General features: G+C 41.0%; 1 protein-coding gene, 1 long non-coding RNA gene and 1 pseudogene across 2 annotated transcripts; 1 reads left to right on the top strand and 2 right to left on the bottom strand.

Annotated features, from left to right (window-relative positions):
* Positions 1 to 1,909: 1,909 nt before the first annotated feature.
* Positions 1,910 to 3,591, bottom strand: LOC133140512 (piggyBac transposable element-derived protein 4-like; annotated as a pseudogene).
* A 23,596-nt stretch (positions 3,592 to 27,187) lies between these two features.
* On the top strand, positions 27,188 to 67,507 carry LOC133140030 (NACHT, LRR and PYD domains-containing protein 3-like). The gene is made up of 8 exons (XM_061259547.1): positions 27,188 to 27,318; positions 28,725 to 30,561; positions 34,027 to 34,200; positions 42,741 to 42,914; positions 45,995 to 46,168; positions 64,106 to 64,267; positions 65,211 to 65,257; positions 65,605 to 67,507. Exons 1-8 carry the CDS (start codon positions 27,222 to 27,224, stop codon positions 66,207 to 66,209), a joined length of 3,270 nt encoding a protein of 1,089 aa, XP_061115531.1. The 5' UTR covers positions 27,188 to 27,221; the 3' UTR covers positions 66,210 to 67,507.
* On the bottom strand, positions 58,769 to 59,953 carry LOC133140032 (uncharacterized). The gene is made up of 3 exons (XR_009709978.1): positions 59,690 to 59,953; positions 59,282 to 59,409; positions 58,769 to 59,107 (listed from the first exon to the last, which is right to left on the bottom strand). It is a non-coding gene; the product is annotated as an uncharacterized LOC133140032 (long non-coding RNA).
* Positions 67,508 to 67,917: the final 410 nt, after the last annotated feature.

Raw genomic sequence — 67,917 nt, 5'->3', positions numbered from 1 at the left:
AAGTGAATATTAATGAAATGTTTAGTCTGTCTGTATATTTTCAATGATTACTGCTGCTTAATTCGGTTAGGTGTATGCTAGGTTATTTTAAAAATTCCCATGTGGGATAAAAACAAAAAGTATTTCTTACTTTTTCCCCAACATATTTCATGTTTTATTTCAATTTTGGATCGTTGGATATATGACGGAATCATGACACGCGGGCCTCTCGTAGCCCAGGCAAAATTTTGACACAGAACATTTTGTCAAAACTGCGGCGTAAATTCAGTAGCTTTGCCTACGTATTGGTTTGATGATTTAATATCAGCAAAATATATAATCCGTGGATTTAACTTAAGTGAATGCAATTTTGTATCGGTAGCCTAATGTTGAACGGTGCGGTAAAGTTTTATATTCGATTTTCGGACTTCAATAGCACTTCAATAAAACACGCCACATTGCTCAAAATGCATATTTTACAGCACAACGCTTTCTCTTTCATCTCACATTTTATATTACGGAAAAATATCGTCAATAGCTTCGTAATTACGATGGTAACAAATTCCAGAATAAGTGTGTTATGAGGTGGGAGCTTCCGACATCAAGGCTCAAACTTTTATTTATCCATTAGGGCCATGATTAATTTAAAAAAAAAATCTATATTATCACTGTCTTTGTGCTTTTGCCCTTCGGTCTTGACTCTTGCGCCGTCATCGACCCTGAGCCTGCCTTTTTGCATGGTGTACCGATTACGAGACTGCCTTCTCCCTCAGTACTGTACTTTGGTTTTGGCTGGATTTTACGTGTATGAACATTGCTTGTTTTTTGACTACGCTCACTGGACATTCCCTGAATAAAGCCCTGACGAGACTTTATTACACCCGTTTCTGAGTCGTGTGCATTTTGGGTCCAACCCCCCACGCACCCATCTCATATATGTTTGCAACAATTCTGAAAAGTGCGGTGTTGTTTGAAAAGTGGTTATCAAATTAAAATGTTAATAGCCTTTTAACAATAGTGCCCATAGCGTTCAAACAATGTGTTTAGGGTTAGGACGACATGGAGATACGGGCACAACTCCTGGATCCCCTGGGAAGTTATTACATTGTAGTTATTACACTAAGATTTCAAAAGCTTCCAGGTCACATGACCCACTGAACCAATGACAAATAAAACGGTGGATATTGCGATAAGGACACAACTCTTTGATTCCAAAGACATAGTGTTCCAGGGCATAGTGTTCAAAGACAATACCAAATAAGTCCAGTTTTAATCCGACACAGGCGACACCTGTTTATATTGTTATTACATAAATATTTAACCCTCCTGTTATGTTCAACTTTAGGGAACAGCAATAATGTCCCCGGGTCAAATTGACCCGGTGCATGTTTCACCATCTGAAAGTAGTAAAAAAAATATATATATTTCTCCATAAACATTATCTTTAGCTCAATTTATATCAATTTAATTAATATTTAGTATAATCAAGTTTTTCACCTCTTACAGATCATGTTTTAATGATGAGAATTCATTCGTTTTCGATTAAAATATCATTTTCAAACAGTTTTTTTTTCTTCTGTGCACTGGCAAAAATGAGACATTCACCACATTTGTTTCAACACATTCTTATTTCATTTTTATTTTTTTAAACAAAATAGTTTCTGTTATGGGGGCATGTTGTATAATTCAAACAACACATCTCTTCTGTTAGGTGTCAAACTGACCCTTTAAATTGAAATACATCTTAAAACTACATTTAATTTTTAACAATGTCTACAATGTTTACAACAGGAAACCTGAACAAGAAGGAGAGAACATTTGGTTTGTGTTTGTGTGTGTGTGTGTGTGTGTGTGTGTGTGTGTGTGTGTGTGTCTATGAAGCACATGAATGGCAGTATGTCACCACATGTTTTTTGCAAATTAATGTTTTTCACTTGAAGCATGTGATGCTAGTCTTGCTGGGCTTGCAGACTTGGCACCGCTTCCTCTTTTTTCCCGCAGCAGCAACCTAGAAAGATGAAGATGATGATTACTGTATTAGTTTGAACAGTATAGAAGTTTTGTGCATCCTGATCACCTGACTCACACACACACACACGCACATGCACTTACCTTGTAGGACACAGGTGGAGTAGGTGCGTCTTCCTCCTGGATCCTCCTCACTATGACTACATCGGCTCGGCTTCTTGGCAGGTGCTGCCTTCTCTCAATGTGGGGTGTCACAAGTGCTCTCCCAAGCTCCTCAACAGCTTGAACAGCTTGGAAGCTTTCCAATCTGGGAAGATCTCAGTCCAGATGACAAACGCATTGTAGGCTGACACATCCACGATGTTATAAGAAATGACCAAAGCCCAGCGCGCTGTCATGCGTTCGCAGCTGTAGGACCCAGTCACCTTGTCAAGATTGTCCAGCCCTCCGTTGGTGGCATTGTAATCCAGGATCATCTCAGGTTTCTGGTCCTCTCTGGTGCTGATCTTGGCATCCTTGTGTAGCGTGCTCATCAACACAACATGTTTCCCTCTTTTGGGAGAGTAAGAGACCAGGGCTCTGGTGTCTGTAAAGGCAAACTTTGAAGACTGAGCAGCCCTGTTCTTCATTGACAGCAGTTCAGCAGGAAGTTCAGGTTTATTTTTCCGAACAGTACCTATCAATTTAAGCTTCCACTTCAGCAGCTTCTGACCCAGGGTGTAGGATGTGAAAAAGTTGTTGCAGGTAATGTTGTGGCCCCTGAGACCCTGGATCATGTCAAGAACCACCCGCATGCCCTGGTTTCTCTCTGGTGCTCCTCCAATAGGCTTACCAGTGTAAACCTGCATGTTCAATGCATAGCTTGAGTTTGCATCACAAGCTGCCCAGATCTTTATGCCGTATTCTGCTGGCTTTGAAGGCATGTATTGCCTAAAGGGGCAGCGACCTCTGAATACCACCAGGCTTTTGACATTAGGACCTGGGTTGTAGAGTAGTGGCAGCCGCTCTACCCACTTGTCCCACACTGTCCTAATAGCTGCCAGCTTATCCCTCTCCCGTCTGCCAGCTGTTTTCTCCCGATTATCAAGCCTGATGACCCTTGAGAAAATATGAAACATCTCCAATGACGTAGTGGCTCGGAATATGACCCTGCCTGTCTCTGCATCCCGCAGGCTGGCTGTCGATTCACAGACTTATAAACCCCAGCCAGGATGAGAAGCCCCAAATAAGCATGTAAATGCTTATTGTCCAGTTCTCTCCACTCCTGCCCAAAAACACGCCTCCCTTCTAAATTCGTCAACAATTCGAACAATTTTCTGGATTGAATCAGGAATGAGCAACTCAAAAGCAGATTTTATGTCTGTGACACGAGTCACTGCCATCCTAGTGGGCCCTGGCGCTGCTTTTATTATGTTTGCATCTGATGTTGTTCCCTGACGCCTGAAGAGATGAGAACCATTCTATTTGACCATTTTTTTAAATTAATGTCTCTCTTGGAGTTGATGGGTTTGGGATATTTCCCTCATCATCTGAAAAATCATCATGATCAGAATTGATCTCAAGATCATCTTCACTTTCAGAAACTTCCTCCTCTACTTCACCATCCTGACCAAAGATGTGTTCCAGAGCTTCCTGGGCTGTCATTCTACTGCTCATATTGCTCATCTTTTCAACCTCTGAGAGAGTACAGATGCGTAATGTTGGTGGCTCTGCATGCAAGCTCTTTTATATGTTGCCCATCCTCCCTGATTGTGGGCGGAGTTTTCCCGTGGGTTCTTGTCTTAGGTAGAGTGAAAATTGATACACATTTCACATTTTTCCCGTAGAAAGTGCAGGAAGGGTAGTTGGGGTCCAGGAACAAATTCTGTGTGTGTGCGTTTGTCTTTCTGTGCATCTGTCTGTGTGTGTGCGTGTGTGTGCGTGTGTGTGCGTGTGTGTGTGTGTGTGTGTGTGTGTGTGTGTGTGTGCGTGTGTGCGTGTGCATGTGTGTGCATGTGTGTGCAGTTGGGTTGTCTGTCATTTTGGAAAAGAAATCAAATCAGTTTTGGTCTAAATTTTATAATTTTACCCTTACCCTTTTATAAGTATTCTCCATTATGACTGCCGGGTCAAATTGACCCAAACAGTATGTGTGTAATATAAACATGCGGGGGGGGGGGGGGGGGGGGGGCTTGCAAACACGTTAAATTATTATTTTTTCATTTATATGTTCATGACAGTAATTAAGCCCAGCAGAAAAGGTTTCATGCTCCAAACCTTTTTCTTTTTTTTTCCCTGTATTTAAAAAATTTGAAACAGGCCAATTTGACCCACAGCATAACAGGAGGGTTTTAAGTGTAAAAAAAAAGTGTATTATTTGATTGGAAAAATAATAGATCGTTCAATATCTTCCAGGTCACTGAGACAATGACTGAAAACCAATAGGGGAGAATTATGCTATTCCCACATAAGGCAGAGGTTTTCCTGTTGTCAACATGTGCTTCTTCAGGTTTCATAAATATTTTAATGGAGAAAATTGGATTTCTCTTATTTCATGTAAAACAATAATTTCACTACTATTGTCATAAACTACATGTCTTTTTATTGTCAATATGTGCTACTTTATCTTTAATAAATATTTTGAGTGAAGCACTTTGAAATATGCTTCTTAATATTTTATTTAAATATTGTAATTGAAAAAATCTCTTCTGTTAATGGAAAGGTAATAGTGACTCAATACCAAAAGCATATAATACTATTATGAATCCCACTCAGGGCACACATCTTTTTCTTAAAAATATATACGCTCACTGAGCACTTTATTAGGAACATTTTTACTTTATTACACCTACTTATTCATTATGAAATCAGCCAATTATGTGGCAGCAGTGCAATGCATACAGTCATTTAGATATGGGTCAGGAGTTTAGTTAATGTTCAAGTCAACCATCAGAATGGGGAAAAAATGTGATCTAAGTGACTTTGACTGTGGGATGATTGTTGGTGGCAGACAGAGTGGTTTGAGTATCTCAGAAAATCCTGGGATTTTCATGCACACTAGTCTCTATGGTTTGCAGAGCATGGTGCAAAAAAAATAATAATAGAAAATTAAAATTACCACACATTACAACAGTGGTATGCAGAAAAGCATCTCTGAGCACACAACACATCATAACTCTAATTGGATGGGCTACAGCAGTAAGAGTCTAAAAAATAAGTAATAAATACTTAATAAAGTGCTCACTGAGTGTATGTTGAAAGAAGAATTAGTTCAAAAATTCAGATTTCTTTTTGCTCATGAAAAACAAATGTTTTTTCAATAGCTTCCCAACCACGAGACCTAGTGACTAAAAACCAATATGAAATAATTAGACTATTGATCCCACATAGGGCACACCTGTTTTTATTGTCAATAGCAGTTTAAATCCTAAATAAATATTTTATTTTACAAATTGTCTAAATGACTACTTAATTTATTTAATTAAAAAAATAATTAAACACCCAGGTCACCCCTGTAAAAAAGTAATTGGCCCCTTAATCTTACTAACTAACTGGTTGCACTACCGTTTCCACCTGTAATTTCATATAAATCTTTCACATCGCTGTGGAGGAATATTATCACACTTTTCTTTGCAGAACTGCTTTCATTCAGATACATTTATAGGTTTGGTATGCCACGATCAAAGAAAATTCCAGAAGAGATGAGAAAAAAGTTGTTGAAATACACTTTATTTGATAAGCACTTTATTAGGTATGTATTAGACTTATTTTTTAGACTTAGTAAGTCTTCTGTTACTGTAGCCTATTAACTTTACTGTCACCGTCCTGTCCCCTTTGACCAGTCTGGCCATTCTCTTCTGATGTCTCTCATTAACAAGGCATTTCTGTCTGCAGAACTGCTGCTCACTGGATGTTTTTTTTTTTTTTGCACCATGCTCTGCAAACTCTAGAGACTAGTGTGTGAAAATCCCAGGAGATCAGCAGTTTCTGAGATACTGAAACCAGCCTGTCTGGCACCGATCATTCCACAGTCAAAGTCACTTAGATCACTTAGTTTCTTCCACATTCTGACATTATCGACATTATACGGCCTGTAGCGTAGTGGTTAAGGTAAATTACTGGGACACGGAGGTCGGTGGTTCGAATCCCGATGTAGCGACAATAAGATCCACACAGCCGTTGGGCCCTTGAGCAAGGCCCTTAACCCTGCATTGCTCCAGGGGAGAATTATCTCCTGCTTAGTCTAATCAACTGTACGTCGCTCTGGATAAGAGCGTCTGCCAAATGCCAATAATGTAATGTAATGTAATGTAATTATCTCTGAATGACATCTTAACCATGTCTGCATGTTTTGATGCATTTAGTTGTTGCCACATGATTGGCCGATTAAATATTTGCAGTAACAAGCTGGTGTACAGGTCTACCTAATAAAGTGGTCACTGAGTGTATATCAGGCCTTGAAAGGGGTAAACACAGCCATTGCTTAGGCTCTGGGACTCCTAACTACAGTGAGTCATTATCTCCAAATGGAGAATACTTGGAGCAGTGGAGATTCTTCTTGAGAGTGGCTGGACTGCTAAAATTCCTCCAAGGGCCCAGGAAATCACACATGATCCCAGAAGAACACCCAAAGACCCCAGGCCTCTCTAGCTTCAGCTTTTGTCTGTGTCCACACAATGTGTCCACCTTACAATGAGATAGAGACTGGGCAATAAGGGATTCGCGAAAGAGTAGCAAGGTGGAAACCGGTGCTTATCAAGAGTACATCAGGAGTACATCAACAATCATGCTTTATGTAGCAACTATGCTGTTTTGTGTCAATGGGTCATGTGACCTGAAAGCTATTCCAAATAAATAATAGAAATCTACTATTTTCCATTTAAATATTTATTAAAACACAATAACAATATTTTGGTGACACAACAATGTGTGCCCTAATATGGTATGAATAGTAGAATTAATCTGCTTTGGTTTGGAATCAATGGGTCATGTGACCTGGATGCTATTAAAATATGAATGTAATAATTGAAATATTTGTAAAAAGTCTTTAACATGAACTCCCCAGGGATCCAGGAGTTGTGCCCATATCTCCATGTCCTCCTGATCCTGGTAACTACTTTTCAGACAACACCGCACTTCGAGACGGTTCATGAATATGAACAGTCTGAGCCACAAAAATGAAGAATTGTTGCGAACATAGAATTTTTTTTTTTAATAATGAAAATAAATGTTTGTGCCCGCGTGTTGGAAGGACCCACCTCCTAACACATCTGTTCAGGATTGTATTAACATCATAATTTTGAAGTTATTTTTTTGTGCGATTATCAAACAAACCGTTGTGCCATATTCGCTAAGCCATTTAATGTATTAACTTATTCTAGAAAGAATTCTGACATATTTTGAGGAAATAGATTTTCCCACGCAGGTTAGTTGCATTAGACGCCATTTCACAAGGTGTGGTCCACAGCTTCAAAGCAGGAAAGCGTGTTTTCAAAGCCACGTCAATCCCAGTCTGCATTATGTTTGAGTTGGAAACGAAGAATACATGGTAAAAATGCTTTTACATTTTACAATGAGGCTACTTAAAAGTATAATAGGTAAGACGTTTGTGTTGAAACATTGTTTTAAGACCATTGTAAATCCCTTCCTATCATTGAAAAGGTCTCACTGACATGTTGACTCACCCTCTGCCTGTGTTTATAATCCTTAAATTCGGGGATCAAAATATGCAGTTGATAGGCCGGCACTCAAAACATTGTATAGCTGTACAATAATTCAAGCTCATTGGTTGAAAATTAATGCTAATTGCCACAGCCAATGGCGTTTCAACTTCAGCACGTTCATGGAGAAGGGGGTGGGATAAACAGTGTTGTGGCGTGTTTGTTGCTGCAATTCCTCTCTTGACCTTTAGATTACCTATTGTACCCTTAAGAAATAATTATCTGCTTTGGATGTTTTCCATGAACATTTTCTTGCCAGCCTGTTCTTATTTGTTAAATGTGATGTAATTATGGACTAATGTGCAGTTGAAAAACTCAAAATGTGTAGTTAAACCTTGAAGATTCTGATGAAGAAAATCTAACAAAGTGAAATCAACACCAATATGTTGACATGAGATTATGTTAATCTCAGTCCTACGGAACTGTGTTCTGGCCTTCAATGGCTTCCTGTTTCATTTGGGTATAAAACTGAGGTAATATGCATTTAAAATCAATTTTACCCAAATCCGAGGAAACAAACTCACAAATTAAAATAAACAAATGGTTGGTTGATTTACTACTATGAGGGGATTAAGAAGTTATAGGAATAGTGTATGTTATGCACCAGTAGAGGGTGCTAGTGTATGGTATACACCAGTAGAGGGCAGTAGTGTATGTTATTCACCAGTAGAGGGCGGTAGTGTATGCTGTGCGCCAGTAGAGGGCGGTAGTGTATGTTATACACCAGTAGAGGGCAGTAGTGTATGTTATGCACCAGTAGAGGGTGCTAGTGTATATTATACACCAGTAGAGGGCAGTAGTGTATGCTGTGCACCAGTAGAGGGCAATAGTGTATGTTATGCACCACTGCCTTCATGCCAAAAGACTATTTGGAATTGATTCAGGATAAATGCTTATATTGGTAGGAATGAAAAAAGCAGCTATAATTTCCTTAATGGCCTTGTCCAATCTACTGTGGTCAAATGAGATTACATTAGAGCTCTTTGGCTGGGCATAGGTTTGGTGTTGATTTAAAGATACATTTTTTGTATTTTTTGTTATCTTACAAAAAAATCCAATACAGAGTACGAATACGCAGGCCCAATACAAAGAACAAATGCGTGTTCCAAGATTGTTTTAGCAGGACAGTCCTTAAGCACACATCAAAATATCAAAGATCTGGAAAGATAGACCCAGCCCCCCCATGACCCTGACCAGAAATGAGCAGATTCGATTACGGATGGATGGATGGATGTGGAGTATAGGTTTATGGACCATTTAAATTCCAGATATTGCTTCCTGTCAAAACTGTGCTATATTGTGTAAGTGTTTTGTATTAGTGTGTCTTTTTGTGTGTTCAATGTGTTCTCATTTTGTGTGTTTACAGGTTGACTGATTTGGGTCAGAACCCACATGTGTTGAGATCTGGTCTGCAGTGTTCCAGTCTCCTGAGATAGGGGGCGCTGTTTCTAAAATGAGTCTCTCAGAGGAGCCAGAGACCAAAGGTGGAACCACCAGCACTAACAGAAAGAGGTATAAATACATGACTCAGATATTTAATGTGATATGAGTTAGAGCTGCAGTAAGAGGATGAGTTTAACTGGAGGCTCTGTCTCCATGTTTTGTTCACAGGGTCCAGGTAGACAGAGCAGGGTCATCTGTACCCAGCTGTCTGTCCATGAAGAGTGATCCTAATAAGTAGTTGTTAGTAAGAATTGTGCTTTATAACATTAACTAGTGAAAGAAGCCGGAAGTAAGGAATGCGAGATTGGAAGAAATGTTGAAACCCTGGAAACTACCGAAACCCCCCGAATAGTGAAGCACACAGACAGGGGAGTGGCCCGGGCTCGTACATTTGCCCATTCTATATCCACACAAAGGCCGTTTATAATGTTGAGAAGCACGTTTTGTCAACTTGGTTGTCTTTCCATACCATGGTTGTCTATTAAATAATTCTAAAATGTACTTTTGCCAATTGACACTCATTTTTTAAAAGCACAGTAAATACAATGTGTCCTACAGTGCACAGATTCTCTGTTTCTGTTCTTGGTCTCTTCTAACTTCTCCTCTCAAGTCCTGCAGCCTCCTCTCTCCTTCTCTCCACATCTCTAGTGCTCCCATGCATACCGGTAACACAAAAACATGAACAATTATTAAAAATACCTTTCAAACACATCTCATATACCCCAAAGCACCTATACTCACCTGCCAATTCCTAGGTACTTTTGTACACTAGTGTGCAAAAATGTGGGCACCCCTGGTCAAAAAGCCTTTTACAATTAATATCTAAATTATATTATATCTGAACTGAAGCAAACCTGACCTCTAAATGGTACAATGTCAAACATTCTTCAAATTTGAAAACAAGATTATTTTACTTTATTTTAATTTTTTACAGTTTCAAAATAATAAAAAAAGGAAAATGGCCTTGTGCAAAAGTGTGGGAACTCAGTTAGTACTTTGTAACTCCTCCTCGAGCAACTATAACAGCTTGTAAATGGTTCCTGTCGCATACTAAGTCTTTCAATTCTCACTTTTGGAATTTTCCCCCATTCTTCCTGGTAGAACACCTCTAGCTCAGAAATATTCTTCGGATTTTCAGTAATATGTCTGGGGACTGTGGTGGCCATTCCAAAACCTTCATCTGTCTTTCCTGGAGGTACTTCATGGTTGATTTTGAGGTATGATTTGGATCATTGTTTTGCTGCAATACCCAACATTGCTTCAACTTCAACAATGTCTAGACTGACCTTTGAACATTAGCCTCTATAATTTCTTACTATTTGGTCCACTTCCCGGTCTTCCACTGCCTCAGTCCGACTTTAGCTGGGGTAGCTTCCATTTACGAACATAGTTAAAAATAGAAATCAGAGTTTCTCAGTTTGCCGGTTTCCACGGATGTGCTGGCCTTTCCTCTAGTCGCAGCTCCCGTCTGTCTGCCAGCTGGGTCTTTTGTAGGATGCTGCTTCCCCTGCAAATGAGGCGCAGCTGCATGGATCTTTATTACTCGCATGCGGGGTACATTCTGCATGTGGTTCCTCTCTGCAGTGCTGTCCACGGGCTGGTGCTCCTGGTCTCTCTCCATGGTGCTGCACCCTGTAGGCAGGAAACATGGAAATATTTGCCGTCTATTACCTTTCCCAGCTCCTGCCGTCTGCACATAGGCCGCTCCGCTTGAGTGGGGGGCCGATCCTGGACCGGGCCACCACAATACCCTTAAAAATAAATAACGTTTTGCACAAAAAGAACTACATTTAAATCTAATGCATAACGACACCACCACCTTTCCTCATTGTATGACTGTACATTTAATTAACTTTGAATTAGGCCTCAAAATTCAACATTTCGACAACATATTGTCCATAGACTTAACGCAGTGCTAACCATGAATGAGGCTAATCTGAAATTCTAAATGGACTGTCATGTTCGGCAACATTATTGCGTGCAGGTAGTAGCTAGCTAGATGACATTACATATATTACTCCAGTTTCTATTCTGTTTTGTAACTCCGCCTCCCTATTCTATAACTGATTACTTGTCTCTCGTTATCACTACATCTCCTGATTCTGTGCAATTGTCCACTCCCTAGTCCGGAGCCGTTTGTATTACATATGTCTATTTGTGAATACAGTCCGGGTTTTTCATTTCCCCCTCATTATTGTATTATTACCCTTTCTTGTGTCTCACCTGATGTTAATTTCACAGACCGCCCTCACTCCCATGCCCCACCTAGTTTGTCTCATTTGTGTATTTATACCTGTCTTTTTCAGTTGGCAGTTGCACCTTGCTAGTTCATCATATTCTGCTTTTTCGAGTCCCGAGTCCTTTTACTACTTACTGTTCTAGCCCACTTATTCCTGAGCCCTTGCCCTTGTGGCATTTTGTCTTGTTGATTTTTGTTTCCTGGATTCTCATGTATGACCCCTGCCTGCTTCCCTGGACTCTTCTTTGGTTTTTGTGGATCTCTGAACCTCTGAAGCCTTATTTGGAAGGGGCTCCCGGTTTTTGATTATCCGCCTGCAATTAAACCTGCCATTTTTCTGCACCCCTGTCTACTTTTGGTTCCTCTGTACCCCACGCCGTGACAAATTAGGGCTTTCAATTCCTCACTATTTGCCATTTCAGAATTATTTCCCCTATTACTGCAAAGCGATTTGTTAGACTTGAAGGTAAAGAATGATGTCTATGAAGGAACAATTATTTCATGAAATAAGAGCGTCTCTTTTGGTTTGTGACATGGTGCATTATCATGCTGGAAGTAGCCATTAGAATATGGGCACATTGTGGCCATGAAGGGATGTACATGGTCAACAATACTTAAATAGGTTGTGGCATTCAAGTGATGGTTGATTGGTATTAACAGGCCCAAAGTGTGCCAAGAAAACATCCGCCTCAAGGTTTGATGTGTTGTGCATTCTGAGATGCTTTTCTGCTCACCACAATTTGAGTGGTTATCTGAGTTACTGTAGCCTTTCTGTCAGCTCAAGCCAGTCCAGCCATTCTCCATTGAGCTCTCTCATCAACAAGGAATTTCCATCCGCAGAACTGCCGCTCACTCACTATAAACCGAAGTTGAATGTGTTAATAAATTCACCAAGGAAATGCGCCGTGACAAAACAGCTAGAGATTACACTGCTTTGGTTTACAGGAGCCTACCAAAATACTGTAGCGGCAGTCACCACAGGTATAAGGAGATGGTCAATGCATTACAATAGTACATAAATGATCATCCACACAGGGGTTCAGTAGCCAGACAAACAGGATTTGGTGCAAGGCTCACTTCAGAGAGAGTGAATCTCCAAAGACCGTTTTTGTTTGCTGAGGCTTGTGAGTCGCTTCAGACAGGCCAAACACCTCGCGTGGCTCTGTGCAAGGACAGGGAAAATGTACCCAATGGCCAATGTGTTCCTCCAGCGAACATGACTCTGACCCTACCCTGCGGCTGATGTGCTTCATTTCTCTTTTTTACCTCCTGTTTAATGTCAAACCATTTTGGTTTTACCTGTTACAGAGTGCATGGAGCTTCAGGCAGCCTTAACAACAGCTATGTCTTTGGTTTTACCTGTTCGAGAGTGCATGGAGCATCAGGCAGCATTAACAACAGCTATGAGGAACCACATTTTGTGCCAGAGTGCTCACCGCACACTTGCTGAGGTGGAGAGGGAGAGAACAACATTTGTACCAATTGAATCAGGGATGATTAAGTGTGAGGTTGAAAGAGCCAGATTAGGAATTTAACCAGGACATCGGAGACCCCCCGAGTCTTTGCGAAGAGTGTCATGGGATCTTTAATGACCACAGAGTCAGGACCCCGGTTTAACATTTCATATGAAAGACGGAATTTCCTCAACGACAGTGTCCCCATCACTGCACTGGGACATTACTGTTCATTCGACCAGAAGGACGATCGCCCCTGACTAGCCAAAACCAGCAAGTTTAAACCTTCCAAGTTCTAACCAAGCACACACTTAGCTTCAGTCATTTGGCAGGAACAGGGTGCATGATGGTCCAGCTGCTGGCACTGCAGTATGACAGTGATTAACAGTTCTGTTTAATTACACTTGAGTGTGACTGTCAGCTGTAGGTGGATGTTATGTGCTGTTTGATTATAGTGAAATGTCAGTGGAACCTTTCAGATATACGTGAGGTGTATTATGTCATATTCAGATTTGCTGTGAGTTAGAGCTGCAGTAAGAGGATGAGTTTAACTGGAAGCTCTGTCTCCATGTTTTGTTCACAGGGTCCAGGTAGAAAGAGCAGGGTCACCTGTGCCCAGCTGTCTGTCCATGAAGAGTGATCATTCAATGGGTCCTCCACTAGACTTCAAAGGAGAGTTCCCAAGTGATCAAAGGTAATGAAACGGGTATAAATTGACACCAATGTTTAATTACAGGTCAAGGTCACTGACAACTTTTAGCTGTGGGTGGATGTTTTATTTTTAGATGTGCTGTGAGTTACAGCTGCAGTAAGAAGATTAATTTAACTGGAAGATCTGTCTCCTTGTTTTGTTCACAGAGCCCAGGTAGAAACAGCATGGTCACCTATGCCCAGCTGTCTGTCAATGAAGAGTGATCATTCAATGGGTCCTCCACTAGACTTCAGAGGAACGTTCACAAGTGATCAAAGGTAATGAAATCGCTATAAATTGACACCAATGTTTAATTACAGGTTAAGGTCATGGACAACTTTTAGCTGTAGGTGGATGTTTTATTTTTAGATGTGTTGTGAGTCACAGCTGCAGTGAGAGGATGAGTTTAAAGGTACAATAGGTTTATTTTGGACTTCTTACAGTCAAGAGAGGAATTGCAGAAACAAGCACCCTGAAACCACAACACTGTTTATCACACGCCTTCTCTGTGAATGCGCTGATGTTAAAATGCCATTGGCTAAAGCAATTGGAACCAATTTTCTACCAATGAGCTTGAAAAACTGTACAGCTATACATTATTTTGGTTCAGACTGACGGTCCATCAACTGTATATTTTGAAACCCGAATTTAAGGACAGGCAGCGGGTGAGTCAGCATGCCAGTGAGCCTTTTTCAATGATAGGAGGGGATTTACAATGGTCTTGTAACAATGTTTTAACATACAAATCTTATCTATTGTACTGTTATCTGGAAGATCTGTCTCCGTGTGTAGTGAGTTAGAGCTGCAGTTAGAGGATGAGTTTAACTGGAAGATCTGTCTCCATGTTTTGTTCACAGGGTCCAGGTAGAAAGAGCAGGGTCATCTGTGCCTAGCTGTCTGTCTATGAAGAGTGATCATTCAATGGGTCCTCCACTAGACTTCAGAGGAACGTTCACAAGTGATCAAAGGTAATGAATCGATGAACCGTCGCCCCAGTCTGAGGTCAAGAGCGCTTTGAAGCAGGTTTTCATCCTTTTGGTCCTCCTTTTGGCAAACTCCACGCGGGCTGCCATGTGCCTTTTACTAAGGAGTGGCTTCTGTCTGGCCACTCTACTATACAGGCCTGATTGTTGGATTGCTGCAGAGATGGTTGTCCTTCTGGAAGGTTCTCCTGTCTCCACAGAGGAACGCTGGAGCTCTGACAGAGTGACCATCAGGTTCTTGGTCACCTCCCTGACTCAGGCCCTTCTCCCCCGATTGCTCAGTTTAGACGGACGGCCAGCTCTAGGAAGAGTCCTGGTGGTTCCAAACTTCTTCTATTTACGGATGATGGAGGCCACTGTGCTCATTGGGACCTTTAAAGCAGCAGAAATTTTTCTGTACCCTTCCCCAGATTTGTGCCTCGTGACAATCCTGTCTTGGAGGTCTACAGACAATTCCTTTGACTTCATGCTTGGTTTGTGCTCCAACATGCACTGTCAACTGTGGGACCTTATATAGACAGGTGCGTGCCTTTCCAAATCATGTCCAATCAACTGAATTTACCACAGGTGGACTCCAATTAAGCTGTAGAAACATCTCAAGGTTGATCAGTGGAAACAGGAATTTTGAGCTTCATGGCAAAGGCTGTGAATACTTATGTACATGTGATTCCTTAGTTTTTTATTTTTAATAAATTTGCAAAAATTTCAAAAAACTCTCTTTCTCCCCCCTTACAGACTCTGATGTTTCTCAACTCCTGCTCTCCCACCGCCCTACAACCTGTGCCCTTGACCCTATCCCCTCTTCTCTTCTCCAGACTATCACACCTGACATTCTCCCATTTGTCACCTCCCTTGTCAACTCCTCCTTGTCTTCTGGCTGTTTTCCAGCATCCTCCAAGAAGGCCCACATCACTCCACTGCTAAAAAAGCTTACCCTGGATCCCTCCATCATCCAGAACTACCGCCCGGTATCTCTTCTTCCTTTTCTTTCTAAAACCATAGAACGAGCTGCTTCTACTCAACTTTCTTCTTTCTTTTCTAACAACAACCTGCCCCCATCAGTCTGGCTTCAGATCGGGCCACTCGACAGAGACCGCGCTCCTCTCCGTCAGTGAGTCACTCCATGCCGCACGAGCAACCTCCCTCTCCTCTGTCCTCATTCTTCTAGATCTCTCTGCTGCCTTCGACACTGTGGATCACTCCATCCTCCTGTCCGCCCTGTCAGCAACGGGCATCTGTGGCACAGCCCTGGACTGGATTGAGTCCTACCTCTCTGGTTGCTCCTTCCAAGTTGCCTGGGCTGATACGGTATCGACACCTTGGCCCCTTGCCACAGGAGTTCCCCAGGGCTCAGTCCTAGGCCCGCTTCTTTTTTATCTTTACACTCGTTCCCTTGGCCCTGTGATCACTGCATATAGGCTATCCTACCACTGCTATGCGGACGATACCCAACTCTTCATCTCATTCCCACCATCTGATACACAGGTTTCTGCCCGTATCTCTGCTTACCTGAGTGACATCCAGAGCTGGATGGACAACCACCATCTAAAGCTCAACCCAGGTAGGACTGAAATGATATTCATCCCTGCTAATACCTCTCCCCATCTGGATCTCTCCATTTCCCTCAGGGGAATCACCCAATGCAAGGAACCTCGGCGTGGTGATGGACAGCAGACTGTTCCTTTCCGAGACCATTGCGGCGGTGACCCGGTCATGCAGGTTCTTCCTATACAACATATGGAGAATCCGCCCCTTTCTCACCCCCTACTCGACCCAGCTCCTGGTCCAAGCGATGGTTCTGTCCCGCCTGGACTCCTGCAATTCCCTCTTGGCTGGCCTCCCAGCGTCCGCAATCAGACCCCTCCAACTTATCCAGAATTTCGATAGTTCAGTTTTGCTTTGTTGCTTGTTTGTACTTGTTTGTACTTCCCTCTAGGGTCTTTCAGTGCACTTATCCCTGGTTATGGGTATGCACTTTGTTGTACGTTGCTCTGGATAAGAGCGTCTGCCAAGTGCCAATAATGTAATTTAATGTAATGTTCACAGAGCCCAGGTAGAAAGAGCAGAGTCACCTGTGCCCGGCTGTCTGTCTATGAAGAGTGATCATTCAATGGGTCCTCCACTAGACTTCAGAGGAGCGTTCACAAGTGATCAAAGGTAATGAAATGGGTATAAATTGACACCACTGTTTAATTACACGTCAAGGTCACGGACAACTTTCAGGTGTAGGTGGATGTTTTATTTTTAGATGTGTGGTGAGTTACAGCTACAGTGAGAGGATGAGTTTAAAGGTACATTAGGTTTATTTTGGACTTCTTACAGTCAAGAGAGGAATTGCAGAAACAAACACCTTGAAACCACTGTTTAATTACACGTCAAGGTCACTGACAACTTTCAGGTGTAGGTGCATGTTTTATTTTTACATGTGCTGTGAGTTAGTGCTGCAGTAAGAGGATGAGTTTAACTGGAAGCTCTGTCTCCATGTGCTGTTAGTTTTGGCTGTCGTCTCCAAATTAATTTAACAGGAAACTCTGACTTCATGTGCTGTGAGTTAGAGCTGCAGTAAGAGGATGCGTTTAAAGGTACAATAGGTTTATTTTGGACTTCTTTCAGTCAAGAGAGGAATTGCAGAAACAAACACCCTGAAACCACAACACTGTTTATCACACGCCTTCTCTGTGAATGCGCTGATGTTAAAATGCCATTGGCTAAAGCAATTAGAACCAATTTTCTACCAATGAGCTTGAAAAACTGTACAGCTATACATTATTTTGGTTCAGACTGACAGTCCATCAACTGTATATTTTGAAACCCGAATTTAAGGACAGGCAGCGGGTGAGTCAGCATGCCAGTGAGCCTTTTTCAATGATAGGAGGGGATATACAATGGTCTTGTAACAATGTTTTAACATACAAATCTTATCTATTGTACCGGTATCTGGAAGATCTGTCTCCATGTTTTGTTCACAGGATCCTGCAGTCTCTGGAATCCAGCTCTTTAGAAGAGAAGAGTTCAGAAAAATTATCTGCCCCAATACAGGTGTGAGATCTTCTTCCCCATAATTTCATTATTTTGAATCCATTATTTAATTCAAACATACACTCAGTGAGCACTTTTTAACATATTAATTATACTTTGACCAGTCTGGCCATTCACCTTGGACCTCTCTCGTAAACAAGGTATTTCTGCCCACAGAACTGCTGCTCAGTGAGTTTCCCGCACCATTTTCTGTAGACTCTAGACCAGGGGTCTCCAATCTTATCCAGAAAGGGCCGGTGTGTGTGCAGGTTGTTGTTTTAGCACAGGACTAAGACAGCTGATTCTACTCATCTAGGTCTTGATTAAAGACCACGATTAGTTCATTAGTATAATCAGGTGTGTTACTGCTGGGTTAAAACAAAAACCTGCACCCACGCCGGCCCTTTTAGGATAAGATTGGAGACCCCTGCTCTAGACTTTTGTGCCTGAAAATCCCAGGAGATCAGCAGTTTCTGAGAAACTCAAACCACCCTGTCTGGCACCTACACTCATTGCATTGCAATGCTGCCTCACAATTGGCTGATTAGATTAATAAGTAGGTGTTCCCAATCAAGTCCTTAGTCAGTGTATATCATGAATATTTTCTTAAATGCCTTTTTTGCACTTAACATTAACATATTCAACGCAAAAACTATGTTTAAAGTGAGAGATAATGTCACAATGGTGGCAAAAGGAAAGAAAGATACGAAATTCAACCCAAAGCACCGAGAACATTATCTTGACCTATGCACTGACAAGGCTTCCAACACACAGTGCATTAATACCTGCTATGGGTACTGTAACTATGGTGGTCTTCTTCAAACAACATGTACCACTGGGCAGGCTGCTGAGGATTCAATCAAATATTCTCTTTGAATCAACAACCAAATAGGGCTGTGTTTCTCTAAGCCTTAACGCTGCATCGTTCTTAAGTTATACCTTAAGCTCTACCTACGGCTCTACCACGTTTCAGTGTCTTTCCTTCTGTATGTGGTACTTCTGTATGGTTCGTCTGGACCACTCTTAGCTATACCATACCTTACCTTATCCACTGTTACGACTGCAAGTCTCTGAAATCAGCTGTTGATCTGAGTTACATCTCAATCCTTTAAGCAATATGTACACTAATAATTCTACAGTTGTAGTTGGCTAATAATATTACTAAAATACCACATTCATGGGACTGTTCATGAAAAGAAGGATGCATGTTGCACTTTATTGAACTTTTTGCTGAATTGCCTTTTAAATTATATTTATAAACTGACGATTTCCCACTCTCTCTGTGGGCTGGAGCGATGTTTAACCACAGTTCTTTCTTTGTTTTCTTGGACACTGTAGTCCTAAAACTGGAAAATAATTTCATCGCCATGTCCTCTAATAATATCTCCATTTTGTTTGCTGTGAAGCTGTGGGGACCGGTTCTTTCTTAGTATTTTTTCCGCCATAGCTTATTGTCATTTTCGTGTTTGTGCATTTTGCTTGTTGGTGCACTTTTATTGAAAACGTCAGCTAATAAGAGAAAATTGTGAATTACACCAGTAACGTCATGGTGCTTCTGGCAAATGAACCCTGATTGCAAAGTCATTTAAGGCACCATGACAAAGATATTAAAATAATGTAAGATGAACCTATATGCATCTATAACTGAAAGCATGTCCTTAATGTGTTTTTTGGAAGCATTCTGATGACCTCATCAACAGGTGACAATCACAATTCAGTGAAGTGCAACACTACAGTTCCCCACAGTACCACAGGGGGAGTGTAAGGAGTCCAGTAGGTAATAGCACACTACCTATCCTATCAGTTTAGGTAAGTGAAACTTATCTAGGTTTGCGTGAGCATATAAAGTTTTTTCTTTCCAGCTTGCCGTAGCAACATTGCCTGAAGTAGAAAATAAAAAAACAAGGATAAAAACAAGAAAGTCAGACTTCTTTTCATTGTGATCGAGGGTCTGTTGTTTTTTTCATTTACTAATGGTTTAGGTTAGGATTTGGGGACCTTGACCACAAGACCACTTCAATAGCTGCTGACCACACAGGTTAGCTAAATATATGTTTGCTAGCTTGCCACGTGATCAACCAACCATAGATGATGAAGTTTGGCTAACTTTACTGTTCAAACTAGCTATAACATTACAGCATGATCGAAGACAGTTACTAGTTAGCTCTGCCTATCTTGCTAGCTATGATAGCTATCCATGTAATTAATGTAGCAGCGGGCAGTGAAAGAGAATGAACTGGGAAGATGTCATGCCTCATGCCAGGATGTGCTAGCTGTTGATAGCTGCAAATCTGGAGGTAACGTAAGGCAAGGTTGTTTTGTAAGCTTGGCGGTGACAGTCTGCTGTTGTTTTAATGTATATGCTTTACTGGATATAATAACACTGCTAGCTAGCTAGAAGTTGCCATTGTAGCTAAATTGTCCTATTTATCATTACATAGCTAGCTAGCTAGCTAACGCAATTAGCTAGTAATGTTAACTTAACTAGCTAGCTAAGCATAGAAGCATAGAGCTAGCTAGCTATCCGAACAAGACACAACGATATTTTAGACATTTGATGGCTAGAATAGCTCCAGAGTAACCAGAGATGCTGTTTTTGTGGTGTAAAGTGTGTTACCCATTGATCCAGGGTCAGACATAATGTTCCTTAGTTATTTAGCAAGATCAGATCCTAGAGCAGCAGGGCAACATAAGCCTGAAGTATAGATAGATAGGTAGCTAGGTAAGTAACAAATTAGTTGGGGTTACAAATATATTGTGGCAATGCGGGTTCACCCGTAGCTAGCATCGGCTAAAAAGAAGACAGAGAATGTGGAATGTTCAAACCGAAAAAACGGCAAGGTTTATTTAACACACTAAACTGGGTCATCATGCTCACACTCACATAGGCTACTTTGAAAACCCAACCCACAAAATCTAGAAAGGGGAGATGGCAGGGAACTTGAATTCCCCCAATTAGGCCATGCAAAAATATTTAGGCAAATTTTTGTGTCGTTATTATGACGCATATCATCCTACCCAGATTGTGAAATGTCAGTTTGTTTTTGTGGGTCATATGCAATTTAAAGCAGGGAAGTGGGTTTATGTATTTGATTGCAGTCACTGGTGTAGCGGTGACTGCAATCAGCTGTGCGGGGTAGATTGTTACGCAATGTTTTCACCCGATCAGAAACGGTCAGCCTGCTGCAAATCACATTGCACACCCCCATACACACCCTCTTTCACCAGACCAGTTTCACGTCAATTGCGTGCTCCGTTCAACAAATGTCATGTTTAAGAAGGTTAAAAAAAATTCACCATCACGGTTATTTTAACTACTGTCATGTACTTGGCTGCGAACAAATCAGTACGTATAAAAGCACAATATGTGGGCTATCACTGGATATTCTTATTGACTGAGAAAATTGTTGTCAAGCTAGCATGATCTTGCAAATCATGGCTGAGTAGATTGTTATACATAAGTTGGGTACGTTGTTACACATGTTACATACAGATATAATCAACCAAAAACAGACATGCATACTAAAACGTTACTTTGTGTACATACCAGTTATAAAAATCGCATTGAGTTGTAGCATTTCCTATTTTTATTGATTTTACTCAGAGCTGACGGAGATGTGCAGGTCAGCCGAGAAAGTTATTTGAATAAAAACAACCGGTTACATCTTTAAAAATAGAAGGAACAAGAACATAAATACATGCAATTAATGAAAAAATGTATTAATTAATTACCCAAACCTTACTACAATTTATGAGTTCTGTTTTAAGTCAAACTGTACCTTTCACATTTCCAATCTTTAATAAACATCATAAATAGCTGATAGACAGACTGAAGATATTCCCAACATATTGTCACTTTTATGCAAGCAATCGGGTAAAATACAAAAAGTGTCACAACGGACCCCGATCTCCCCTACATGCTCCCTCTCTTGTCAGCCTATGAGAATTACAAAAACATTACCGCGTATAGCTAATAGGTTCAGGTTCACTCCACTCCTCGGTCCCGCCTCTTGGCTGCAAATATAAAATGACTAGAACCTTTTAGAGGCAATGTATTTTAAGCAAACATACACTGCCATTTTGCAACTCAAACGTATGTTTCATGCTATTAAAGAAGTTACAAAACGTTTTAAATTTCTGCTTCCCCGTGAGCTTTTGCTCACCTCTGAGGATCCGTAGCATATGCGTTGCCAGTTCAGTATTATTACTTATCAACCCAAAATAATGTTGCACAGAAAGACCTGCAAATCAGCTAATTGAACGCTGCTCTATCAAATCTAACACAAACTCTGTTCGTCAATCACCAGTCCATCTTACCAAGTATCCCCGACGTTGCTGCAGCACTAAAATGGTTTTAAGATTGCTTGTCCCCGTAGTAATGTGATCCAACGTGTTCGCAATCTAGATTCAAATGATGTGATACCACATTTTCTTTCATTGTTGATAATTAGGCTGCTACATAGGCTAAAGTTTAACGGGCAGCGGTCACCAACCTTTTTGAAACTGAGAGCTACTTCATCATACGAAGGGCTACCAGTTTGACACACTCCTCTGAAATAACAAATTTGCTCAGTTTGCCTTTAGTTATATATTATTATTAATGATACTCATCTATGTGAAGACACTGATCATGTTAATGATTTCTCACAATAATTATCAACGACTTAACGAGGTGGGAAACCGATAATATCAATATTCAACACTTTATTTCTATTAATCTCAGCAAAAACAAAACAACGAAAACAACATTTCATAGAAAAAATGTCCCATTTTCACTAGCCACTGACAAACCCATTTAACAAATCATGAACCATGTTGCACCATGTTTGAAAAATATATCAATTATGTAATGTTTAAGAAAAATCTACTTTCATATTTTGAAAATATTCCCCAGTTGGACATCGGAGAGAGTGGAGATTAGATCGGTTCCATTTTTCTCGTCTTTAAATACAGTGTTCGCAAGTATCATCATTGCCTCTTTGAAAACTTCTCCGTCTGAAAATGCCTTCTTCTTCTCTATCAGAAAATGTGTAGCTCTAAACGAGGCTTCGGTTGCTTTTGGGGATTTTTTCGCCGGCCTCGTGAAAAAACACTGCGGCTTACCCAAAGCCGCCTTTAGGTCACGGGCTTTTTCTGTCCGTAGCGCGCTTCCCGGCGGGTAGTTAGCATGGTAGCTTTTGTGACACGTAGTGAAGTGTCCACATTGTGCCGCTTTGCTGTTGCCACAGTCGCCCCGCAAATTAGACACACGCAGTTTTCTTTCACAGTAGTAAAAAAAAAAACTCTTCCTCCCATTCACTGTGAAAATGATAAGTTTTCTTTCTTTTCTCTGCCATGTTTTTGGGGTAAGAAACCGCACTCAGCTCCACATCTTTCCTGCTCCCGCAAGCTTATTCTCCACAAGCGCGCACAACACTGATCTTTGAACTAGAATAGATCACCTAAACTTATCTAAACTTCATGTATAATAAACATTATGAAATCTGAAAACGGGTCAAATTGAAAAATTGTGCATGTTATTGTTAATTGCGCGCATGAGATCTGATCATTTTATTCAAGGTATTTAAAAAACGGATTTCTTTACGTGACTACTCCGCCACTTTAGCGAGTATTGTCTGCTATATACAGTGTAGAAAAAAATAATTTATTCCATTTTGGAATAAGGCTGTAACATAACAAAATGTCGGAAAAGTGAAGCGCTGTGAATACTTTCCGGATGCACTGTAGCTGTATCGCTGTATAAAACCAAATGCAGATGCAGTAGCTAAGTTCTTATACCTCTACCTATTACCGGCTTCCTATTCATAAAGCAGCAACAATCTAGAAGCACAGGAAAGCGGAAATAAACCCTTATTTAAAGCCGACAGAAACTGAACACAGGTGTCGTAGATAATGACCCGGAGAGATCCAAACACCGGGACGGAGGAAGAAAAAATCTGATTGCGCTGTGAATACTTTCCGGATGCACTGTATGTGAGATGCAACCGGCAATAGCCAAGAACATTAAACTGTTACAGTACACGGTGTTGAGATCAGAGACATTGGGATTCTGGGATTAGCCCACGGAGCTGGTCTAACTGGTCAACCACCTGTTTTCACCAGGCTTAGGTAATGCGACGAGTAAACAATGATACGGACATTTATAAACGTTGCGTATGCACAAAAGAATGCGTACGCCACTTTCTAAGCAAACTTTGGCAATTATAAAAAACGAACTTGACGGGAAAATGTACGGTCCTCCACGGAAACTCTGACCCATGTGTACGCACATTAACTGGAGAAATGAGAAACTGCGACTCCGAATGCAATGGGATGAAACGCGAGAAATGGTGTGAAATTGATACCACTGTGTAAAATAAATCGAAATATTACCTCTCACGTATCACGTATCATATATGAAGAGTTTTTAGTTGGCTAGGTAAGCAGTGTTTGGATAGTTTTGCTCTGTTTGTTTGTTTGTTCAAAAAAAAAATGGCCCTTGTCCTTATCTTTGTTGTACAGGTAGCAGTTGAAATTGTACTTCCCTCTCGGGTCTTTCAGCGAACTTATCCCTGGTTATGGGTATGCACTTTTTTGTACGTCGCTCTGGATAAGAGCGTCTGCCAAATGCCAATAATGTAATGTAATGTAAAAGAGTTAATTTGCAAAAACGGATAAAAGCCTCTCTTACAGCGAATAAACAAACAGCTGTTTGATTGCCCAAAAAATATGATTTAGGATGATAAATATAAACTTGTTGTAAAATAATCCCTCAAATATGTAGACGAATTGTTAAACAATACTTCATGTTATTAAATGTATTCTCATAAATAATATGGTGAACAGTGGAACAAATTACGCTGCACTGATGCCGTTTACAATGCGTCAGTCGGGCAGATACGAGGAAAGTTTCATATATTGTTATCATATTCATAGATTATGTTTTATAATGTGTTTATTGTTATGGATTTTTGTTTGTTTTATCTCTTAATTTTGTAACTGGTGCTAGACAAATAACATGTATTATTATCATTATTATTATTATTATTATTATTATTATTATTATTATCATCGTCATCATCACATTCGTTGTGCAGAACTGTTTGTCATTTACAATCAATCAGGATAATTCCCACACCTGTAGCTTTTCAGAGGCAATCAAATGGCTGAAATTCCTTTTCTTGGCCTTCTTTTCAGCGTTTGCCATTGTCGTCTTCGTGAAATGCATATTCATTAGGGGTGTTTCACTGCCTATTTATAGGCAACTGTGGGCAGGACATGAAGCTGGCAAAGGTGCGCCACATTTAGAGTTGATTGTGATTTATAAAGGAAAACTGGCATGGGACGTGCGTGTGCACTGTTTTATAAATCTGAATATTTTTGTGCGTACGCACGTCCTGGGTTTCATGCGTACGCAACCTTTTGACATGAATCCTATGCACAGTTTTATAAATGAGGCCCCAGGTCTCATTTCGTTGTAGCCTATCTAGATAGCAAAGTCTGCTGTGCACATAAAACGCTTGTCCTAGTGCTATTGTGCTACTTTCTAAGCCCTCAAAAGACAACAGCAATACGACACACCTTAATATCTACAAGTGAAACTCGAAAAATTAGAATATCATGCAAAAGTTCATTTATTTCAGTAATTCAACTCAAAAGGTGAAACTAATATATCATATAGACTCATTACATGCAAAGTGAGATATTCCAAGCCTTTATTTCTTATATTTTTGATGATTATGGCTTAAAGCTTATGAAAACCCCAAATTCAAAATCTCAGAAAATTAGAATATTGTGGAAAGGTTCAATATTGTAGGCTCAAAGTGTCACACTCTAATCAGCTAATTAATCCAAAACACCTGCAAAGGGTTCCTGAGCCTTTAAATTGTCTCTCAGTATGGTTCAGTAGAATTCACAATCATGGGGAAGACTGCTGACCTGACTGTTGTGCAGAAAACCATCATCGACACCCTCCACAAGGAGGGAAAGCCTCAAAAGGTAATTGCAAGAGAAGTTGGATGTTCTCAAAGTGCTATATCAAAGCACATTAATAGAAAGTTAAGTGGAAGGAAAAAGTGTGGAAGAAAAAGGTGCACAAGCAGCAGGGATGACCGCATCCTGGAGCGGATTGTCAGGAAAAGGCCATTCAAAAGTGTGGGAGAGCTTCACAAGGAGTGGACTGGGGCTGGAGTTGATGCATCAAGAGCCACCACACACAGACGGATCCTGGACATGGGCTTCAGATGTCGTATTCCTCTTGTGAAGCCGCTCCTGAATAACAAACAATGCTAGAAGTGTCTTACCTGGGCTAAAGAAAAAAAGAACTGGTCTGTTGCTCAGTGGTCCAAAGTCCTCTTCTCTGATGAGAGAAAATTTTGCATCTCATTAGGAAACCAAGGTCCCAGAGTCTGGAGGAAGAATGGAGAGGCACACAATCCAAGTGTGAAGTTTCCACAGTCAGTGTTGATTTGGGGAGCCATGTCATCTGCTGGTGTTGGTCCACTGTGCTTTATTAAGTTCAGGGTCAACGCAACCGTCTACCAGTGCTTTATGGAGATGCTGACTTTATTTTCCAGCAGGACTTAGCACCTGCCCACACTGCCAAAAGTACCAAAACCTGGTTCAATGACCATGGGATTGCTGTGCTTGATTGGCCAGCAAACTCACCTGATCTGAACCCCATAGACAATCTATGGGGCATTGTCAAGAGAAAGATGAGAGACATGAGACCGAACAATGCAGAAGAGCTGAAGGCTGCTATTGAAACATCCTGGTCTTCCATAACACCTCAGCAGTGCCACAGGCTGATCGCATCCATGCCACGCTGCATTGAGGCAGTAATTCGTGCAAAAGGGGCCAAAACCAAGTACTGAGTACATATGCATGATTTTCAGAGGGCCGACATTTCTGTATTTAAAATCCTTTTTTGATTGATTTCATGTAATATTCTAATTTTCTGAGATTTTGAATTTGAGGTTTTCATAAGCTGTAAGCCATAATCATCAAAATTATAACAAATAAAGGCTTGAAATATCTTGCTTTGCATGTAATTTGTCTATGTAATATATTAGTTTCACCTTTAAAGTTGAGTTATTGAAATAAATGAACTTTTGCACGATATTCTAATTTTTCGAGTTTCACTTGTAATCCAGTTCTGCAGTGGTCCTGGCCCTGCGTGGCTCACAGGAAGTTCAGACTCCTTTTGCTGATCTCAAACACAGAGTAAGCCTCCAAACAGAGCCTTTTAAACCAGAAGCATTCAGTTCACCATTAGCATTTACTGAATGCATTGCACAGAGCAATTCTATTCTTAGCAAAGGAATGATTTATCATACTTCATATGTCGACAAAGCCTTCAAACAGGAACAAAAGCTGCACTTCAAATATGAGTGTTTGGCACTTCTGGGCGTTTGTTGTCTGAAATGATCTGTCCCTTTTCTGGCCATCAAAAGCATGTGACACACAAGGCAATGGTTGTGGTGCATTGAGTGTTCATTACACACTGATACAGCACACCTCTTCATGTGTTTATTTCAGTCTCTCCTGCACGCACTGGTGGAGCTGAAGAAGAATGGAAAGTTTAAACTGTTTCAGAGTCATCTGAATCAGGACTGTCCAGAATGCTTTAAGACTCTGTCTGAAGAACCTTCTGTGCTGGAGAAGTTCATAAAGATGAAGGAATCCTTCGAGTGTCATCAAAGCCATGATTACCCAGAATGCAGTGAAAGAGAGCAGGAGGATCCTGAGGTCCTGTACATTGTTGAGAAGATGCTGGAGACCTGTGGCAGTGACAGGTCTCTGAAGATCACACTCCACATCCTGAGGAACATGAAGCAGAAGGATCTCGCTGAGAGAGAGCAGCACAGTAAGTTTTTTTAAAGTTTTTTCTAAAGTAAACTTTAGTTACTGCACAAACTCAGGGCAATCAGACAGACTGTGATGTCGGGGATAGGCGGAGAGTCAGAAGCGACTTAGGGTAAATCCTTATAAGCAAACACGCTAACGCTAAATCCCGGAAGATGAAGGAACGGGGATTATTCAAATACAAATGGGGACTTCTCCCGGAACAGGGGGAGGAACAGAAAAGAACTCAGAGGAAATCTCCGAGCAAATCAGAAATAAAGCCTAAAACGGCTATAAGAAAATAAAACGACCATTAAAAAACAGGGCGAACTACCCAACCAAAATAAGCGCTTAAAGGTGAGCACTGAAAACCCCAGACCGGGGATCAAAATAAAAGTACAACCTAGAAAAAACACGAAAATAAAAAACTTGAGACGCAGCTCAGGAAAAAACACAAACCAAAATACATTTACCAGGGACAACGTCCCTCAACTACAGGCTTACACGAGCTTGAAAATAAAAGAGAAAAACAAAGAACCTTTTGGAAGGTGTCAGCAGTGTACACAACCCTTTTCTTTTAAGTGTATAAGAAACCCAAACCATCGTGTGCTTACCAGCTTTGTGTAAGAGCAATGGCTTTAAATACTCTCAGGAGGTATGCTCCCCTAGCACTAATGAGGGCCAGGTGAAAATGAGCCACTGCCCTCTGGTGGCCACAATCAGTCACTACCTCCCACAATGACACAGACTGCCCTGAGTTTGTGCAGTAACTAAAGCACTGTCCTATCAGACAGACTGCCCTGAGTTTGTCTGATGGCAGAGTGCTTTAGCTACTGCACAAACTCAGGGCAGTCTGTCTGATGGCAGAGTGCTTTAGTTACTGCACAGACTGTCCTGAGTTTGTGCAGTAACTAAAGCACTATCCCATCAGACAGACTGTCCTGAGTTTGTGCAGTAACCAAAGCACTGTCCCATCAGACAGACTGCCCTGAGTTAATATTCAGGGAAGAATAGCTTTTTAAATGACCATGTGACCTTTGAAGACGGTATTTACCACAAGCATCCACAGCATAAACCTGAGAAATTGCATGGAAAAGGACAATTGTCAGTTTTCTCATTTTTTTTTCTTATTGTACAAGTGCAACAGTATGTATTTTTTGCTATTATTTATTATAGTATTTGTGATTGATTATCACTGAGAGGTCTGTAATACTGTGAGAGAGGTGTGTGTTACACTGTTAAGGTTTATGTAACACTGTGATGTGAGTAAAATACTGTGAAAACTGACTGCATAAGCTTTTTCTTTTTAATCTGTTATTGAATGGGAAATGTTAATCTTATTTAAAACATAATTATATTATATATATATATATATATATATATATATATATATATATATATAACTACATGTATATTTCCTCTCTTCAGATGAATCCATTAAAAGAGTCCAGGAGGAACTTAAAACTCATCTGAAGAAGAAGTTTGAATACATATTTGAAGGTTTAGCAACACATGGCCACTCGACCCTCCTCAATGAGATCTATACAGAGCTCTACATCACAGAGGGGGGAAGTGGGGGGGTCAATAATGAGCACGAGGTCAGACAGATTGAGATGGCATCCAAGAGACAAACCACCCAGGAGACTCCAATCCTCTGCAATGACATCTTTAAGGCTTTACCTGGACAAGGGAAACGCATCAGAACTGTGCTTACAAAGGGCATCGCTGGCATTGGGAAAACCGTCTCTGTGCAGAAGTTCATTCTGGACTGGGCAGAAGGAAAAGCAAATCAGGACGTTGATTTCATCTTCACTCTACCTTTCCGAGATCTGAATCTGAAGAAGGAAAGAGCATTCAGTCTGATGCAACTTCTGCAGCACTACTTTCCACAACTGAAAGAGATCCAAAGTGTTGAAAGTGATGAAGTCAAAGTTGTGTTCATCTTTGATGGTCTGGATGAGTGTCGCCTTCCTCTAAATTTCCAAAGCAATGACATCTGCTGTGATATAAGAGAGTCATCATCAGTGGATGTGCTGCTGACCAACCTCATTAAGGGGAATCTGCTTCCCTCTGCTCTCCTCTGGATCACCTCCCGACCTGCAGCTACCAGTCAGATCCCTCCTGAGTGCATTCACCAGGTGACAGAGGTAAGAGGGTTCAATGAACCGCAGAAGGAGGAGTACTTCACAAAGAGAATCAGAGATCAGAGCCAGGCCACTAGAATCATCTCACACATCCAGTCATCCAGGAGTCTCAACATCATGTGTCACATACCAGTCTTCTGTTGGATTTCTGCTACAGTTCTGGAGACAATGTTGGGTAAAGTAGAGAGTGGAGATCTGCCCAAAACTCTGACTGAAATGTACACACACTTCCTGCTCATTCAGACTAATGTGAAGAATCTGAAGTATCGTGGCTCTGATGAAACAAACCCAAAGACGTCAGCATCAGATACAGAAATCATCCTGAAACTGGGGCAGCTGGCTTTTCAACAGCTGGAAAAGGGCAATCTGATATTCTATGAAGAGGACCTGAGAGACAGTGGCATTGATGTCAGTGAAGCTTCAGTGTACTCTGGGGTGTGCACAGAGATCTTTAAAGAGGAGCGTGGGTTGGATCAGGAGAAGGTATACTGCTTTGTGCATCTGAGCATTCAGGAGTATCTGGCTGCCTTGTTTGTGTTTCATTCATCTGTAAATGAGTACAGAAATGTGCTCAGAGCAGAAGAATCAAAACCTCACAGTGGCAGAGTGCAGCTGTCTGAGTTGCACAGCAGTGCAGTAGATCAGGCCTTACGGAGTAAGAATGGGCACCTGGACCTTTTCCTCCGATTCCTTCTTGGCCTTTCTCTGGACTCCATTGAGACCCTCTTAGGAGGACTACTGACACAGACAGGAAGAACATCAGGATGGACAACAAAACTCTTAAAGAGACTACAGACAGAAAGCCGATCAGGGAGCATCAAGAAAACAGTTCAGTACATTAAGGAGAAGATCAAATGCGAATCTTCCGCAGAAAGGACCATCAATCTGTTCCATTGTCTGAATGAACTAAATGACAACTCTCGAGTGGAGGAAATCCAGAATTCCTTGAGATCAGGAAAATTTTCTAATAAAGAGCTGGAACCCCACCAATGTTCAGCTCTGGCCTTTGTGTTACTGATGTCAGAGGAGATCCTGGATGAGTTTGACTTGAAGACCTACAACACATCAAAAGCAGGTCGTCAGAGATTGGTACCAGTAGTCAGGAACTGCAGGAAGGCCATGTGAGTATCATGTCTTTATTCATGTAGATGATTGACAGCATATTTTCATACTTTATAATTCTAGTCAGAATAAAGTGCAATAAAATGTTCAGGCAACTGAAAATTTGATCATGATTTCAAATGCAAAAATCCTCACTCATGTATTTTATTTAATCTAATTCATGATTATTATTTCTAAAGATAAACTGTGAAATAAAGGATGAATTTGTTGAAAGTGAAAGGCAGAGTAATCTAAAAGATCAACCTTTGTCAAAACATACAGCACAACTCATGTGTGTGATTAAGGGGGGAGGGGGAAGGGGGGATTCTAGGTTCATCCTGTAATCTCAGCAAGTTTTTATTTAGTTTCTGTGTTTTTTAAAAACTATTCTCCACACCTCTAGGGCAGCAGTAATGTTCAGTGCACGGTAACCCACCACCACACATAGGTGCTGTTGATTTGAATATTATTACATTACATTATTGGCATTTAGCAGACGCTCTCATCCAGAGCGATGTACAGTTTATTAGACTAAGCAGGAGACAATCCACCCCTGGAGCAGTGCAGAGTTAAGGGCCTTGCTCATGGGCCCAACGGTTGTGGCTACACCGGGATTAGAACCACCGACCTTGCGTGTCCCAGTCATTCATCTTAACCACTACACTACAGGCCGACTGTCACTAAGATGAACATCTTAGTGACAGTCTTCTATTACCACTAATAGAAGGCTAAGGCCACCTAAGAACAAGTAGCAGAGTGAAAGAGGAGTGAAAGAGAGGGAGATGAATATTGTTGGTATATCTAGTGCTATGTGTCTGAACTTGCAAATTAAGGCAGAATAGATCCTGGCAAGGTTTTTGCATGGATTCTGGGTGATGCAAATAGCATTTTATTTGAATGTTCAGATCAAAAATGGACAGTAAATTCAGTTTTGCAAAAAGTGCGCTCAGATGGTTTGAGTGAGTGATTAGTCTTACAGTTTATTTCAGCAGAATGAAGATTCTGTGAGAGAGGTGGGGTATGTGGCGGCCCATGAAATTTTACAGTATGGAAGATAAGGGGAAATGAGGCTGTAGTTCAGAGTTAAAAGACAGGACTGGTGAACCCAAGGATGGATGTTACGGATGATGGGTAATTTTGTTACTTTTCTACAGACTAAGTGGATCTTTCCAATTTAATGTTTTTATCAATTCAGATGCCAAGAAATTTGGCTGAGTGGATTTTTCAACCAGTTTGCGACCAATTAATTAATTCTTTCTGAGGATAGATGGACAATTCTGTGCCATGGTCCATATTGGTACTTTCACATTTAAAATGGTCGGAACACTGTTGTCACAGTTAGAAGTCCGCCAGTGAAAAACTGAAGCAGCCATGCTTCTATACAGCAAGATCAGTGCTTTTTAATGAAAATGATTTCAACGGCCAATGGATTTCACATTGTAAGGAGCACATGCCCAACAGCCCGTAGCTTTCACTGAGGATGCCAGGTGACAGTTACTGCAGTTCTTGACGCACTGAAGCAGGAGTGGTGGTGTTTAACTCCAGAAAGGGAGTGTTCCCCAAAAATGTAAGTAGTAGGCCAAAGAGAAAAAGTAGCCAGCCAGGGGGGTTCAGATGAATTCCCCTGGCCTCTTTTGTTCTGACGCATTTTGGAGGCTTCCAAATTAAATTGTTTATTCAAGCAAAGAGTTATCATTACCATATTTTCTTCTTTCTTTCTGAACAAATTTCACATTGTATGTGATGTTGGCATATTTCAACGTAAACTTAACAAAATGCTTAAGAATAAAGGCATGTATTAGGGATTAATTTAACACAAAGTATTTTACAAAGCATTAAATAAAAGTCGCTTCACTTTCATGGCATCAAAATATCAAGTATTTATTCGCCTCAGATTCAATGCAACATGTAAACGAGCGAGCAGCTTATTATGGTGATGATGTTTGTGCGTCAGATGTGCATTATGAATACTGCTCTTTTCGGGACATTTAGAATGTATATAAAAGTTTATTTGACAAGCAAAATGATGAGTTGGCGACTGGTCAGGCTTTAGCCTTCCTTGTTGCTAATGACATGAATAGTTGCAACATTGTATTGCATTTAATTCACAATTCCTGTGAGCAGTGCTCAAGCAGAGCGCTCTTTCAGCAGGCTAAAGCTATTGACATCACACCTGCACTCGACAATAACCGAGGAGCGTCTTTCTTAACTTGTCTTTATCAGGAGAGAAGCGACAAAGAATATTAATCTGGGAAAAGTTCCCTTCAATTTAGGAAAAATGAAATGGGCTATAAAAAGATGACTTTGTAGGCCTGATGCATGTATGGTAGGTTATGGTGGATGAAATATTTTAATTAAGTGGTCACTGAGTGTATTTGCGGTGTGCTAGAGGGTAGAGGCTCTTGTACCGTCACAAGCTATTGTGACATCAAATCGGTGGACTATTGCCAGCACAGTTTAAATATTTGCATTTACAAGCATTATTGTAAACCAGCAACGTACAGTTAAGGCCTATAGAGAACAGAGAACCAGACAGGTGGGAACAGGTTAGGTGGGCATCACGTAGGCCTACATTGCCCCCTGGGTACGTAACTCCCTGGGCAATGCAATTTATTTGGGGCCATTATTATTCAGACATGACCAGGATATGGAATTCGCAGAAAAGAGTAGGCCTACCGGCAGGTGATAGTTTTTTTCGTTGGATGAATCTGAGCCAAATCATGAATAACAATCACTGCTCGGAAGGATCCCGCGCGGCCATGTTATAATCACGCTAAATTATGATTTAATTAGGCCACATTGGACTGGACAAAATTATGTAGGCCTAGGTTTAGCTACTGTCATTTCAGAGTATGAGAGCTGATCAAGATTCAGTTGTGCTTCATGTAGCCTACATCATTTTCATACAGAGATTACATTGTTTAGTAACAAACAAATGACCACAACACGTTAGGATTACTATTGTGGAAAATCTGAATTTAAATGAGGGTAGGCTGGTAGCGCGTGTTCCTCCGAGCCAAGGCGAGCGAGGGACGTGCTAGCTTTCTTCGACACTCGATCATGGGCCAGGCAAGGTTGACTGACAGGCTGACCTGACCAATGCTAGCGCTTGAGGGCGGGACATTCCCAGATTCATGATTCATTCATGAAAAATTCACTACCGGCAGCTTGTGAGAACTGCCGGTCCTCCAGAAGAAGTGGCGGTACTGCAAAGACTTAAATGCAAGAGTTCCGGTACAGCGTACCGATGAGTATTGGCTCAGTTCGAGCACTGAGATGTAAAATATAACACAGAAAACCAAAAAGAAAAAAGCAAACTCCCTGTCCACTGAAAGATGTGTGTTATATTTTACATCTTACCTTAGCTGTGCCAAGCGTCCCACAACATTGCAAACTAACTCACTGCCCACTCTGAAAGATGTTATCTTTTACATCTTATCTAACCTTTTAATACTTTATTATAATATACTCATTGTTCTTTACAGACTGAACAGCTGTGCCTTAACAGTGGAGTCCTGTGATATTGTGGCCTCAGCTGTCCAGTCATCAAATTCACCCCTGAGAGATCTGGACCTCAGCAACAATAACCTGGGAGATGCAGGAGTGAAGCTTCTCTGGGCTGGACTGATGAGTCCAAACTGTAAACTACAGAGACTGGGGTGAGTAGTGTGGTGTACTGTCCACCCTTATCTAAATAGAATTAGTGATTATGGCTCTATGCAGTGAAATTATAAAAAGCTCTTGCTCTCTCAGTTTACTACTCTGTCCATCAGCATTCTTTCTTCGTCCACATTAGTCTCATCCCTCTCTTCTTACTTCTCTATCTAAAACCTCATGAGTCTTACGGTTGCCAGGTTTGTGGTTCCTGACCAGAATGTAAGGTTTCAGTGGAGTCTGTAGTATCAGGGTACGGTTGATGACTGGATTTTGGATGTCTGATTGATGTGGTAAAAGACTGACCACCAGCATAGTAAAATATTTCAGGTCTGTCACACATTGCAATCGTCATCCATCTCCACTATTCACTATATGCTATGAACTCTTATCAAATCCTTAATTTTACCCCACTCTCTGATGAAGGTGAGCTATACTCCTCACAATATAGTACATTTCCACCTACAGAACAGGACTTTTCTGCTGACTGTAAAGAGGTGCTGCAGTTAGCGGTTGGTGATTGAGCCTCATAAGGTTCAGTCACTTTTTAGATGCACAAGTAAAAAGAAAGCCAATGGGCCAGATACCAGTTCTGCACTTCTTTTAAGGTCATGTTCAGAGGAGATGACAACAGCATGGTGCCCTGTCTTTCAAAAGTCACCTGATTCACACACCATCCCCACCCTGTGGAAGAAATACATTATTATTCCTGTCCCTAAAAACCATGTCCCACAGTGTTATGTATGGGGGTATGTGTGGTTCTAGTCTCGCCCTGCAGGTGGAGCCAGGAGGTGAACCCTGCACTGATTACTAACCCGCCACACCTGCCGTAGGCTGGAGTATATAAACTCCTCCCCTTCCTCCACATGGTCACTCTCTCTTTGTCTTGGCAGCCAGCTCTGCAGCAGCAGGGCTTTCAACCGCCACCATTTTGTTTTGAGCAGTTCATGGTTCCTGTGTTACAATAAATTTAGTTCTTTTCAAAGAATGTCTTGTTTCCACTAAGTTATATTCCCTGAGCCAGGGTTGTAACAACAGTGAATAATGACTTTAGGCCTGTGGCACTAACCTCCGTTGTTATGAAATGTTTGGAGAGGATTAACCTGTTAAACAGGTGTCCCTGTTTAAAGAGGTCAAATCTTTACTTGATCCCTTTCAATTTGCTTATACAGATGCAAGGTACAGAGAAATAATTCATTTTGTCCACTATGCGAAGGAGAATGCTGCTCTCAGAACCAAGATCAGTCTGCACAGGGCCCCCTCAGGGTTGTGTTCACTCCCCGGTTTTATTCACACTAAATACAGATGAGCGGCAGCAGCCAACCTGGGAACTGTACCTAGTGCACAGGGGCAGTAGCCTAATAGTGTAGCATTCTGCGATAGACAGGTTTGTGCAGTGGTGTGACTCAAACCATCTGATTTTAAATGTGAAGTAGATGGAGGAGATGGTGTTTGACCCTACATCAGTGGGCGATCACAGGCCAGTTGTTATCCATGGCCAAGCCATCACACAGGTTTTCATTATATTTGTATAGCGTTTTTAATAGAAGACTGTCACTCAGATGCTTTTCACCATCAAAGTGGTGAGAAACTCCCCAATAGGAAATCTCAGGAGGAACTTTGCTGTTGAGGGGGAGCACATCCTCCGTCAGGGTCCAGCGTTTAACATTGATGGAGTGCTGGTAAAATAAGCGCTTAAAAGCCACAAAAACAGTCATTTTTCACATTAAAATTCCACATAAGCAGAATTATTGTCCACAATACTTTAATTTAAGGTTAAGCTGTTATTTCATAACATTCCTGTTTTGTGGAAATATATATTTTTTTGGTTGTCCTCCCTAAGGATACAAGGAGTTTTAGCCAAGACAGGAGGAATTTATGGCCAGCCAGAATAAACTGCAAAGATTTCCTGCCTTCACAAAGCAGCAGAGTGTGTTCTGATCACTTAATTCAAGGTAGAATATAGCCACATCAAATTGATTAATGCCAGTTTTGACAACTAACATTAATGTTAGTATCACGTTACTAAAGCAGGGTAACATTAGCCGGCTAGTTACTTAATGTTAGTTGACTGGCTAGCATTCGCTAATTTACGTTAATGTTAGCAGAGAGAGATCCTTATCTTAAATGAGCACACTGGCCACTCTGCTAGTAAAGTCGACTTATCATTTGGCTAAACAGCTCTGTGGCTGTAACAAATGTGTTGTAAGATTAATCAGCCACCTCAGCTACATTTATGATATCTTCCCTTCATTTCCTGGCAAACTATCATGTCCATGTCGTATGGATCTAATCCATTGCTAAGACTATATCATATCGTCTCCGTGATAGTTTATCTAAAGTGTCTTTATTTTTCATGTTGGTTGTCATTTGTGCATTTTGTCTGCATGCCTTGACGGAGGTTAGTATTCACATTGCCATCTCATGTACATCCTTTGACATCAAATATGGCTGTGGTTTGTTTTGAGTGACATCATAAAATATTATGAATCCAAGTTACCATCAGAGACAGACAGTCACTATCATTGTGAAGCGATGGAGTATTTTCAAAGTGGATTTGAGAAGAGAAAGTAGAAGAAGGAAGATGTCCAGTTTCAGGAAAGTTTGCCTAAACTGACATAAAAGGGGGCGGCCTGTAGCCTAGTGGTTAAGGTACATCAATGGGACAAGCAATGCGTTGTTGGTTTGATCGGCCGTTGGGCCCTTGAGCAAAGCCCTTAACCCTGCATTGCTCCAGGGGAGGATTGTCTCCTGCTTAGTCTAAACAACTGTACATCACTCTGGATAAGAGCATCTGCCAAATGCCATTTATGTAATGTAATGTAATTTAATGTAAAAAACAGCCAGTCTCCATGACAGAGGAGTAACAAGTAGAAGTAGCTGACGTTTAATCTCTCCCATTGAGATTAAAAATCTCATTTTCAAGAGAGACCTGGCCAAGACCGACAGCAGCACAAATAATTAAAAAAATAAATAAATAAGGATTTACCAATTACTAAGTCTACTGGTGGCCAGTGCTGGCAATGTTGCCAATGTAAAAAAGATAGGATCTAAAAAGTCAGGACCAGCAGATTTTCTTGGATCTAAGGCTTTAATGGCTTTGTGTACTTCCTGTACTGAAAAGGGGGTAAATCTGAAGGTTTGACTAATATACACAGGTTCATCAGCACAGGGTTGTGTGGAAGCAGATGAGACAGAATCAAACAGAGCGGTTGAAGATATGAAGTGCTCATTAAAACAGTTCAACATTCAGATTGGGCATGAACTGCAACTGAATCATTCATTACACACGGAGGTAAAACATGAGTTATTGTTCACAGACATTGACTTAACAGATTTCCAAAATTTTCTAGGATCATTTAGATTAGTTGTAGTAACAGACAAATACAACTCTGACTTGGCTTTTTTGAGTGCATTTGTTTCGTAGTTGTCTAAAAAAAAGCCAATCAATATCAGACCTTGATTTCCTTGCTTTTGCCCAGGCTAAATTATGTTCACGAATAAGTCTTGAGAGCTCCAGTGAAAACCAAGAGTTACCCCGCCCCTTAACTCTGTACCTGCAGAAAGGGGCGTGTCTATTCATGATTGTAATGAACACATCATAAAATCATACAATCATTTCCAGGCTGTTTCAATGTCAGGGATGAGTTCTATCATTTACATTTACATTTACATTTTAGTCATTTGGCAGACGCTTTTAATCCAAAGCGATTTACAAGTGCATAGGTTCTACCATGTCAAAGCATCACATCCAGAAACTAGCAAAATACACAGGAAATGCTGTTCTAAACATAGTTGTCATCAGAAGTGCCTTTTTTTGGGGGGAGGGGGGGGGGGTTAGACAAGGATAGGGATATCAGAAAGGAGGGGCAGGGGAAATCAGGAGGGAGGACTAAGGTAGAGTTTGAAAAGGTGGGTTTTGAGTCTGCGTCGAAATAGGGGGAGGGATTCTGCTGTTCTGACAGTGGTAGGCAAGTCATTCCACCACTGAGGAACCAGAACGGAAAACAGGCGTGAATGTGCAGCTCGACCGCCAGGTGCACGTAGAGAGGGAACCGTAAGGCGACCAGAGCTGGCAGACCGGAGTGGTCTAGCTGGGAAGTAGGGAGTGATCAGGGATTGTATGTAAGGTGGGGCAGTCCCCTTAGCAGCCTGAAATGCCAACACTAGGGCCTTGAAACGGATGCGTGCGGCAATAGGAAGCCAGTGGAGGCCAATGAGAAGCGTACTCCAATTAAAAAGAAAGAAGTCATGTAAAAAAACCCTGCTCAATAAAATGCCTCAGATTTCTCTTATGATAATGCATGTTTTTGTTTTGGGATCTTAGTATTTCTAACAGCAGCAACAGCACAGTGGTCACTTAGGTCATTGCAGATCCTCTCCAAATCCTTAAGGTTCCGAGGCTGTTGCTTGGCAACCCAAAGCTTCAGTTCTCTCCACAGATTTTCGATGGGATTTAGGTCTGGAGACTGGCTAGGCCACTCCAGGACCTTAATATGCTTCTTTTTCAGCCACTCCTTTGTTGCCTTGGCCGTATGTTTTCGGTCATTATCATGTTGGAAGACCCATCCACGACCCATTTTCAGTGCTCTCATTGAGGGAAGGAGGTTGTCGCCCAAAATTTCCTGGTACATGGCCTGGTACATTCATCCTCCCCTCGATACGGTGAAGTCATCCTGTCCTTAGCTGAGAAACACCCCCAAAGCATAAGGTTTCCACCTCCATGCTTCACAGTGGGGATGGTGTTCTTGGGGTTGTATTCAGCATTTCTCTTCCTCCAAACACGGCGAGTCGAGTTGATGCCAAATAGCTCTATTTTGGTCTCATCTGACCACATCACCTTCTCCCAAGCGTCCTCTGGATCATCCAGGTGTTCTTTGGCAAACTTCAGACGGGCCTTTACATGTGCCTTCTTCAGCAGAGGAACCTTGCGCGTGCAGTAGGATTTTAATCCTTCACGGTGTAGTGTGTTACTGATGGTTCTCTTCGTGACTGTGGTCCCAACTGCCTTCAGTTCATTAACAAGCTCCTCCTGTGTAGTACTGGGCTGATCCCTGACCTTTCTCATGATCATTGATATCCCACGAGGCGAGATCTTGGGTGGAGCCCCAGACCGAGGGAGATTGGCGGTGACTTTGTGTTTCTTCCGTTTCTAATAATTGCTCCAACAGTTGTTAACTTCTCACCAAGCTGCTTGTTTATTTTCTTGTAGCCCATCCCAGCCTTGTGCAGGTCTACAATTTTGTCCCTGATGTCCTTAGACAGCTCCTTTGTCTTGGCCATGGTGGAAACGTTGGAATCTGATTGATTGTGTGGACAGGTGTCTTTTATACAGCTACATAACGATGTAACGAGTTGACACAGGTGTTTTGGGTAATGAGTTGAGATTAGGAGTGCTTCTTAATGGAAAACTAACTGGTCTGTGGGAGCCAGAATTATTGCTGATTGGTAGGGGATCAAATACTTATTTCATGCAAAAATATGATAATAAATTTATAAAATGTATATGTTATTGTGGATTATTTTGTGATATTCTGTCTCTCAATGTTAAAATGTACCTATGATTAAAATTCTACACAGTTCCATTCTTTGTAAGCGGGCAAACCGACAAAATCAGCAAGGGATCAAATCATTATTGCTCCCACTGTAGCTCAAAGTGATATAAAATTAAAAAACCCATAAAATTTAAAGAAAAACATAATAAAAATAAGGACAGAACAATAAAAGCAGTACTGCTAGATTAAAAAGCTAGGTTTTCAGTTGCCGTTTAAAAATGTCCACTGAGCTAGCTGTTATTAATTGGCAGGGTGTTCCATAATTTAGGGGCGTAATGATTAAAAGCAGCATCCCCAATTTTTGTGAACCACGGGGAATAATTGAGGGCTCGTGAAGGGACATAAAACAATGAGCCAAACCATTCAGAGCTTTGTAGACAAGTAAAATAATCTTTAAATCATTTTTGGAAGACCAGTAAAAAGACCATTGCAATAGGCTAGCCTACTTGAAATAAAAGCATGAACTAACTTCTCTGAATCCTGACTTGATAAAAATGGCTGTGACTTGGCAATGTTTGACAAAAGCAGTCTTAGTCACCTTGTTAATGTATGAGACGGGTGCATGGGGGGTTGGACCCAAACCAGACAACAGAGATTAGACTAGTGGGCGTAGTTGAAACACAAAATCATACACGTGAAATCCAGCCAAAACCAAAGTACAGTACCGAGGGAGAAGGCAGTCTCTTAATCGGTACACCATGCAAAAAGTCCAGTAACCAGGAAAGCTGTCAGTAGTGCAGACGGACGGTAGGCAGGCTCAGGGTCGATGACGGAGCAAGAGTCAAGACCAAAGTCCACTCCGCGGGGAAAAAGCACAAAACAGCAGGCAAAGTTTGTGGTACAGGCAGGCAATGGTCAACAAAACAGAAGTCAAATAACAATGGTCAATAAAGGATAGACAATGATCATAAAGGATAGACAATAGCTTGACAAACTTCTTAACCGTGCACTGACAAACAGGAGGCAATAATTTCACAAAGACTTGACATGGAACTGAGCTTATATGCAGGTGTAGACAGGTGCAGACATGAGAGCAGCATGAGAATGGAAATCAGGTGTGGAGGATTGACAAGTTAACAAGATAATTAGTAATTGTTAATTAGTAATCATTAGTAATAAACCTATCCTGCCCTAGCGTTAGTAAATTAATAAATGACATGAACAAGAAACGTAAGGTAAACATGAACACATGGTTAGAATGTTAGTATTGCCTAATCCTGATCTAAAGTTAGTAGATTAGTAAGAAGACAAGGGAAATTGAAACAATTAGGGAAGCTTGAGTGACAGAAAGGGAGAGAGAGAGAGAAAGCATGAATGCAAGGTTTGCAGAAAGACACAAAAAAGTATATGCTAAACAATGAACAGAACAACATAACATGAAACGACATAAATCGTGACATAAATTTGCGAACTGTGACATGAATAAATTGTATAACGTGACATGGCAAGACTAAGAAATCGTAACAAGAACTAAACATGAAACATAACATGACATGAAAATGAAACGTAACAAGAAATAAAACATAAAAACGTGGCGAGACTAGACAAACATAATACGTGACATGACAATAAAATAACTAACACAAGAATTAAACATGAAACATGACGTCACAAGCATGAAACATGACAGTGTGTGGTTTAAAACTTAGATCAGTCTAAAATTACACCTCAAAGTAAGTGGAGAGAGAGAAGGAGGCAGACAAAAATAGAAGAGAAAGCACAACTGCCATGGAAGAGCGGTAAGAAACAGAAAGAGAGAAGTGATGGAGGAAATGGTGAAGAGGAGGCACAAATGAGCGAATGGTCAGAGGAGGAGAGAGTGGACTGTAGCACGTCACCGGTAGCCAACGCAGCAGCAGAAGTTTCCTTAAAGTGACATTACAGTTTGGTACAACATACATACTGGTGTTATTACAACTTCGTTCCGAGTTGTGGCACTGTATGGAAGAAGAACTTCAATAGTTATTCTCTGTATAATCAAACATTTCTAAACATGACATGAAGGGTTGAGAGCTTTCAGGATCTAGACTTGATTCTTGGCTTTCGATTACCTTTGGAGCAGGGGTGCACAGCAAGGACTGATCCACTTCAGGATTTTGTGCAACTTCTGCTTTTAATTATTGAATTAGCTAAATGATGTCTTATCTATGAACCAGGTACAACTGCAGACTGTAAGTGTATCCTAAAGATTGTACTGTGCTCAAGTACAGGAGCCCTCCAGGACCGGAGGTGTGCACTCCTGCTTTGGAGTCTGTTATTGGCGTTTTTCACCACGAAAAAACGCCATGGGTGAAGCAATAGGCTTACATCAAACAGTTATAGTTTCGGGAGGTAGATGAATGTATCTGATATATTTTATTGTTATGATGCCGATACCTTTTAAGGGCACAGTCTACAGTATTGTTGTGCATATTTATGTAGGGTGCCAATAATTCTGGAGTCCACAGGATATGAGCATGTTGTGTGTATGTCAGTCTGCCTTTAGCTGTGTTGGATTGCAATGCTGTGGGAAGTTTGTCACAGAAAACCAAAAGGAAGACTCCCTGTCCACTGAAAGATGTGTGTTATATTTTACATCTTACCTTTAGCTGTGCCAAACATCCCACAACATTGCAAACTAACTCACTGCCCACTCTGAAAGATGTTATCTTTTACATCTTACCGACATGATCGGTATCATATCGGTATTTTTAGTTAGCTAGGTAAGCAGTGTTTGGATAGTGAACTTTGGTCACTTTTGCTCTGTTGTTTGTTTCTTTGTTCAAAAAAAAAAATTATAATAATAATTGGCCCTCGTCCTAATCTTTGTTGTACAGGTAGCAGTTGAAATTGTACTTCCCTCTAGGGTCTTTCAGCGAACTTATCCCTGGTTATGGGTATGCACTTTGTTGTACGTCGCTCTGGATAAGAGCGTCTGCCAAATGCCAATAATGTAATGTAATGTAATGTAATCTTACCTAACCTTTTAATGTACTCATTCTTCATTACAGACTGAACAGCTGTGACCTAACAAAGGAGTCCTGTAAAGTTGTGGCCTCAGCTCTCCAGTCATCAAACTCACCCCTGAGAGATCTGGACCTGAGCTACAATAACCTGGGAGATGCAGGAGTGAAGCTGCTCTGTGCTGGACTGATGAGTCCAAACTGTAAACTACAGAGACTGGGGTGAGTAGTGCAGTATACTGTGTGACCTTAACTCAATAGAATTAGTGATCATGGCTCTATGCAGTGAAATGATAAAAAGCTCTTTCTCAGTTTACTACTCTGTCCATCAGCATTCTTTCTTTGTCCACATTAGTCTCATCCCTCTCTTCTTACTCCTCTATCTAAAACCTCATGAGTCTTAGGGTTGCGGTTCCTGACCAGAATGTAAGGTTTCAGTGGAGTCTGTAGTATCAGGGCACAGATGACTGGATGCTGGATGTCTGACTGATGTGGTAAAAAAACTGACCATTACATTTGGCAGATGCTGTTATCCAGAGCGACGTACAGTTGATTAGACTAAGGAGGAGACAATCCTCCCCTGGAACAATACAAGGTTAAGGGCCTCACTCAAGGGCCCAACAGCTGTGCGGATCATATTGCGGCTACACTGGGATTAGAACCACCGACCTTGTGTGTCCCAGTCATTTGCCTTAGCCACTATGCAACAAGCCGCCCTGCAGAGTAAAATGTTTCAGGTCTGTCACACATTGCAATCGTCATCCATCTCCACTATTCACTATATGCTATGAACTCTTATCAAATCCTTAATTTTACCCCACTCTCTGATGAAGGGGATCTGTACTCCTCTCAATACAGTACATTTCCACCTACAGAACAGGACTTTTCTGCTGACTGTAAACAGCTCATTCCCACCTACAGAGAAGGACTTTTCTGCTGACTGTAAACAGCTCATTCCCACCTACAAAACAGGACTTTTATGCTGACTGTAAAGAGGCGCTGCAGTTAGTGGTTGGTGATTGAGCCGGATAAGGTTCAGTCACTTTTTAGACACACAAGTAAAAAGAAAGCCAAAGGGTGCCATGCTGTTGTTATCTCCTCTGAACATGTCCTTAAAAGAAGTGCAAAAAAGTAACCTCATTCACACACCATCCCCACCCTGTGGAAGAAATGCATTATTATTCCTGTCCCTAAAAACCATGTTCCACAGTGAATAATGACTTTAGGCCTGTGGCACTAACCTCCATTGTGATGACGTGTTTGGAGAGGAATATGGTGTCCAAATCTTTACTAGATCCCTTTCAATTTGCTTCTACAGGCACAAGGTACAGACAAAAAATTAATAATGTCCTGTATGTGAAGGAGAATGCTGCTCTCAGAGCCAAGATCAGTCAGCACAGGGCCCCCTCAGGGTTGTGTTCACTCCCTGGTTTTATTCACACTAAATACAGATGAGCACCAGCAGCCAACCTGGCAACTGTGCCTAATGCACAGGGGCAGTAGCCAACTAGTGTAGCTTTCTGCGATAGACAGGTTTGTGCAATGGTGTGACTCAAACCATCTGATTTTAAATGCAAAGTAGATGGAGGAGATGGTGTTTGACCCTACATCAGTGGGTGATCACAGGCCAGTTGTTATCCATGGCCAAGCCATCACACAGATTTTCATTATATTTGTATGCAGTTTTTAACAGAAGACTGTGACTAAGATGCTTTTCATCTTAGTGACAGTCGGCCTGTAGCGTAGTGGTTAAGATGAATGACTGGGACACGCAAGGTCGGTGGTTCTAATCCACAATAAGATCCGCACAGCCGTTGGACCCTTGAACAAGGCCCTTAACCCTGCATTGCTCCAGGGGAGGATTGTCTCCTGCTTAGTCTCATCAACTGTACGTCTGCCAAATGCAAATAATGTAATGTAATGTAATGTTTTCACCGTCAAAAAGTGGTTGAGAAAAAACTCCCCAATAGGAAATCTCGGGAGGAACCTGGCTGTAGAGGGGAGCTCAAGGTGTAAAGTAACGTAGAACGGATTTAATATAAATGTGATACGAAATCTATCACAGCCAGTCGAATTGGTTTAGCAGGTTATAGTTGAGGTAATAAACTAGCTGGAAGTAGAAAGTGTCAAATGAGGGAAAGTACAGTGAGCAGCTTTAGAGAGGCAGGGTGATGCAACTTGAGCTTCAGGATTTGTCGAGGTTTGGTCATGAACCGGGGGAGGAACAAGGCTACAGCAGTCCACAGCCTTACTTTACTTACTTTCTTATTTTATTTAACAGGGACCACGATGAACCAGAGTTAGCTCTGTAGCTAATTTTCATCTGCTATCTCTGGACAGGGAAGACATTAAAATACATTACAAAGCATTTACACCACAACAATCCATTTGATGTGATTACAGTGACCAGGTAGATAAAATACTAGTTCAGTCAGGACCACTGGTGTCAAAGTTAGAATCTTTTTTATAAATCTTAGACACAATACCGTTATGTTTGGCGGTATGTCTCTGTTCTGAAAGCCCTCCCAACCATCCATACAAGCATGGATAAGACCAGGAGGGGGCAACAGCAAACCCCCAGAATTACCATACACCAACACACTGTTCGTAAGATGGACTCCGGCTGACATGGTGACTATGGGAAAGACATTCGGCTACCGGAAGAAGCCCTTCATCCAGTCAGCTCGAGGCCATTTGAACATTATGTGGGCTGTGTGTACCAACAGCTATTTAGACTTACAAAAACTAAAAATGAAACCTGGGGAAATTACTGTTTGTAATGGTGATGGCTATGCCGATGTGTACGGCTTTGGCTTAACTACCTCTTAAGCTCAAGGCCAAAAAATCAGTCCAAGCCATGGGTGAAGCTATAGGATTACTGAAATAAACTATTTGCAACATCAAACAGTTATAGTTTCGGGAGGTAGATGAATGTATCTGATATATTTTATTATTATGATACAGATACCTTTTAAGGACACAGTCTACAGTATTGTTGTGCATATTTTTGTAGGGTGCCAATAATTCTGGAGCCCACAGGATGTGAGCATGTTGTGTGTATGTCAGTCTGCCTTTAGCTGTGTTAGCTTGCAATGCTGTGGGAAGTTTGTCACAGAAAACCAAAAGGAAAAAAGCAAACTCCCTGTCCAGTGAAAGATGTGTGTTATATTTTACATCTTACCTTTAGCTGAGCCAAACATCCCACAACATTGCAAACTAACTCACTGCCCACTCTTAAATATGTTATCTTTTACATCTTACCTCAGCTTTTAATACTATAATATACTCATTCTTCTTTACAGACTGAACAGCTGTGCCTTAACAGAGGAGTCCTGTAATATTGTGGCCTCAGCTCTCCAGTCATCAAACTCACCCCTGAGGGATCTGGACCTCAGCTACAATAACCTGGGAGATGCAGGAGTGAAGCTGCTCTGTGTTGGACTGATGAGTCCAAACTGTAAACTAGAGAGACTGGGGTGAGTAGTGCAGTGTACTGTGTAACCATAACTAAATAGAATGAGTGATTATGGCTCTATGCAGTGAAATGATAAAAAGCTCTTTCTCTCAGCATTCTGACTGTATGGACATTTAACCGTACCGTAAGTTGTCAAGTCGTCTTATTTAAAGTATGAAGTTACCACAATGAACATTTCTATTTTTGAAGCCATTCTTTCTTTACTGCATTTTTTCACACCTGCCTAAAACTTTTGCACAGCATCAGGTTTTTTATTTTCAATAAACATCCAATAAAGCTAAAATTAGAAAAACCTTATGTAATTCCTGAGCTATTGAGATATTCATCACAGTTAAATCTAAAGTTTCACTGAATTTACTTAGTCCACTGAGACAAATAAGTGTGAATTTGTGCCTTTTAAATTCTTCATGAGATAATTTGTATATGTTGAAAAAGTGTCATCATACAAAGGGAAATCATTTTTTCCCTTTTCGCCTGTGGCACAGTGCTTAAGGAGAGGTACCACATACGAATAGAACACACTACCGTGCCGCCCTGATCTAGTTTTGTCTCGGTACTCCAGCGCATGTGAAATGAAAGATTTCAAGTGCTAACTGTCATCTTTAGATTGACCGTATTTGCATCCATATCAGGTGATCCGTATGAATTAGAAGCCGTTTTATGCATAGTCCCTGATTTCAGGGCACCATAACATTTGGAACAAAGGACTATACATGTGTTTCTGATTAGTCAGTGTGTTCAATCGCTTCCTTAGTGAACATATGTGTCACACTATGGAAGCATATCCGTGAATGAAAATTCCTTTTGCATTTTCATTTGAATTATGACATGGTGTTTAAGTACATGAAATGTAATTCCTGATTTGCATTTTAATTTTGGCGCACATATGTTTCCAGATACCACAGCCTACAATAGTGATGTGTGTAAATCATTCATTGTGTTGTTATTAATTTCCTTAAATCATAGAATTAAATTACAGTTCCCATAATTCTGGGGGAGAAGAAAGGGTGAGAGAAATGGAGCCGGCGTTATTATGAGAGTGCAGAAGAAACTTTCCAATAATTAATTTCCTAACCGTGAATTCAGCAACTCATGTTTGTATGACAAGTTTAGTGAGGCGGCTAGGTGTTTACTACGTTAATAAAGATGCAGAGGAGATAACACTGCTTATTTGCGAGTGACGCACACGTGACTTTTAATGGATCTCAATTGACATTATAGCTGCCCAACAAAGGAATTCAGGTTGTCCCACTCAAACCGACAGTGGTAATGTACGGATTAATTACATGTTCCTCTCCTTTTAACTTATAGTCATGAACCAAATAAACATTTCAGCAACATATAGTTTTCCAAACATATAAATATTACCAAATAAATAAATAATGGGCTTAATGGATGCCTTTATGTTGGAAGGTCCCTCGTCATAACACTTATCCTGCGATGTGTTATCTAACTGTAATATCGAATTTATATTTCGTAATATTAAAGGTGCGATGAGAAATCAAACAGCGTTGTGCTGTGTTCTCTGAGCTACGAGACGGTCAATTTAATGTTGTTCTGTTTTGTTGAAGAGCTATTGAAGTCAGAAAATCACATTCCGAACATAAAATTGGGGAAGGTTGAATAGGCTTATGGGCCAGTATCAAATAAGGTCTTACAGTTTAGAATAAAATAAATATGTAACAAAAAATGTAATTGAAATTTGAAATTAAAGCGATTTTTACCTTCATTAGAATGATAATCATTTCTAAAATTTGATTTTCAGAAAATGTATTATATATTTTAAAGTCATAAATGTCAAATGGGATAACAAATTTAGCTTTTATTACCACTAAATAACTATCAATATTGTATGTGAGATGTCAACACGTATGTAGTGCTCTGGAAATGAAACATTTAGTACTATGCATTTTATAAAAGATTACACGTCTAAAACGGTACCATATTACATTACATTATTGGCATTTGGCAGACACTCTTATCCAGAGCGACATACAGTTGATTAGACTAAGCAGGAGACAATCCTCCCCTGGAGCAATGCAGGGTTGAGGGCCTTGCTCAAGGGCCCAACGGCTGTGCGGATCTTATTGTGGCTACACCGGGATTAGAACCACTGACCTGTCCCAGTCATTTACCTTAACCACTACGCTACAGGCCACCTGTATAAGACTCATTGTCTAAATGAAGATGCAGGCATTACAGGAGGCATTTCAGAGTGGGTTATATTTGCAGATGATAACAAACTGGGAGGTTTTGCAAACAGTTTGGAATCTACCAAAATAATTCAGGAGGCTTTAAACAGAATCCAGAAGTGGGTGGAAACCTGGCAAATGAAATTCAACATGGCTAAACGCCTCTGGCTCTGCTTCAACTGTTAGCAGGTGTAGTATAGCTGCAGGTCTGAGCAATAATATTATTAATGGTTAGGAAGTTAAAACATTCTTTTGTTGACTGGTATTTTATTTTATTTACCGGTGAGTATATTAATTGTCTGTGACAGTGCTATTCGTCATGAAGCAATTCACCATTAAGTTAGTTTGGTTAGGTTGGCTAGCTTTCACAATTGGGTCAAAGCCAACAACAGTGGAGGGGAACGTTTTTGAGGAATGATGGCTAAAAGCTGCCTGAAATTGTATTTTTATAGAATGAACAAAGCTTACAGTAAACTGCTCAGAGCCAGCTATCATAGCCGCGGTAACCACTACCGCCACATTTTAAACAATGTCGTCATGGTTACTGTCCTAGGCCACAGATAAATGAGGAAGAACGCAATTTTGAATTGATTGCGGTTTTTCAATCAGCTAAGTGAAAATGTAAAAATTAATGGCCAGAATACTAATATGTCATCATATTTCAATGACTTGATTAGACTATTTACACCCCCAGCTGTGTCAATATCCACGATATACCACAGGTTTGAGTTCCATAACACTTACAATTTTACCACATTTATCTTTCAACATTTCACAAAAACAAGACAAACTTTTTTTGAATGTTTTTTTAACGGAACTTTATTTTATGTTGAATTAACTCTCCCTGAACAGTCGTTCAGTATTGCTAACGTTAGCTACTAGCAATAATGTATCCGCACTCCACTAACGTTAGCTATGCAACGCTATTGCAATAATGTATCCCCACTGCACTAACGTTAGCTAGCTTGCTACTTTACGTTACATCTGAAAACACTGACACAAAAGTAATTTGTCTTTGCTGCAGACGTTTATCTGGACACAGCCAGATAACGTGCAGTTATTGAGATGACTCATAACGACCTTGTGAGATGACAACGTTAAGTTAATTTCGGTTACAAAGTAGATAGCGGTGATCTAAACGCAGAGTAATATTAAAAGATGTGTGAACATCGTAGATATTGGCACGGCTGGAACGCAAACTGTGATCATATAAACACTGTTTCTTGTGTTTGCAGATTAAATTCATGTTCGAAATCAGATTCTCATATATAGTCTCATATATGATCATCATATGGGAAAGGTTTGGTAATTGAATCCTTGCAATAGGCTCCCAACCTATTTAGAAATTATGAATATAATTTACACAACATCCCTGTTTTTGTATGTACCGCCCAGGGATGCATAGGCAAATGGGAAATTACATATGCATCAACTGCCAAGGTGAACATTATTACAATCACCAGTGAATTTAAATGTGTGTGTGTGTGTGTGTCCATGTGTGTTTGGTTTCTCCACAGGCTGGGTTGGTGTAATCTCACAGAGGGCTGCTGTGATGTTCTGGCCTCAGTCCTGCGTTCTCCTCACTCAGAGCTGAGTGATCTGGAGCTGAGAGACAATGAGCTGCAGGATTCAGGAGTGAGAGCTCTCTCTGCTGGATTGGAGGACCCACACTGTAAACTGCAGAGACTGGGGTGAGTACAAACACAAACCCTTCAATCGGGGTTGTAAATGTAAAAAAATTTTTTTATAAAAAGTGAAATCCATGGGTGTTTTAAAAATAAATGGGGGCAATTTAAATAGTAGCATTTGAGCTTTTAAAAAAATAGTTGTAGTGACCAACTGGTGTCATGTGCAATTGGCATCAATATAAGTCAAAACTACAGGCAGAGGAGGAGGAGACTTATGAGATGGGCAATGTAATGATCACATTTGTTCTATGATGGGGATTATGTAGATGCACACACGTCCTTTACATTTTCTTTTCCAACTATAAATTACACAAGAAGAATAAGAATTCTATATTACAGTATATAGTAGGCTATAGTATTACATAATATAGTAAAATCATTATATTCTATATGAATAATTATGGCTGTGTGTTTGTCACGGAACTGACATATTCCGTGACTTTTGTGCAAACATCACATTACATTTTATACAGCAGACACTTTTATCCAAAGCGACGTACAAAAAAAGTGCCAATCAAGGTCATAGAACAAAAACAGAACAGGTCCAATAAGGTACCATTTCCATAGGATCGGTTATAAAGCCATGAACATAAGCCTAGTACGTAAGGTAGATAGAACAGGTCTGTAAGTAATATGGTCAGAAACTACAGTACTGAGAGAAATAGACATGTGAAAGTCCTAGATTAACGTAGATAACACGACATGAGGCTAAAGTCTTGAGACTGGTGAGGATAAGTGACAATAGATTTGCGGACTCCCGCAGAGGAGTCAAGGTACTGTCATGGTTTCTCTCTGTCTACTCTTGGAAATTCCTGTATTTACTGCTCTAGACCTCTAGAGGGCTTGCCGGCTTAGCTCAGCAGGAGAAATTGCCTCCCGCATGTGGAATGCGGGTGTAATCATGGTCGATTGCAGTCAGCTGCTTGGAGAGCTATTTAAGTCTCTTCCTGGCACTGCTCTGAGCTTTGGTGTTTCAGTTTGACACGTACCCAGAGCTGGTAAGGTATTAAGGTAGACAGTCAGTCAGATAGAGAGTTTTGAAGACTGAATTGCTTTTAATTTTGAGAAGCATTCAGTTAGAAATGAGAAATTAGAAATAGAGAAGTTTAGGGACCTAGTTTGTTTTTCTTTGGGTTGGTTAGTTCCTGAAAACCTTCCCTATTTTTTGTTCTGGATTCCGCTTCTGTTTTCAAGAGTGAGTGGCAGAGTTCGGCACTGCCGGTAAAATATCTTGTTTTGTTTCTCCTGACTTGTTTCTCCTGTAGCTCTGGTCAGTTCGACACTGCCGGTAAAATATCTTGTTTTGTTTCTCCTGACTTGTTTCTCCTGTAGCTCTGGTCAGTTTTTCTGTTGGCAGATCGCCGGGGAGTTTGGTTCCCTTTTTCCGTTCTTTCCTCGCCTATTTTAGTGGTTATCCAATTTATCGTTGGTAACTTTGTGATCCCTTCCCGGTCGCTCTTGGTCTCCCGCCCCTGCTCCCTTACAGGTACAGTGTGAAGTGGTGAGTCTTCAGAATGTGGTAGAAAATGGGCAGTGAGTGAGCAGTTATAGCAATGGGGAGGTCGTTTCACCACTGGGGAGCTAGAGTAGAGAAGCTCCGCAGTCGGAACAATCGAGAGCCATTCACTCAGCTGGCAGGATGAGCAAGTCGGGCTGACATGTGGACATTCCACGGCTCTGTCCAAATCAGCGCACTTGCCTACTTGCACCGATTTGGAGACACTCCCTGATTTTTGGCATATCTGTGGTTTCCCTGTTTTTGTGCTTTTGCTGATTTTTTTTTTTTTTCTGCAGTTTTGTACAGCAACTTTCAACCTAATAGTAGCCTTATATATGCATCATTCAGAACTGCGTATATCATTGTTTAATTAATGTGTACTTTTAAACCTACACTCTGACCCGTATGTTGCATGAATTCCTGGAAGTATCCACTGTAATGTTCCATATTGGGGATGATTTCGCCCGAGTTTAGGAGGCAGCTTATAGGCTCATGTCTAATGTGTTTGCAGTAAGATCAGTGCTGCTGCTGAGCCCTTGAGCAAGGCCCTCAACCCCACATTGATCCATCGGGGATTGGCCATTGCACTGAAATTTATCTTGGCTTTTGTGAATGGGATTCAGTGTTTCCCCCAGGATTTTAAGAAACTGTTATGAGGGGACCATGGACTGCTTTGGGAGTGTGGTTTTACTCTTTTGTAAAACTTCCAATCCTAAACCCCATGCTGATATATCAGCTTATAAAACGCTTGAGCCTACTCTTGAGCCATCAAGTAAATTGAGTAAAAGCTGTCACGAGTTGTACAGGTTTATGAAAAGCATTCGGATTCCCACTCCAAAACTATTGCACTGCATGTTACACACTGATCAGCCACAACATTAAAACCACCTTCTTAATAAACCAGTGTTTTCATGATTAACAATGCTTTGAACTGTATAAACTTGTCTATACACACTTAATATTTCATTATATGATGTACAGTTAGGTCCGGAAATATTTGGACAGTGACACAATTTTCATAATTTTGGCCCTGTACGCTACCACAATGGATTTGAAATTAAATAATTGAGATGCAATTGAAGTGCAGACTTTCAGCTTTAATTTGAGGGTATTTACATCAAAATTGAAGGAAGGGTTTAGGAATTGCAACAATTTTCATACATAGTCCCTTCATTTCAAGGGACCTAAAGTAATTGGACAAATGAATATAATCATAAATAAAATGTTAATTCTTAATACTTTGTTGAGAATCCTTTGCAGGCGATGGCTGCCTGAAGTCTGGAACCCAAGGACATCACCAAACGTTGGGTTTCCTCCTTTGTGATGCTTTGCCAGGCCTTGACTGCAGCTGTCTTCAGTTGTTGTTTGTTTGCAGGTCTTTCTGCCTTAAGTTTTGTCTTAAGCAAGTGGAATGCATGCTCAATCGGATTGAGATCAGGTGATTGACTCGGCCATTGTACAATATTCCACTTCTTTACCTTGAAAAACTCCTGGGTTGCTTTCGCAGTATGTTTTGGGTCATTGTCCATCTGTACTGCGAAGTGCCGTCTAATCAACTTTGCTGAATTTGAGCAGACAGACTGTTCCTATAGACTTCAGAATTCATGCGGCTGCTTCCGTCTTCTGTCATATCATCAATAAACACTAGTGACCCAGTGCCATTGGAAGCCATGCATGCCCATGCCATCACACTGCCTCCACCATGTTTTACAGATGATGTGGTGTGCTTCGGATCATGAGCCGTTCCAAGCCTTCTCCATACTTTTCTCTTCCCATCATTCTGGTACAGGTTGATCTTAGTTTCATCTGTCCAAAGAATGCTGTTCCAGAACTGGGCTGGCTTTTTTAGATGTGTTCTGGCAAACTCTAATCTGGCCTTTCTATTCTTGTGGCTTATGAATGGTTTGCACCTTGTGGTGAACCCTCTGTATTTGCTCTCCTGAAGTCTTCTCTTTATGGTAGACTTGGATAATGATACGCCTACTTCCTGGAGAGTCTTCACTAGATGTTGTGAAAGGGTTCTTCTTTACCATGGAAAGGATCCTGCGATCATCAACCGCTGTTGTCTTCCGTGGACGTCCGGGCCTTTTTGTGTTGCCGAGTTCAGTGCGTTCCTTTTTTCTCAGAATGTACCAAACTGTTGATTTGGCCACTCCTAATGTTTCTGCTATCTCGCTGATGAATTTTTTCCTTTTTCGCAGCCTAAGGATGGCCTGTTTCACTTGCATTGAGAGCTCCTTTGACCGCATGTTGTGGATTCACAGCAACAGCTTCCAAATGAAAATGCCACACCTGAAATCAACTCCAGACCTTTTACCTGCTTAATTGATGATGAAATAACAAGGGAATAGCCCACACCTGCTCATGAAACAGCTTTTGAGTCAATTGTCCAATTACTTTAGGTCCCTTGAAATGAGGGGACTATGTATGAAAATTGCTGCAATTCCTAAACCCTTCCTCCAATTTTGATGTAAATACCCTCAAATTAAAACTGAAAGTCTACTTCAATTGCATCTCGATTATTTCATTTCAAATCCATTGTGGTAGATTACAGGGCCAAAATTATGAAAATTGTGTGACTGTCCAAATATTTCCGGACCTAACTGTATGTGCTTTTGTAAGCAGATAACCATAAGTCAATTGGAAAAAATTGAAATCTTGTAAGCTCATTGGGAGGGTTTTGTTAAATATCTTAACAGTGTTAAGATATAACGTGTTAACAGATGCTCGAGGAACTGTAGAATTTTTCATATTTCAACAAAATATAGAGCAACCACCATTTTTAGAAATGCATGGCATCTAATCTTACATCGGTTTCATCCTTCTTGCCTCCATTGGAATTACCGCTCTCCTGCAAGGCTTCAAGTCCAGTTTATTCATGCCGTTTTTCCAAAGAAATGAAAAGTTTACCTTGCAGGTGAATTTGCCTATGCTTCGGTATGACATTGGCGACATGGCTCAGGCAGTAAGAGCAGTCGTATGGCAGTCAGAGGGTTGCCGGTTCAATCCCCCAACCGAGCTTTGTCGAAGTGTCCCTGAGCAAGACACCTACCCCCCAAATGCTCCTGACGAGCTGGTCGGCGCCTTGCATGGCAGCCAATCGCCGTCGGTGTGTGAGTGTTTGTATGAATGGGTGAATGAGAAGCATCAATTGTACAGCGCTTTGAATAAGGTGCTATATAAATTCCAACCATTTACCATTTACCATTTGGTTTGCTGCCAGTGATCCAGGTGCTCTTGTTAAGATCAATGGCATAATGAATTCCACCAAGTACCAGGACATTTTAGCCAAAAACCTGGTTGCCTCTGCCAGGAACCTGAGATTTGGCTTTAGGTGGACCTTCCAACAAGACAATGACCCCAAACATACTTCAAAATCAACAGAAATGGTTCTGTGAAAAGAAAATGAATGTTTTGCAATGGCCATCTCAGTCTCCAGACTTAGACCCTATGGAAAACATGTGGTCTGAATTGAGGGCAGTCCATAAGCGCAATCCTTCTGCATGGAGGAATGGTCCAAGATCCCTCCAAATGACATTTATCCAGAGTGACAAATAGTTGATTAGACTAAGCAGGAGTCAATCCTCCCCTGATCAATGCAGGGTTAAGGGCCTTGCTTAAGGGCCCAACGGCTGTGTGGATCTTTTTGTGGCTACACTGGGATTAGAACCACCGACCTTGCGTGTCCCAGTCATTTACCTTAACCGCTATGCTCCAGGCTGCCCAAATGTGTTCTCCAACCTTAATAAACATGATAGAAATAGCCTCAGTGCCATTATCCTTACTAGGGGAGGCTGCACCAAGTACTAAAAACAGGGGTGCCAGTGATTGTGAAACCTTTTTTTTATTTTGGAAAGAAATTTATAATTTAAAAAATGTGTCATTTTGGTCGATTCCACTGCAGCATTAATAAAGTAAAATATTTTCCACATGTTGGAAATTACAATATATCTGAGTAATGGTATTATTTGTTTTCTACAGTCTTTTTTGCTAATTTTCATCAAGGGTGCCAGTAATTCTGGACCTGACTGTATGTGTGTAGGTGGTATGTGTACGTGAATGTACACTCACCGAGCACTTTATTAGGTATTTTTTAGACTTTTTTAGGCTATTGCTGTAGCCTATCCACTTAGTGTTACAGTAACAAGTTTCTGTCTGCAGAACTGCTGCTCACTGGATTATCTTTTTTTTTGTGTACCATTCTTTGCAAACTCTAGAGACTAGTGTGTGTGAAAATCCCCGAAGATCAGCAGTTTCTGAGATACTCAAGACTGCCACCAACAGTCAAAGTCACTTATATCAAAATTCTTCCCCATTCTGATGGTTGATGTGAACATTAACTGAAGCTCCTAACCCGTATCTAAATGACATTGTCAGGGGGTATGTGTGAGGGTTTGTGTATTTTAGTGTGTGCGTGTGTGTGTATATGTGTGTAGGTGGGTTTGTGTGTGTGTGTGTGTGTGAGTGTGCATAGGGTGTGTGTGTGTGTGTGTGTATAGGTGGTATGTGTGTGTGTGTGTGTGTGTGTGTGTAGGGGGTATGTGTGTGAGTGGGGGGGGGGGGGGTGCAGGGTTGGGAATCACAGAGTAACAAAACGATACAATCATGATCCGGGTGATTCTGCGATACGCCATATTTTGTAAGAAAATTATTTACCATACATTATGATATCTGTCACTGAAGAACAATTAGTATTCATTTTTTTAAACAGGAATCAACCGTATACTCTTATACTGTGTACCTGCATTTTTAAGCAGTGTCAGTTTCACATAATTTTAGACAACTGAGATTAAACAATGTAAAACAAAGTGCATGGAGTTTGCCTCTATTCTGATTCAATACAGTTCTTTTTTGGGGCAGAAGGCATATTGCTAAATGTTTATAAAGTAAAACATTCACAGGCAAAAACAGCTGCATGTCAAGCCCTTTACTTCATAATACCGTTGAACTTACTGTAAGTTATGGAAATCTAACCCACAGAAATATCTAACCATCTTGAACTGAAAGTACTCCATTTGATAGAAATAATATTAAACCGATTAAATTTAATTAGTTTCAACAATGGTTTTCTCGGCAGTAACACATGTAGGAACTGAATGCAAACCCGTTTGAAAGCAACGTATTTCCTCTCTGACGTATCATTTCACAGATCTACCGTTCCCAGTGCTTGATTTTTTCCCCAGGTCGGCCACCGTTACTACTTATTTCATACCAACACTCGTTATTGGATACAAGTACACAAGCTATAGTTAGTTACCACAATAAGACGATTTCAGTTTTAGGCTGACTGTTTGGACTTGCGAAGATTACTACTAAAATAAAGGGAAGTTCTTATTGCCGAGTTGGGTATTAGAATCTGACAAGAGCTGACACCTTCCGATACATTTACGGAATTTAGAATTGTGAGTGTAGCGAACTGTTTGTAAAACTGTAATTACACATAGCCAACTGACATAGCTAAATGACCTGCATCAGATGTGTATGATGAATACTGTTCTTATCGGGACATATAAAAATTTATTTGAGAAGCAAAATGATGAGTTGGCGACTGGTCAGGTTTTAGCCTTCCTTGTTGCTAATGACATGAATAGAGCATTCCCAAACCTTGCAACATTTTTTCGCATTTATTTCACAATTCCAGTGAGCAGTGCGCTAGCAGAGCGCTCTTTCAGCAGGCTAAAGCTATTGACATCATACCTGCGCTCGACAATTACCGAGGAGCGTCTTTCTCAGCTTGCACTTGTCTATATCGGGAGAAGTGAAAATGATATTGAATATTTGTAGGCGTGATGCATGTATGGTAGGCTATGGTGGATGTTAAATTAAACTAGAGATGTGCATTTTGTCAAGAAAATGCGAAGTGTGATTGTGGCAAATCGGTGGAGTATTGCTGGTACAGCAAATACAATGGTGTTTAAATATTTCCAAGCTGGTGTACAGGTGACCACTGAGTGTATTTGAGCTGTGCTAGAGGGCAGAGGCTATTGTGACATCACAGGTTTTGTTGCATCATAGGCTATTGTGACGTCAAATTGATGGACTATGTTTTATTACGTTTTTTATGGAGCAGACACGACTATGGAAAGCCATTGGGGCCAAAACCGTCTGAGAAAATACGCCCTAACAAGGCAAAATAGACCACGTAAAAAATGAACGCGTTCAAAATACCCGCGTTAACGCGGGAAAATTGACCGTCTTAGATATTAGAAGTTGTAGAGCTACCAGCCTACTGCAGAATATTTATTTGTATTTCTTTAGTTGTAAAGGTCGACCTATTGTGTTAATTAAGCCAGCTAGCCAATTTTGGTTGATCTAGTTTTAATTACAAATGAGCCTATTACAAATAATTACAAATGAGAAATGTTTTTTTTTTTTTAAATGTATTTATTAAACCTTTAATGTATTTTTTTTCCCCCCCTATATCCCACCCCTGGTCCCAAATATAGTATTTTACAATTACAATAAAATGTGTGTATATATATATACAAATGAAAAATGTGTCTGTGCATGCATATAGGCTATTGTAATCTTTAATAAAAAAATTAAGTCAACAAAACTTCACACTAAGGTGAAACAACTACCATCATAACAAATACCACCATATGAGATAACTTCCTCCATCATATAACACAATACCACTATCATAGGCCTATAACTTCCTCCATCATATAACACAATACCACTGATCTGCGTGACGTTAATGCGAGAGGCATACGGTAAATTTAAAAAATAGATGTTACCAATGACATTTTAATTTGCAATGTCAGAAAAAACTATTCACAAAATCCTACTTCCCATGTCTTTAACATTTTTAAGACTTGAAAGATTATAAGACATTTTAATACCAATTAAAGCCTTTAGATTAATTCAATGCCTTTTAAGGATCCGCGGGAACCCTGTACCTTGTTTTCAGCCAAACACATGCACTGACTTATATGGCTTTACTGCTTATTATGCTACATACAAAGACCAAGATCTGACTGGTGTGTAGTGTATAGTATCTCAAAGGTGACAGCCTTGACTTCAAGGTTCAACACTAACAATCAAGTTAGAAGTCAGGACAACACGACTATTCAAATAACAAGAAACTTCAGCTGAATTACACAATATTTTAATACAAATGTTGAATAAAGGTGTAAGGAGAGAGGCCATTAACTAGGCTTGCTAACTGCACTCATGCAGATTCAGGAATGCCCCTAATGAAAGTTAAAACTTCTTCCAGAACATCAATTCCCAAACTGTCCCGTGCTCCGTCCAAAGGATTGACCTGTTCCATCAGCTCGTGCATGTGTCCTTCCTCAAGATTCAACTGGTTGTTGGGAACCTGGACTGCTTCTGCATAGTCCAAATTAGGTGGTGCCACTTCATCCTCTGCAGCTGGGATGTCATCCCCTGCAACTGGTTGTTCATCAGCTCCAAACACTCCCTGGATGGCAGTCTGATTTCGGGCTTGTTGGGCAAGGCAACCTCGAATGAAAATTTGGTAGGGGGACATATGCCTTGCCGTCCTCAGCCTATGGTGGTTCGACCAACAACTTGAGGATCCCGGTAGCCTTGGCCAACTGAAAACATTAAAACAACCATTTAAAATATTACAAGCTTTCCAAACTACATTCGTAGTTTAAATTCATAAAATAAACCAATGTCAAAATAGTTAAGTGATTAAGCTACAATGCTTTCAGTAGACAATATCTGTAGATCTGACAATAAAAAGGAGTTGGGGGCTGTAGCTTTACCTTGCTGCTGAGTGAGTGTTCTCAACTCTTGAAGAAACTCGGAAATGATATCCTGCATTTCATCTGCCAAGTCAGGCTCAATCAATCGCCCTCTTGCCCAACTAATACTTCTCTGCATCGTCTCCATCCTGTAAATGTAAATGAAACCAGACCTTGATATCGCACACACAATCCTACTTGAGTACTAGCTCGGGTCTAGCAGTAGCTGCTGGGAAGGAGCGTCCCGTTTGTAAGTACATGCTTTTACTGCCAACGTGGCTAACCATTCACAAGGCACACCGGAAAAAATGCTATCGATATTTCACCCCTGTTCATATTAGCAGCGCTATCGACAAAGCTTCTCCATATACTAATGTAGCATTACTACATCAATGAAGACTAGCACGCCAAATTCAAACGTTTGCTCACCTTGTAATAATCGGCCCAGAGTCTGTCTCCACATTGTCCGACAAAGCTAGTCTTGTGCATTCCGAAAAAGTCCTCTGGCAATTAACAACAAATCGTGCCATGCTTATTTGGAGAGCTTAGCTTCTTCTGTTAGCCTTCGATTCTTGAACCGCGAAGACTTAAGCTGTGCAATAAACTATTACAAACCAATGATGTACCAGGGATTGAAGTGAGGTAAGCCTCTATCTCAGCAGATGTGGACGGTACGTAGGCGATACATCACCATCTCATGAATATAACGCAACGTGTTCACGCTCTCTGAAGCACACGTAGATGTACGTAATTACATACGTAATATGCAAATTATGTATGTAATTATACACGTAATATGCAAATATATGCCCAAATGCTGCAGTATTATTGGCTGTGTAAGTAGGCGTTCATTTTGGCCGTCTGAACGCGGCCATTACTTCCGTGTTAACGCGGGTATTTTGAACGCGTTCATTTTTTACGTGGTCTATTTTGCCTTGTTAGGGCATATTTTCTCAGACGGTTTTGGCCCCAATGGCTTTCCATACACGACAGACCTGCTCTAGGTTTTTGCCATAACTTTTAATCCTGCCCCAGCGCCACCTAGTGGCTTCCACATTACATGTATGTATCAGGATGTATTATTTATACATATCATGACATCTCCCTTTTTTTTTTTCAACATAAAAAAAACCATGACGCAAATGCTGAACTTAAGTTACTGTAAAGCCCAGTATGACAAAAGAAAAACTCACTGTTTACCCTGCCATAACATTTCTCTGGTTTCAAAACACATTAAGGCATCATTACTTATTTCACACTTATTTCAGCATTTCTTTCCATCTCTCTTTTTTTTTTTCTGTATTGCTACTTAATTGTCCAACTATGAACTAAGAAAAAAAACGTTCAAACTTGAAAAAAGTTCATAGATCTATTACTCCTCAACAAGTCGTCTTGGCTTTGAGATGATTCTTCCACTTTTTTTTTTTGTTTTACCAGGGAGACCTGGAAGCTCTTTTGGGCTGACATCTCTGGTTGTTGTTTTGTTTTGAGTGTCCATTTCATGTTTGTCCTCTGTGCTGTCACAAACATTCTGTTGAGTCACATATTGGTTTTCCATTTCTTTTGGTGTGTTACTTTGTTCCTTTGATTGCATCAGAAACTTCCTGTTTCTTCTATACACCTGTCCATCAGGTGTCTGGACAACGTAAGATCTTGGCTGGTCAGAAAGTTTAGTTACCTGGGCTGGATTCCATACTCCATCTTGCCATATTCTGACATTTTTGCCAAGTTTCTGAAGTGCTTTGGATCCTTGATCAAAGTATTCCTTCTGTTTATTTTGCCTTGTCTCTAACTATTTCTGAACTGTATTGGTTACCATTTGAGGTGTCAACATCTGTGTTGTCATCGGAAGTCTTGTTCTCACATGCCGACCCATTAACAACTGGGCTGGTGACACTCCAATATCCTCCAAAGGTGTGCTCCTCAGATTCAGCAAAGACAGATAAGGATCTATTCCATCAGCTTTAGCCTTTTTCAGCATGAGTTTGACAGTCTGTACTCCTCTTTCAGCCATTCCATTTGACTGTGCGTGATGGTGGCTTGATGTTCTGTGAATGAACTCCCACTCTTTGGCAAAGGCTTGGAATTCACGTGAGCTGAACTGTGGTCCATTATTTGAAATTAATGTCTCAGGAATTCCATGTCTGGCGAATTGTGACTTTAGATGAGTGATGACTTGCACTTCTCGTGTCTGACTTCAGCCACTCAACCTCGATGAATTTGGAATAGTAATCCACCAAGAGTAGATATTCCTGCTGGTTAAAGGTGAATAGGTCAAACCGTCTTTTGAGAAGATGTGACCCAGGTATTTGATTTCTTCTAGGCCTACTTTGCATTTTTCTTTATTTAGCTTGAAATTCTTGGCTCTTGCTCTCTCCAGCACTTGCCTCAATCTGCTATCATGCAGGTCTTTTGTCTCACCCCAAATCAAAATGTCATCGATGTACATCTCAACGCCTTCAATTCCTTCAAACAGCTGTCTCACCGTCCTGTGGAACACTTCTGGTGCAGAATTAATTCCAAATGCGAGTCTGAGGAATCTATAACGACCAAAAGGAGTGTTGAACGTACAAAGGTGAGAGCTGGCTTCGTCTAGTTTCAGTTGCCAAAACCCTGAACTTGCATCCAGCACTGTAAAGTATTTTGCTTCTGAGAGTCTGCAAGTTATTTCCTCTACCGTTGGTAGTGTTCCCTCATTACTGCTGTGTTGAGATCACGAGGATCTAAGCGGATTCTTAATTTCCCATTTGTTTTTTCAACAATTACTATGGGGTTGACCCACTGGATGGGCTCTTTGATCTTTGTTATCACTTTCATTTTTTCCATTCTGTTCAGTTCTGTTCTAAGTTTTTCTCTCAAAGTGACAGGAATTTTCCTAGGTGGATGGACTCTTGATGTCACGCTTGCATCAATTTGAATGGTGTGTCCTCCCACCAGGCAACCTATGCCCTCAAACACATCAGCATACTCTTGGAAGATATCCATTTTGTCACTTTTATTCAGTGCCATCTGATTATACGACAATGAATTCCAGAACAAATGCTTTCTTTTTGTATTTCACTGTCCAGCTGCACTTTCCTTTCACAGGTATTTTGTCTCCAGTGTATGTTGAAAGGTTCATGTCTGTGGGTCTGAGTATGTTCTTTTTGCCTATTCTTTGTAGTAAACTGTAAGGAATGACATTGGCTTGTGCACCAGTATCAAGTTTGAATTTTACATGTTTGTACTCCAACTTTAGTTCGACAGTCCATTCATCTGTCTGTGTCTTTGCGTGCACTACACCTTCGAACAGACTTGCTTGCTGATCTGTGACGTCATCGTCAACCGCGTGCACTTTCCTCGATCTACACATGTTGGCAAAGTGGTTCATTTTCTCGCAGTTCTTACATTGTTTGCCATAAGCAGGGCATTTACGTGATGCATGCTCAATTCCACATCGTTTGCAATCAAACGTGTTTGCTTTGTCTTTCTCACTCACTTTCGTTTTATTGTGTTGGTCCTTTTTTCGTGTCTGCTTATGTTTTACTGCATCCACATGCTTGCTTTCACGTGCAGAGGCTTGTGGGCTGTGATCCTCGTCATGCATTTGTTTAATTTGTGCTTTTGTCGTTTCTGAAGCAAGGCACAGCTGCGTCGCCTTTTCGAGAGTAATGTCTACTTCTCTTAGCATTCTCTCTCTCATTGTATCAGACGTGATTCCACAGACAACCCGATCTCTGATAAGGGATTCTCGCAACTGTCCGACTTTGCCTTTAGTTTAGCTCCGTAATGTACTGGCTAATGGACATGTCCCTTTGCACACACGTGAAAAACTTGTAGCGTTCATACGTAATGTGCTTTTTTGGGTTACAGTATTCTTCAGATTTTTCCATTATATCCGGCAATTTTTGTTTATCGTCGTCTGCTTCGAACGTGAAGGTATTGTACACTGCAACTGCCTCTTCTCCGGCAACATGAAGAAATAGTGAGGACTGTACCTTAGCTGGCTTGCTAGCGCCTCTGGTCGCTGCTAAATACAGCTCAAACCTTTGTCGAAACCTCCTCCAGTTTTCTGACAGGTTCCCGTGCAGTAGATCAAGTCCAGCAGGTGGCTTAAGTCCTTCCATGGTTGCAATACTGTTTTTTGTCTTAGTTCTTTACTTCTGACACCATGTTTTATTACGTTTTTTATGGAGCAGACACGACAGACCTGCTCTAGGTTTTTGCCATAACTTTTAATCCTGTCCCAGCGCCACCTAGTGGCTTCCACATTACATGTATGTATCAGGATGTATTATTTATACATATCATGACAGACTACAGATGAAATCAGAATGTTTGTAAACAAAGTTCGCCAAGATACTTCCGGGTGCCCAAGCGACTGAACCAGAGCTGTGTAACATGTAAAAGAAATGTATCTTTTATGTCATGCTTTGTAAACTAGTTCAGGTTATATTAATCTGACGTTACTGTAAGGTGTGTGATGCACACAGCTCTGTTAGTTTATATGTGCTGTAAGGTGTGTGACACACACAGCTCTGTTAGTTTATGTGAATGTGCTGTAAGGTGTGTGACACACACAGCTCTGTTAGTTTATGTGAATGTGCTGTAAGGTGTGTGACACACACAGCTCTGTTAGTTTATATGAGTGTGCTGTAAGGTGTGTGACACACACAGCTCTGTTAGTTTATATGTGCTGTAAGGTGTGTGACGCACACAGCTCTGTTAGTTTATGTGAATGTGCTGTAAGGTGTGTGACACACACAGCTCTGTTAGTTTATATGAACGTGCTGTATGGTGTGTGACACACACAGCTCTGTTAGTTTATGTGAATGTGCTGTAAGGTGTGTGTGTTCTTCTCTGCAGGCTGTCAGGCTGTAGAGTCACACAGAGAGGCTGTGATTCTCTGGCTTCAGCTCTGTGTTCAAACCCCTCACACCTGAGAGAGCTGGACCTGAGATACAATCACCCAGGAGACTCAGGAGTGAGAGCGCTGTCTGCTGCTCAACTGGACACACTCACACTGCTGTAAGTACACACACACACACACACACACACACTGCTGTAAGTACACACACACACACACACACACACACACTGCTGTAAGTACACACACACACTGCTCTAAGTACACACACACACACACACACACACACTGCTGTAAGTACACACACTCACACTCACACACACACTCACACTGCTGTAAGTATACACACACACACTCACACACACACACTTCTGTAAGTATACACACACACACACTGCTGTAAGTACACACACACACACACACACACTGCTCTAAGTACACACACACACACACACACACTGCTGTAAGTACACACACTCACACTCACACACACACTCACACTGCTGTAAGTATACACACACACACTCACACACACACACTTCTGTAAGTATACACACAGACTCACACTGCTGTAAGTACACACACACATACACACACATACACATACAAACACTCACACTGCTGTAAGTACACTCACGCACAAACGCACACACACACTCACAGTCACACTGCTGTAAGTACACACACGCACACACACTCACACACACATTCACACTGCTGTAAGTACATACGCACACACACGCACACTCACTCACACACACACACACACACACACCACACACACACTGCTGTAAGTACACACACACACATTGCTGTAAGTACACACACTCACACACACACATACACACTCATACACACTGCTGTAGGTACACACACTCGCATGCACACATACACACACACACTCACACTCACACTGCTGTAAGTACACACACACACTCACACATACACACACACACTCACACTGCTGTAAGTACACACACACACGCTCACACACTCACACTGCTGTAAGTACACACACACACTCACACATACACACACACACTCACACTGCTGTAAGTACACACACGCTCACACACTCACACTGCTGTTCTGTGTTTCTTACAGTGTGGAACATGGAGGAGCGAACAGGATCAAACCAGGACCCCGGAAATGTGAGTCATGCAGAACATTTTCTATAGATACACACTGTACTGTGTATGTATGTTTGTGTGTGTGTGTGTGTGTGTGTGTGTGTGTGTGTGTGTGTGTGTGCGTGTGCGTGTGTCTGTGTGTGTGTCTGCGTTTGTGAGTGTTTGTGTGTGTATGTGTATATGTGTGTGTGTGTGTGTGTGTACTTACAGCAGTGTGTATGTGTGCGCGTGCTTGCGTGTGCGTGTGTGTGTGTGTGTGTGTGTGTGTCTGTCTGTCTGAGAGAGACTTTACCAAAACATCTCTCACACACATAATGAGGTGAATATTAAAAATGATAATTAATCTCAGTAATATCTCTGGTGTGCAGACGGCTGTCGGCTCACACTGGATCCAAACACAGCACACAGAGAGCTGTCTCTGTCTGAGGGGAACAGGAAGGTGACACACACATGGGGGAGAGAGGAGCCATATCCTGATCATCCAGAGAGATTTGAGTCTGTGCAGCAGGTTATGTGCAGAGAGAGTGTGTGTGAGCGCTGTTACTGGGAGGCTGAGTACAGTGTGTCTGAGGGGGGAGAGGTTTCTATAGCAGTGACATATAAAGGAATCAGCAGGAAAGGAGAGGCTGCTGACTGTAGGTTTGGATGGAATAAAAACTCCTGGAGTCTGATGTGCCGTAAACACAGTTACTCTGTCTGTCACAATTATAACCCCACACGCCTACCTGCCCCCCCCTCCCCCTACCACAGAGCAGGAGTGTGTGATGATGGTGCTGGTGCAGGAGTGTGTGTGTACAGGGTAGGAGTATGTGTGGACCGTCCGGCTGGCACTCTGTCCTTCTACAACATCTCTGGCTCTGACACACTGACCCTCCTGCACACATTCCACATACACTTCACTCAACACACACCCCTCTGTGCTGGGTTTAGAGTGTGGCGGGGCTCCTCAATGTCCCTCTGCCAACTGGAGTAGAGACATACACACACACACACACCTCCACCCCACACATGTGCACACTCTCATGCACTCACTCACACACACGCACACACACACTTCACTTAACACACACCCCTCTGGGTTTAATGTGTGGGGGGGCGCTGCACAGTGTCAACTGTGGAGTTGAGACATACACAAACACACACACACACACACACATACACACACGCACACACACACTGAGTGCAGTGTATCTGAGTGGGGAGAGGTTTCTATAGCAGTGATATATAAAGGAATCGGCAGGAAAGGAGAGGCTGATGACTGTGTTTGGATGGAATAAAAACTCCTGTAGTCTGAGGTGCGATAAACACAGATACACTGTCTGTCACAATTATAACCACACACCCCTACCTGCCCCCCCCTCCCCCTACCACAGAGCAGGAGTGTGTGATGATGATGCTGGTACAGGAGTGTGTGTGTTCAGGGTAGGAGTGTGTGTGGACCGTCCAGCTGGCACTCTGTCCTTCTCCAGCATCTCTGACTCTGACACACACACACACACACACCTCCACCACACCCACACACACACACACACACCCGTCTGTCCTGGGTTTGGAGTGTATGACATGTTGAGGAAATATTTTTGTCGCTTTTCCTCCTCGTCCCTTTTACGTGGGTGAAGTTGTTTTGGCAGCAATGATGTTGAAGAAGCACTCAGAGTCAATGGTTGTTCATTGCAAATCTTTAGTTTAAAATAAAACAGATTAACCTCGGACTCAGGCAAATTCTTCACCTGTTACACTGACTTATTCACTTATTCTCAATTCTAACCATTTCAGAGTTTTAATAAAAGCATTTAAATCAAACTTCATCATTATTCTAAACATTCCTGGTTTTCAATAAGAGCATTTTGATCAAACTTCAACAGACACTTCAGTGTCCCTCTGCCAACTGGAGTAGACACACACATACACGTTTGTTTTTTTATATTTTAATAAAATCATATTGTATATAGATGTATTTATATACATTAGATGATTAAACATGAGTATAAGATTAAGAGTGTGATTCTGGTGAAAGATGGTAAAAGGCTTTTGAGGTAATAATTCTGTCTCCTGTATCTGCATCTTTGTATAAAAGAAGCCAGTGGCAAACTTCTCAAGTTAACTGCATTTTACTAGTTTTTACAGCCGATTTAATTTATTTTCACAAGAGTTCCATTGTGCAAAGTCATTAATGTGAACAGTAATGGATTGAGTTTCCTTATTTACTGTGTTATGATTGCTTTGTTTGAACCTGTTCCTGTATGTGATTAAACCTGAATTATAAAAACATTTAACATCTTGCTGTTATTTATTACTGCATGGACTCCTGTGCTAGTAGTACTTATTTCATATTTTGTATGGGATCATGTTTGGGCTCAATATGAGTAGTGTTATGTTCCTGTTATCTGTCTGTTAGTTTATCAGTGTTTATTATCGTTATTCTTGTAATTTATTCTTTTTCATATTCATGTCTGGTGTTCTGTTTACATTCATTAGTCTTAGTGCTCATCTTCCCCTGAGTCTGAATGTTTACAATTCAGAAGTTTCTAAGCATCACGCCACATATGGTCATACCTCACAAGCATGCAGGCTCTGTCTGCGGTCACACACGCATGTAACATCAGTAATTACATACAAAAACACAGAGACATACACTTCCCTTCACTTCCATAAGCCTCCGGGCAGCAGAACACAGTCTG

The sequence above is a fragment of the Conger conger genome, chromosome 11 (assembly GCF_963514075.1).
Source record: "Conger conger chromosome 11, fConCon1.1, whole genome shotgun sequence".
NCBI lineage: Eukaryota > Metazoa > Chordata > Actinopteri > Anguilliformes > Congridae > Conger > Conger conger.
This window is presented reverse-complemented; position numbering and strand designations above follow the sequence as displayed.

Coding starts and splice junctions, on each gene's coding strand:
- LOC133140030 (XM_061259547.1), top strand. CDS start 27,222: ATGCTGGAGACCTGTGGCAGTGACAGGTCTCTGAAGATCACACTCCAC. Junction 27,319..28,724: donor CGCTGAGAGAGAGCAGCACA/GTAAGTTTTTTT, acceptor TCCTCTCTTCAG/ATGAATCCATTAAAAGAGTC. Junction 42,915..45,994: donor TGTAAACTACAGAGACTGGG/GTGAGTAGTGCA, acceptor TCTTCTTTACAG/ACTGAACAGCTGTGCCTTAA.